Genomic DNA, 72,089 nt, shown 5'->3' with positions numbered 1-72,089 from the left:
AACTTGAATGATTAGTAAGAACCATATATTGTATAAATAGCTGTTTTTAAAATTGCCAAGAATGTATTATATATTATAGCATGCATAGCTCATAGCAACTTATGATGTTGTAGTTTATCTTAAGTCATATGCACTGAAGTTTCTTTACAGTTTTTAGGCTTTTCACATTAAGAGTTATGATTTGTTAAATAAGAATGATGTTGTACCTCAGGCCAGAACCTCAGTCCGCTCAGTTTTGTTTCTTGAAGAGCTTTACATACATGAGTGATAGGATAACTAGCACCAAGAGAATTTCTTTTTTCCAGAGGATTAATGAAGTAATTTATATCTTCTTATAGTACTTATGTGTCTCTAACCTATTTACACTGTGCAGTATGCTCTATCTATTCAGAACACTAGAGTTGAAATGTAACTCTTGGAAACTGTCCAGTTACCTCCTTTAAGATACCCAGGAGACTAGCAGTAAAAGGAAGAAAGGTTCCATGTGTCTCAAAGCATAACAAGCTCTGTGGTATTCATAAAAACTAAGTGCTTTCCAATGAACAGGTACTTTTAAGCTGTGCTTGTCTTAAGACCAAATTGACAGCTTGAAGACTAAATGGAGTTGATGTCAGAACATTTTAACCCCAGGTATATACACAGTATGATAAAATAAACGAAACTTCCCTGTTCTGCAAGGGAGACTGTGTGGTTTGGAAAGAAGGTCAAGTGGGTCAGCACAGTGGTTCCTGCTATGCTTCACAGAGACAGGGTGCTGCAGGGTTGCAGCGTTCCCTCTGTTTCTACTCTGGTAGTCAAGACCTATCTTAGGGTCTCTTCTGGGTCTCTCCCAGAGTTACTCCTGGCCACATCAGTTATAGGATTAGGTAGAAAATACTAAATTCTGACTTGTTTATTCTGTTACTCATTAAATCTGACTACACCTTTGGATTGCAGACCTGAAACCTAACTGATGGAAATGGTTCTAATGTTGATTGGTTAGGAAACACATCTGTATTTAAAAAAAACCCAACCCAACCAACAACAAATCCCCCAAACTGAGGCAGCACAAATAAATTCCTATACCTGTCTAATTTCTTGTTGATTCAGTGTCCATTTCCTTATTTCCTGAATTGTTCTACACATGGCTAAATCCAAAACATTTTAAAATGGCAAAGAATACATATTTCTGAATGAACAGTGGAGCCATTTTCAGAATGCAGTTTTCTGAAGTGCCTATCTGAGATAATACCTTTTATTTCTATCACAAATCAATATTTGTGCAGATATACAGAGGATAAAGCTCTGCCCTGTTTGAAAGTATACCTGAACAAATAATCAGAGCTGGCATAGTTCTGTTGTCGGTTCTGTCTGTTCCTCAGCAAGAGGAGTGCCCTGTTATTTCACATCACATAGTCCTTTTGTAAACTTTAAAATAGGTAAATGTATGGTTTGTTTTTTTTCTTCCTACCAGCTGTCATACGTTTCAAGACTTTGAAAAATTATTATTTGGAGTTTTTTCCTCATTTCAGCCTTAATTTACTCCCTTCTCATTTACACAATGTCATCTTGCATAGTTGCCTCTCTGCTCCACAGATTATTTTCCATGGTTTTTACACTGTCACTTCACTTCCCTAGGCCAAGTATAATCTTCAGATCATTTCTCTTCTGATTACCCTTGTTGTCCTCTGAAGCTCATCTGTCTTTTATTGGTTTTTGGAGTAGCATTCATAGTTCATGTTGCTGAAATACTTTTAAATACCCCCAAAATGATTTTTTATTTCCTTAAGGTTTATGAAGAAGTATGTTTACAGGAGGGATTTTTGCTAATTAAAAGTATAAATATACTATTATGGGTCAGAGAGAAGTTTTGAGGAAGAGTATCCTAATTCCAGTGGTCTTGATGTCTTCACTGGTGCATAAATGTATAGTTCTTAAAGTCAGAACACAAGATTAGAGTGGTCATCTTAGTCCATATATTTGAGACCTAGGATACAATTTCTTACAACATCCTCATAATTTTATTATTTTAAGATCAAAATTACTTAGAATATCTATTGCCTTAATTCTGGCAATTATGTTATCTCATGGCGTTTATTAAATATGTTGCATGTGTACAGTAGATGTAACTGCACAACAAAATAGAAAATGTCCTGTAGTTTGACAGCATGATTCACTTGAGTACACAGCTTTGCCTGCAGGTGGAAGATGTGATCTCATCTGAAGGTTCCCTACACTAATAATAAGTCATGTGCACAGAGCAGCTTAGTAGGCCTTTGATGGAATCTTCATTTTAGGCTGGCATGTAGGAGAATAAGGAGCAAGCAGCAGCATTTCTTCATGGTTGCAATAAGTATGAGTCATTGCATAGAAAATACAGAAAGGCAGGATCAATTCTACAGTAACTTAGTTGGGGAGTTCTGATCATTGCTTGGTTTGGAAGTGTGCTGCTGCAGTAGCAGTTGCAAAATAGCTATCTTACTGCATCACAGCATGTGAGAAGAAACCCGTTCCTCTAACGTTGAAAGAAATAGGGATGGTTTGATTACTTGGATACATCAAGATGTAAGGCTATAAAAATATCTGGCTGATAACAAGAAAATACAGTTTGCATATGATGTGTGTGCAGTGTGAGAATTTATCTTGCTTGTAATTGGAGTATCAGAATTTATACTGCACTAACCTGTAGTATTTAGTTATTCTCTGTCCTGTTAACGCCCCAAATCAACAGGAGGTTTTATCCAGCAAAAAACCCTACAGCATTGTTACATGCCGTAATGCTGTTTGTCAGTATGATCGGTTTAAAACTCATATGGAAACAACTTATTTTGCTTTGAGATTTCATTTCAGAAGGATACAGTCAGAAGTGCGTTTTGTACTTTTGTTGCTATCAGGTCACTTTTAAAGATGGGCTACTGCCACTGGGATTACATGCTTGCATTACGGTGCTTGGGAGAATGCTGGAGCTGTACACAACATGTCACTGGCGTGCATCGTACTGAGAAATCCTAACTCGGAATCTTGGTAGGGTGGATCGGTGTTTTTAATCAAAATTAGCTCTTGCATCTAATTCAGCTGAAGGTTCCTTTAGAGTTTTTGCCTCTGCTGAAATTAAGTCATTAATTCTGCTTTTTTTTGTGTTTTGGTTTGTGTGGTTTGGTTTTTTTTGGTTGATTTTGATATTTGTTGTTTTTCTTTGGTCTTTAAGAGGTATAAAACAATAGTAACTTTTTTCTGCTTCTTTGCTAGTTTCCCCTTAAATCTACTTATTATAATCTACCTTATAAGAAGCTCATTTACAGAGATGATGGACAAAAATCATGTGCAATGTGGATAAAACATTTAAAAGAAAAGTAAATATTTAGTTATGATTCATTAAAATTGGCATCTAACTCTGCCTAGATGTTGACTGGTTGAATTTAGATTTATATGCTGTATAAAGGAAATAAGTAATTTTCCCCTCTCCCCAGATACTTAATACTACTTACTTCATTCTCAAGCTCAACTAAGCAGTTGAGCACATTATGTGACTTAAATATTCATGGAAAGATTTTTCTTATTGGAAACTTCTTTCCAACATTTCTTAACAATAGTTCTTCCTGTTTAAGTTAGTAACATGGTTAGTGCTGTATTACTACACAAACTTCTTATTCACATTTCCTTGTACTTGAGTATTCTTTTGCCAAATACTATTTACAGAAAAATTGCAGATCCACTGTAGGGCTTTCAACTGAAAACAGTCGGCAATTAATGGCTCTAACACTTTCACACACACACCCAGTTAATTACTTTTAAGGCACTGCTAAATCCATTAGTAAATGTACTGAGTGGTGTGTGGGAGGAATGGCAGTGGTTTTTTTAAAAAAAAAAAATTGCAGTTGAAATTAAAACAATTTTTTTCTTATTTAAAAAAAAAAGGTTGAATGTGGAAAAACACAAGTGTAACTTTTCATATTTTGCCATATTTGTAAGGTGAAAAGATTAATAGAACAATTTTTCATGTCCAGGATACGTTACTGCACTGCTGTTTATGAAGCTCCAACTTTAGCTCTTTATTAATCAACATACTGAAAAAATGCAGGTGAATAACATCACTGCTATGAATTGTGAAATTTCCTACATGAAATAAGGATATAATATCAAGTATTATAAAGGCTTTTGCATTGATGATATTTCTTAAACTGGCTACATCTATGACATTTAATTATGTTTACAAACAGGAGAATTTTATGTGAAAAAAATTTAAATCTGAAAATTGTACTTTTTAAATTGGCAATTATTAACTATCCAAGTAGTAGGATTTAAATACCAGAAAGTAATTGTTGCTCATTTTAATAAACTAATAATAAATAAAAATATTCTATTAAATATTATCATTCTTATGTTTGTAGTCATACGAAATGTTGAGCTTTTGTGACTGTTCAGGCCCTGCTCAGGCCTTGGCTGACCTGGCTCATGCCAAGGCCGGTGGTGTGCTGGGTTTGGTGCCATTAGGTCAAAGGAGAGCAGCACGTAGGCAGGACGCGTGGCTGGAAAGAGCTGAAGGACCGCTGTGCAGCCATTGTCACCTGCAGATCGCTGTCTCCTGCAGCCATTACTTGTTGTCTATCAGTCTCCTCAGAATCTGCTAATTTATGGTAATGGTAAAGACAAAACTTCCAAGCTGGAAGATACAAAACATCAGTTTACCCCAAACGCTTTGAAGCTGATCCAACAGTAGCCAGACTGTTAAGGCATTCGTGCCTCCCAGTGTGATACAGGAGATGCCCACCCCAGGAGGCAGGAAGAAGGATGGGAGGAGGAAATTATGGGTTTTAAATTATGAAACATTATGGCTTGAATGGTGAATTAATGAGTTCATGGGATAGACTGGCCTGGACAAAAGGGGATTGAGCATTTGTCATGTTTGTTTGCTGTATTTCTTAATGAGCTCATGAAACAAAGTTTAAGTCACAGAGTACATTGTCCTGTAAATTTGAGAGTTCCAAACAGACTTTGACAGCTTTTCCTAAACAACAAAAACGTGTATTTTTTTGGCGTGTTGTCCTTATTGTCAAATTTATAATAAGACAGGATAATTAAACTCAGCAGGATTCATGTTCTAATTAAAATAGGGCAAGAATTTATTCTGTTATCCCATGACACTTTCATGAGAAGCCTTTTATTTTAATCTAGTTTTTAATTTTTAAAAAAAAAAGCCTAAAAAAATCCAGTGAAGGAAACTGAAAGACCCCATAGTTTGAAGAGGTTCAGATGAGATGGGGAAGACTGCAGATTGCATCCTAGCAAGTGGGTTATGGAATGAGTTGTTCTAACCCACCATGTTTTTATACCGAGTGCATGACAACTAGGAGAATTGGTAGATCAGGCAGCTTGTAATGGGTAATGAACACAGACATGAATAGCAGCATATTTTGGTACCAAACAAGTTTGGATAGACTTTTTCTGGTCTTACAGTTTGAAAACAAAACTAGTCTTAAGGAACAAATGATGTAAAAGGTAATGCAGAAAATGAATAAATAGCAGAGGTTAAATCTATGGCACATTTACTTGTTAATTGCATGCTTTGCCTGATTTTTACAGGTTTGAACTTCGTATTTATCAAACATCCCTGTATATATGTGACATGAAAGGCAGTGCAACTTGGTTTCAGTCAAGTGTGAAGGGAGTAAAAATGAGCTCTCCTTGCTATGCTAAAAATTGTCAAGGTGTTGGTTGAGGATTATAGTTGTGTGCAGTGCTGCTCATGCATCTTCTTCCTCCCCAAACTTAATATGCATGGAGTGACTCAGAAGGAATAGAGCTTAGACTTTGTGCATCTACTTTTGATAGCTGGATTAAGTAAATCAGACTGGAGTGTTCTCTGATCTGCTGTGGGGATAGAGCAGTAGGTTGTCGCTTCCTGTATGAAAGAGAAGGAAGATGAGAAAGAACCATGCAGCACAGGAGTACTGCTCTGCTCTTCTGCCGGCAAAGCTTACACAACACCCTTTCCTAAGGTTATGCTTAAAGCTAGGTGCTACTGTGAGAAAGACAGAGTTGTTTGTAGGAAATGAAAAAGAAATAGGGTGTAGAGAGCTTTTTTTTTTTTTTTTTTTTCTTTTGAGGAACACACTCATAGGTTTGGGAATCCCAGGAGAGAGGAATGAATAATATCTCAGGTTTTTGTAGGAAAACAACTGTGATATAAAGGCAGGCATCATTTGCACATGGGAGAAGATATCCATGACTGCCTGGAAGAACTGTTTAATTATTTTGGTTGAGTTTCTTTCTTAATCAGCTGAAATGGCAATAATACTTTCTTTCACCCACCTTACATACCTAAAACAATATATAGAGATTTTTGCAAGATGAGGAAAACCATGAATGTTTTCCCTAGTCCTTTTCTCTTAAGTAATTGTTGTTCACTGAGCTGTAAGATTCCACACAGCCACTGAAATGCAGTGGAGGAGGTCTAGCTCTGGTGTAAGTATAATCACAGCAAGCACAGAACTATATACTAAGCTTGTGAAGTATCTTAGTGATAGGTGTACTCTATATACCCATGTAAGTGAAGTACCTCAGGAATATAATACTGAAGATATTGACTGTTCTGTATATCAGTTCCATTGGCAGTGATACAGATGTGACTTGAATAGGATTGATGCATTTTCTAGTTTTTCTACTGAATACCTATCAGAAATAACATTTTTATTGCCTTTATTGCCTTTATTGCCTTTTGAAATGAAGGCAATAAAGTCTGCCTATATTTCAGGAACAATGTATTTTGTTTAGGACAGTGCAGCAGTGCAAGGTTAATACTTTTACTCTCCAGTGTGTCAGCATATGAAATCTGCTCGTTTGCTTACGCCCAGAGTTTCTAAAGCAGTGCTAGTGGGAGAAGATAGGGTAGTTTCGTTGGTGCATCTTGAATGTTCCCGTTACCATCTGCCATTTAACCTTTTCCATGGTATCTCTTATGTTTGCTCTTGTAGCACCACTTCCTCAAATGACATCAAGAATATGGTTACTGTTAAGACCTAAGAAATTAGAACTGTGACTTTATAAAAATGTGGGTCACTACTGCAGAAAAATTCCTCCCAAGTTGGTTTCCAAGAGCTATATTTGGAGCAACTTGTCAGTTTTGGCTCCCAAACAAGAACTGAGCTTGCCACGCACTTTGCCCAGTCTTCCCTGCCAGTTCCCAGTTCTCGGAAATGGCTGAGTTCTTTGGGAAGGTGGCAGTCAGCGTTCTACCTGTTCTGTTTCCAGTGTAGACTATTATTACTGCCTCAATTTTACTGCAACTAACTGTAGCAACAACAGCCAGCCCTTCCTCCTTACCATCTGCATCCTCCTATGCAGAAACAAGTCAAAAAGGGAAGAAAGGCAGCAGTGTGAGAGCATGTGTCAGTTGTACTTAACAAGTACTGCTTGTCAAAGCCACCAGCTGTGAGGGTATTTGTGGTCTGTAGTGTGTTTTCCACCATGTTTTATCAGCACTTTTCATAATTACAAGTTATCCCAAATGTTGTTTCAATGTGAAGTTGCTGGTTATTTAGACTGAGTATGAGCATTTGGCTTTAAAATACTAAAAATCTTTTCCGATTCATAACTTTGTGCTAGGAATTTCAGAATTATCCAGGACAGTCACAGTGAATTCTTCTTCAGTAGGTTTGCATCAACACAGCCCTCCAGAATCTCCAGAATCACTGGTTTGTCTGAAATCTTCTTTTCCATCTGTGGTGCTCAGGTTTTTAACCTAAGAAGTGAGATGTTTTATGCAGCTGTTGTTTTGTTAGTAAACCCACTGTCCTGTACCTTCAGGAGTAACATTTCCCAGCCACATAAAATCCTATGCAGCCTGATGGAAGAACACATCAAAGGTGACAGTGATGCAGCACATGTAATTCCTTATACTTTTGCCCCTGCTCAAGGAAAGTGAAAGTAGTTTTGTTGTCTATAAGGAGAACAGGAAGACAAGTGTATAGTTAATATGCTATAGTGCCATCTAGAGACCCCAGTAGATTGGAAAGTATGTTGACACCTAATTTACAGATTGCCTCTACTTCTGGAAGGTTGAAATCTATCACTTGATAATTCCCATTCTGTAGCACACTCTATTCCCTTTAAGAGAAATCACCAGTGTATGACTTCCCATAGATTAAAGAAAAAAAAAAGACAGTACAAAAATATAATTTTCCTCCTCTTTTACTAGGTGCTCTGAACTTAATTTAGTAAATCATTCTTCCTGGACGTGCAAGTCTCCCCAAACTCTCATAAGCTCTAATTATTGCCATCTATTATTCCTATATTTTCATTGAAATTTCCTTTTCTACAGTTGTTATAGTTGCACTGCACATATAGCTGCAAGATTATGGTGCTTATCTCTCTCTATGGACCATGCAATTGCTACTTACAGCATTTACTTTCAAGAAGACATATGTGAGTGATACAGACACCTATCTCCTGAGTCTGCATATTTTGTCATTAAGAGTCTCAGGGTTGATTTGCAGTGTAATAGTAGTGAAGTCACTCTGTGTACACTTCATTACTATATACATGTTTTTATCCCTACAAAATGGCTCAATGTTATTTGTTACTGTACAAATCTAAGAGTACCAGAGTGTATTAAAGTGATGGAAAGAAGATCATAATAGTAATAATGCCTTTGATTATAGTATTCTGTCAAACATTAGGAAATTTGTAGCGAAGGGACTGTCCTTTAGAAAAAATTAGTCAGGTACTTAAATTCTGCATACACAGAGACACCATGGAAGGCACAGAAACACCTTAGAAGACCCAGAAAACACTTTGACAATGCTTATGGTTTTCCTCTAGCTTATGTAAATTTTCCTCTGGTATAACACCCAGGATTTTAATCTATTTTTTTCCAATTTTATCTTCTTTGGCATATATAAATCATGGGAGTTTATAATATAGAAATGAACATACAGTATGGGAAAGTGGTGATATTCCCTTCACTGTTGTCTGATTATCTTTGCATAACTTCATAGTCTGTTACAAAACAATTTTCCTGGGAGAGCTGTTAAGAGACAAAAAATGCAACAGAAGACTAGAAGCTCAGCTCGAGGAACTTTGGCATCAACTGTAGCTGCTGAAGAGCATTTCAATTTGTACACATTGGTAACATGGCATGAAAGGTATTTTTACATTAAAATAGGATTGTAGTCTTCTGTCTCTGTGCAGTAAATGATTTAATAATACCAAGTTGTTCTTAGAACAATTCAATTTTGAAGTTCAGTGTAAATAAGTTACCAATAAAAGGAGACGTCTGTTTGTTCAGATAATTGTTGTATGTATTATAAATAACCTGACTTCTTCTGAACCAATCTATTGTAAATAAACTGGATTTATTTACTTTCCTTAGAGGAAAATGGCTGTATAAATAGCCCTTAATGCTCACTGTTTAGACTTTATCTTAGGAGTTGTGTTAAAACTTTATTTTAAATAGTGCTAATTATGTCACTTCATTTAATGCATAGAAAAACAGATTTCCTTAAATGCTTCGTGACTTCTTCATTGTTAATTGCCTCTCTGTCACTAGAGCAAAATAAAGACTGTATTGCAGCAGGTGTCACAGAAAATGTTTTAAAGCAACTAGTTCTTTAATAAGTATTATAATATTGAAATGAATTTGGACATTGAATTATCAGTAATAAATTTTAACTGAGATCCTAAAAACATAAGTTACTAATAACAACTGAGGTCAAGTTCTGTCTTGCCTTACCGGTATAACCTCATTGTATACACATTATCTCTGTTTTTCTCAATTCTATTAGTTTTATAACAGCCAATATATTATTGATAGGAATTGGCATTGATTTGTATTAAGTTAGGATAACTAGTCTTTTGTGTTCGGTAAGTTAGATACATTTTTGAGTATAGAGTTGAGGCTTGACTGTTACTAGATGCTCTAACGTATGCAATTTCTCATAGGAAGTGGTATGCTGGGTCTTGTTCTTTCTGTGGGTAACAGAGAAGCAAAGATGGCATTAAGCTACTTGTGCTGGTTTTGGCTGGGATAGAGTTAATTTTCTTCATAGTAGCCAGTATGGGACTATGTTTTGGATTTGCTCTGGAAACAGCATTGATAACACAGAGATGTTTTCCTTACTGCTGAGCAGTGCTCACGCAGAGTCAAGGCCTTCCTGCTTCTCACCCCACCCCACCAGCGAGCAGGCCGGGGGGGGCACAAGAAGTCAGGAGGGGACACAGCCAGGACAGCTGACCCCAACTGACCCCAGGGATATCCCACACCATTCGGTGTCATGCTCAGCGTATACAGCTGGGGGAAGAAGAGGGAAGGGGCGGATGTTCAGAGTGATGGCATTTGTCTTCCGAGGTCACCGCTACGCGTGATGGAGCCCAGCTTTCCTGGCGATGGCTGAGCACCTGCCTGCCGATGGGAAAGGGTGAATGAATGCCTTGTTTTGTTTTGCTTGCACACGTGGCTTTTGCTTTACCTATTAAACTGTCTTGATCTCAACCCATAAGTTTCCTCACTTTTACCCTTCTGATTCTCTCCCCCATCCCACTTGGGGGGAATGAGCGAGTGGTTTTGTGGGGCTGAGTTGCTGGCTGGGCTTAAACCATGACACTACTTCTGTGCTTTGCCTGTCCCAGGCCATTAGGTGTGCCAGCTGGGGTGTCTGGAGGCTGTTCCAGAAGGTAGGCTTGCACAATGGTACGTGAACAATGAGATTTACTGTTGAAACTGTCTGAGTGGTGTTAGTGTCTAAGCAGGAAGTGTGAGCTGTGCACTGACAATGAACATGTGCACAATAGGAGGTTCTTAAGCTCAGCATCAATCTGTACACAAAAACATCCACTGTATCTTAATAGCTTTGTGCTTGGGTCAATGTAAAGCTTCCCTAATCAAGGAGTCTTGATACTTTGAGTTTGCAATCATGAACTTTATGAAAACCTTTCTTTATCAAGAATGTGTAGGAATTTTGTTTTAAAGCAAACACAATCAAAAAACAAATTGATACCTAAGTTAAAACTCTTGGAGATGTCAATCTAGGGTAGCATGCCTGGACATTCCTAAATTAATGCTTCACTATGTTCCTGAGTCAGATCCGTAGAGTAGCAATGGATTAACTAGTCTTATTAATAGACATAGATATGCTGTTGTAGGTGATTTGGTCAGACTTGCATCTGATCCTCTGTTATTTTGTCTTGTATAATCAAGTTCACTTCTAAGTGGTACAAAAAGGTAGCAGTGTGATTTGGCAGCATTTATACTCACTGAGCTCTGATGTTAATGACTTGGAAGGCATAAGGAAACAGAAGTAGAGTTAGTGTCTCTCTTAATCTGCTGTCTACTCTTTTCTTTGTGATGCCCTTATCTTATCTCTTTTGTTCATTATGTGCGTACAAGAAAATTGCACTCCAGCATCATATGAAATGACATGGAACGTTAAAAAGTTTATAGAGAATAATTTTATGCTATTGACAGTGACAGCAAATATGACACATAGCAATAGCATATTGTAATGGATGTAAAACAAACAAATGAAACCCACCAGCATGAAAAAACCTTCTTTGCTGGTGACCTGACTACAGGATCAAATTCAAAGATTGTTAGACATGAAGAATCTTTTGCTAAAATTTGATTTTACAATAATCTACTGACAAATAGAGATGGCAGTAATGGAATACACATTTATTCAGATTTCACTGTTTACTTTTGTCAGCAAACTTTATCCTACTCAGACTCTTGGAACCAAAAACTACTAATCAACACTAGTTTCAGAAAATTTAACTAATGTTATTTTTAGTTTATGGCCAGGAATGCCTTGTTAGGAAAGTGAAATGTTGGAAGAGGTTCAATCAACTCAAATTTGACATGGCTGTTTTAAAATTACATGTGCAATTGTTTATCAAATTATGGTTTCTCAAGCAATGTATTCAAGCCTTTCTCTTAGCTTCTAATATTTTTGTCCCTGCTACGAAATATAGTTTTATAGTTATTTACATGCCATTCTCAGTGGAACACTTGAATACTTCCAGTAGATCCCTTACCAAATTTGTAGAATAAATGTCATTAAATGCACAGTTTTTTGCCTAACACATCCAAAATGTATTTTCATGGATTTATACGAACTCTTAAAATAAACCATTTTTATAAAATTAAAGTTAACTTGCAATCTTACAATTTTTTTTCTTTAAACCACAGGCAGAGTCATTTGGTATATTCTCTAAACAAATCTTCAATGGGCTAGAGAACTACCGCTCTGTTCTCTTTGTTCTACTTACGAATCTAAATGTAAAAGTAGTTCAATGCTTGACGTGCTTGAAAGCACCTGAGAATTGATTGTCATGTATGGAATATATGCATACAGAAGATGGCTGGAACAGCAACTATGTTCAGAGATAAGTATAATGCAAGCTTTAATTTGTATAAATTATTCTTAAAGGAGGAAATTTTTAAAGCTAGGAAATGTGCAGGTATGGCTTAAGCAAGTCAGAGACGTGTAGATCATGTGTCATGTAGGTATGCATATTCTAGTCATGCAACACCATTTAAGTCACACAGCAGTTTGTGCTTTTTCTTTCAGGTCAGTCTTTAACAAACAAAAACCAACATCAAAAAAATCCCAACAAACAAACAAAAGGCCAAAACATACCACTTAATTGCTCCACCAGTTTTATTATTTTGTGGCTTAAGAGACTAGTGAGAGAAAGGACAAAGATTTGGAGATCTGGCTCAGTTTATATGGTTTATTTCATGTACTTGGACTAAATTACTCAGTTTTTTCCTTTACACATAGCTCCCCTAATTTAATCTGTGCTCTCTTTGCCAGTGCCTATGCATGCTATATGTTTCAAAAGTAGCATAAAAAGTCTGTAATATGTCTGGCAAACTAGTTCCTGTATGTTGATGAACAGGAAATGTTTCCTCATTGTTTGAGTAACTGAAAATGGGAAAACATCTATATGGCTATGACAGTGGTAATTTGTTGCTAATTAAAATGATCAAGTCTCTAGTATATCTTTCTAACTTATTAATGAGGGAAACAGGAATAACTGGGAGACTTGTTACATTGCTGGTCATAGTCTCATCAAAATTGTTTTTTGATTGTTTGGGGTTTTTTTATTGTTTCTGGACAGAATTATATATTTGTCTTGAGTATTGTGCTTTTAACTTATCTTTTACAGCTACCCTTCCAGTTTACTTGCCAAATTCATTGTAGGTGATGTTCATAATATTTCACTTTAAGATATACAGGCATAAGTTAAGATATTTTCAAAAATACAGTCCCAACAGTTTAAGTGGGTGCTTCCATTCACTCATCTCAGCCTGATTTTGGTTTCAATCGTTTGACAAATTTCAGCTGTTATTTTCTACTGCAGTATACAGGTAGTGTTTCATGTTAGATATGTGCATTACATTGTTAAAATATAATTAAAAGTATGACTGACACTTGCAGTGTTTTATAGAAAATTTTCTGAACATTCCCTGCTTATTTAATCACTTAGACATCTGTAAATTGCAACACAAAAGTTTTTACAATATTTTTTCCTGAAATGATCTAATTTTCCTCCTTTTCAAGAAAGCTGGAAAGTACAAAAGCTGCACTGGTTAGCATGTCACAATATTCTCCAACAGTACAGAAACAATCTGTCATACAGACTGTCAATATTCCTGGCTCCGAAGGAACATATACATTCCCCATATTTGTGAATTTATTGATCTTTTGTCATTCCCACAGAGTGAAACTGATATTTTCTAACAAAATGTAATTTGCTGGAACAAACAAGCAGTCAAGTGCTGATGAAAAGAATTCTAGGAAATGGCCACTCTGTCTACGAATGAGTTATGTAGGCCAATTCTGCTTAGTTCATGTCTGCTTTGTATGCACTTTCTGATGCTCACAGTCCTTACTAGCACTGTGCCTTTTAATTAAAAATAACTGCATTTTCACTTATTAGCCTCAATGTTCCCAAGCTCATTAATTGGAATTTTCCAAAGTTCTGATAGGCATTAGTTATCTCACTTCCACTGAATTTTAATGATATTTTGATACATGCTCGCAGCCATAAAATACTTCCTAACAGAGTCTGTGAACCAGTGTAGCTGTTTGTATGCATGTCAAGTGTGCAAGTTCTTTGTGCTGCTCAGGGATGAACTGCATTAAGGAAACTGGATTTTTCGGAACAGGTTGTGGGCTGTTAGTCCAAAGAATTTGTAAATTACTGGTTTACAGAAAAATTGAGGTATTCTAATAACTGAGACTGCATACCTTTGATGTGTGCCTAACAGCAGTGAGAAACAAGCAAAACCCACACTGGTGGTTTTATAATAACAAGCTGGCACAGATCATACAAAATGCTTTCTTTGAATCAGTCTTTGCCGTACTAAACTGTCTTGTGCACTTTTTTGATATTAAGTTGTATGCATGCTCAAAAGAGAAGGAAGCCACATTATGTAGCATTGTGCTTTGCCCTTCTGTATGCAATTCTGAGAACAGGAGGGAGTGGCCATGCGGAGTTCTGGACAAAGCTTTTTTTTTTTTACTTTTGTTTCTGAAATAGATCTAGTACAAACTACCCTGAAAGAGCACCTGTTCTGATGGTGTTTCTTTATTACCGTGCTCTATCAGAGTCATTAACAGGAGTATTGCAGATACAGCAAAAATGTTTTGCCTGATGTGAAAAAAAGTTATATTTGTTCCTGGTAAAGTGGTTCTACTGATGAGATGTCGTGGGAATGAGAAATAAGAAAACAGTAGGGAGAGGGTTACCTGTTTCTTCTCCTAAAAAGTAAAAATGGAAGTTGGCTGGTATGTCTTAAAAGCAGTATGGCTAAGACAGTATTATAAAGCTGATAAAGAGAAGTACAAGTAATGAAAATGTTTGTTCATTTTACTGCTATAAGCTGAAGACCCGAATATTGAAGACTGCTTTAAAAAAATAGAGAAAAAGTAAAATATTTTGATGCCTATATTTGTTAAGGATTTTGAGAATTTAAGTCAAATTAAAAAACAGTCTATTTCATAGACATAATTCCGTTGGTTTCTACAAAGCATTACAGTGTGTTAACTCCTCTTAGTTTACTTATGTAAAGAATATTGTGCAAGTTTTCCATTTGTCCTGAATGCAAAACCTAAACAAATATAAGAATATTAACATAATCTTATTTTTGGTCCTTTGGGATCTTTTTATAAATTGTTTTACTGTGTTTTATTTAATCATTACTTTTATTTCAGTCCTTTTCAGGCTGCTTTAGCATTGTTTCATTTGTTGTGACTCTTGTTTTACATTGTATTTTTATCACCTTTTTGTCATTTAGCATGAAACACCTTGAATTTTTTGAAATTGCAACCAACTGATTTCTCTGCTATGCTTTTTTCTTGGTTCTCCTCCACATCTAACAATGTTCTTGTCTCTCTTAAAGATGTTAAATGTCCAACAGCAGGAATAACACCATTAAGCCTCGTCTGTTTGTAACTGCTACAAAGCCCACTGTAATTAATTATAAGGTTTGACTCATTAATCTAAGATTAAAGAAAGCCCAGTTTTGCACAGGCAAATTCAAGACTGAGTCTGCTCAATGAATGCACAAGCCCACTGCTGTTTTCATTATCACTGTTAGAAGTATCTGCAGTGTTAGAAGGAATCTTATTTTCTTTCCATAAAATTGCTGAGAATAGAGAGGATCTCAGGAGGTCATCTAGTCTCCGTATGTCACTTGTTCAAGCACAGCCTCTAGCAATCTCTTCTTTCTTGCATCCTGTAGCCATTACTCTTACCTCTGTAGGGTCTCTGTTGAAGGTATTTAAGAGTAAATCTAGGATCCGTTTATATCTGATGTATTTGACACAACTCTTTTGTAAACACACAGGATCACAGTGGCGAAGAATGCAAAACATTGAGCGGTGGCTTGCACCTTCCTAAACTGAAAATTCATGAGATGAATATTGTCCCATATAAAATAAAAAAAGTAGGAGTTTCTGTATTGTTTTCTATTCTCTTTTTCAGTTAATATTTATGAAAAATCCAGCCTTAGTACAAAGTACTATTGCACATAGAGATACAGTGTTCTCCAGGAAAAAAGGGTGTTTGGGAGGGGCAGTGGCATGAGCCTGTGTTCATTTCTTACAGCTAAGTGCACTGATTTAGAAGCAGGAGACAAAAGCTGGACTAAAAAGAACTGATTATTTTGTGGGAACAAGTGCTATGAAATACGTTCTACATCATCTTAAATGTTTAAATGCTGTCTTACTTCACTGTAAATACCAGTTACCTTTAATTTTGTACAGTTAATTTCAAACAGGTATTCCTTTAGGCTTCTCTGGGACCACAGATATTAATGGGAACATAAACAAAAATGAATAGTCACTGCTCATTTGTATTATGTCACCTATTTCCACATTTTCTTAGTTAATATTTACTTATTGTTCCAAAGCAGATTGTGAGTTTTGCTGGTATATTTCTGCAGATTTCTCTATTTGATATGTGAGTTAAGCAATATCATTTTCAATAAACAAACATGTTTATTTCAAGCAAACTGCAGCAAGAAAAGAAAAATCAGCTATGACTTGATTAGATTTTGTTTTAAGCTAAAAGCTGAAATTTGATTGAGTCACAGCAGGGCCAACTTGAAGAATCACAGCATGCAAGGAAAATGTAAGGATTTGATCAGATTTTTAAATGAGTGTTATTCATGCAAAAGTGATTTAAATAATCATCCTTTTCGGAGGTTAAAAGAGCTTTCATAATAAAAAAAACCCCCACAAACCAAAAAAACCCCACACTACCCCCCCAGTCACCCCAAAAACCCAGAAATAAGATGGGGTTATTTACTGTAAAGCCTAACATCATTCTCTGGGCCTAGTGCAGCTTGTTCAGAAATAAATATTGTCCTCAGTGAGTTGTGAATTAAATGTGTCATGGTGCCACCATGGTGTCTGTCCCTTTCTGCATTTTCAGTTGTTTTGTCTTTGCTTCTTAGTAGTGCATTTCTAGAATCTGGTCCTGTTGCAGATTGATATTACATATAGTACTGACGTATTTACTCAAACTTGAAGTTAAAAGAAAAAAATTAAACTCTAAAACCAATTTAAAGTTACTGTGGATTTTATAAATAATAATTCCAGGAAAGAGGACAACCATTTTAACCAACTCGGCAAATGAAGGCAGGAATTTGCCATAGTGATTACACTGTTAAATTAAGTAAAACCTGAAAAAATAATCATATTACCAAGTCAGGGAAATGCAGTTGAATTTCTTCAGTGTAGAGGGGGGTGAAATCAAACACAGTGCCTGCTTAATTACATCCCTGGTAGTCTTTTAAATTAGGATTATGATTCTGATTTTGAAGTAATTAAAAACTGATGAACAGATTTTAAAAAACCATAGACTTTCAGTAAAGCAAAACTTGAGGAAACTATGGCTCAAGTGAAGTTTTGTTTTGACTTCATAGAAGCCATGAGTTCATTTTTGACCTTTTTTAAGAGGGGGTCTATAAATGTTCACATGTAATCTTTCTTCTTATGTTTGTTTTTTGTCCATACCCTAAGTGTCTAGAAGTGTAGAGAAAGCAGTAAGAAGCCCATAGTCTGACCTAAGGATGTGGAGAAAGTATTTAATAGGAAGTACCTGATAGGAGATACTTGAGAATGAAGAGAGATGGAACTCTCCATCACTGCCTAGTTCAGTAAGGGACAAAACTCAGTAAAATCTGATTTTTATATTGTTGCAACTTGTCTTGACCAGAGAGATGTTGACACAAGGAAGGATTTTCTCATAGTATGGTACAAGCTCATTAAATGCTTTGCAAGGATTACACGTATCAGTATGTTAGAATTCTGCAACATTTTTTGTCATAACTACAGATCCTAGCTTATAATTTTTGTTGCTTTATACAAAATCTCTTGATTAGGTTCTTCAGCCATCTGTTGTAGGACAGCGTATGAAAATGTCAGCAAAAAGAGCAGGGTGTTAGTTTTGTCATGTTTATGAATTACAAACATGTTTGACTTCAAAGTGGTCAGAAGTCATCCTTTGCAAAGTTAATTAAAAAAAAAGCATGCTCACTAATGAATAAGACACAAACCATTAAAGCATTAAATTAAATTTGCATACTTTGTCACAGTTGGCATTCTTCATACAAGAAGGTGAAGAGGAGCGTGTAGCTGGGAATATCCTGAAAGATCTGCCAGCCTGAGAAAGAATAGTTATATGTCGCCACTTTTGCTGTTCCTGGGTGTAGCACCACTAAACATAGATGAATGAAGTAATTTGCATTCAGAGTAGTTGGAGTTCAGTCCAAGGTAGTCAGCTAAACTCTTTGTTTCTGTGGGAAGACAGAGGGTACCCTTAGAACATAATCCATACTAGAATTGTGATAGCATTGCTTAAGCATAGGGACTTACTGGAAATTTCATCAAAAGAGGCTTTTTCTCTTTTGACCCGAGAGAAGGAGTACCCTTGCCAAAAGCCTACCCAGCTAATGTGAACAGAAAGCCAAGTTTTATTCAAATGTATTAAGCAACAACGTGAAAAACAGACTTCTTTGGGAAAAAAAAAAATCTCTATGCAGTACTTTACCCCTAGCCTCCAATTAAGTTCTGATTGGTTTCATAATACAGCTTCATATGTAATAGGCCTTAATTTCAGCAAAAGTCTCAAAGTCTGTTGACCATTGACATAATCCTGGATATTACTTTTTATTGACACTCCTTTTTGCAGGTCAATATTAGATATAATATTTTTGGTAGAATACTTCTTTCAGTGGTTCTGTGCTTTCTGTATGAGAAATTATCTGTTCAGAGCTTACTCTGTTTCTCTTAGAGTGAAAAAAAACCAGACTAAAAATTCATGCTTGTCTTATCAGTACAGTTTTACAGCCACAGGAAGGACTGTCTCCTTAATAAAACTTCTGTTAGTTAATGCTTGAAATAGCAGTTGCAAAAATGCTGCAGATAATTTAATTGTATGAGAATGGCTGCTATCTGTATGAGACTACTGTGTGATACTTAAAAAAAAAAAAAAAAAAAGAAGAAAAATAAAAGGAAAAAGGAAAAGAGAAAATGAGGCAGAGTGAGTAAGCAGAAGAAATCTGTAACCAGATATGTCTTAATATGCATCAGGGTTGCCCCCTATGGAAATTTTGAAGGCAAGTGAATAGAAGAGGTTTTAAATATTGGAGACTCTAAGACAATAGATGTTTCTGTATTTTATATTAGAATAAGAAACATCAGCATTAGCATAAGGATTTCTTTAAGTGGCTGAATAGTTTTAAATCCTGAATGTAGTAGAGGCACCTAAAACTGTGTGCACTTGACATATACATATTACAGAAATTGTGTTGTTCTAAACAGTATTAGTCAGAAAAATGGGAACAATTCCTTGGTGAATCAGAGCTGCTTGTTCTCTTCGTATGCATATGCAAGATTTGTGTCCAGGCAGCTGAGCCACCAGTCTAGACATAATGCATTTATGCATTATAGTTCAGCAAAACTTTGAAATATCTGAGCAGTCCTGCTGAAGTTTTTTTTTAACCATAAAGTGATTGCTGTTTTATGTGGTGATTTGGATGTAGTTGTTTATAGTTTGTAACTTTTCAATTTGGATCACAAAGTAGCCTATACACTGGAGTTACTTGTTTGCGTAAGTTATTTGCCTACTGTTACTTACTTTTTTGCCTAAGACAGAGTTATATTTACTCTTTAAAAATGTTATGTTTTAGCTTTCTTAATACTGATTTGTAGGATATTATTTTTAACGGACCCTAGATTTCAAAGCATTTATAAGTGTATGCTTAATGGCTGATCTTTTGAAATTCTTCATAGAAGTGTGGGACATTGAATATCCTTTTCAGAATTTGCATTATAATCATGATATTAGAAATCTGAGTCTATTTTTTTTAAATTGTCAAATAAGGCATATAATTTGCATGCTCTGTGACTTAAAAAACCTCCACTCAAAGAGCTAGCATAATTTTCTTTGCACTATAGAAACAACTTCTAATCTATGATTATGCACCTTACAGTGAGAAAGATTTAATTATGAAAATCTGATGAAATGCACTTTTATACAGATTTTATAAAAGAATGACATTAAAAAATATCTTTGAATAGGAGAGATTTAGGTAAACCATTTTATTGTCTATTGTCAAACCTGTTGTTATCTGACTTGAATATATTTTCCATTCTGATTTTCTCTTTGAGCTTCATGAGCTTCATAAGCCTTACTAAATGTTGGGTCACCAGAGACAGAACCTTTACTCTATTTTCTTGTACTTTGAAATAAGAATGTGAATGCTTTTTTTGACTTGTAATATAGGTAATGATAGAGAGATGAATCCCAATGTCTGCAACCCTACTTTGGTAAATGAAGTATACATTCTTGTGCTGATATAATGCCTATAGAGGTGTGACTCTCAGCAGGATGTACTTCTATCATTTAAATAGTTCCTGAGCTGAAACTCTATCAAAATGCTGTGCTACTGTTTTCGGGATTTTTCAATCATGCTGTACCACAAGATTTATATCCACGACATTAACACAAAGAGTATCATAATGATATACAGTGTGTTTCTTTCTGGAAAAAATTGCTCTGCTGTAGCTCATCAGTATTTATGTTTTACCATCAAAATAAGAAAAAGATCCTGAGGTGTTTTTAAGAAATGCCCATTGCCTTTTGCATGACAGCTGTGTTGTGGTACTTTTCCCAAATATCATTTCATGTACATTCATACAAAGTGGGTGATTGAACTGTGGAAGTTACTGATAACATCTATAGCAGTTACATCTGACTTGCATTTTGTGTCAGTATATCAAAATATTACTGTCTGGCTTCATTTGTAACTTGAGCATGAATTGCTTTCATCCTAAAAAAAGAAAAAATATCGTGACTTTGACAACTGAAAGCGCAATTTCAGTCTTTAAAAAGGTAGCACTAGGAATTTTTCAGTAACAGTTAAAAACTATTCTTAATTCACATGTTGAAAATGCCCCAAGGCCTCTACTTTCTATGAACAGAAGTAAACAGAAAACCATAACGTAAAATTACAATTTCTTGATTAGATCCAACACTAATTATTAGAGTCCTGGTTTCATGTTTGTTTAGTATTTCATCAGTCACAGGAATAAGTTTGTTGCATGTTTCAGTGCCAGAGCCTATCTTTCAGTCAACTGGTGATACTGTCTCTTGAGGAGAGGTAAAAATCTATTGGCTGTCCTACAGTGAAATCACTTTAAAAGGATCGGAGAACATAGAAGTAATGTAAACAATGCAGCTTTCCAGCAAAATTTTAAATACATAAGTTCTTATTTGTGCCTAGTTTGTCTGACTGCATTAATATTATCTATGTGAAAAAGGGCTGTTTAAAGAATCTTAATAACTGAAGTAGTAAAACCTTATTCCATTAAAATAAAAGCATAAATTCTTTTCTGCTTTTTCTAAACTATTACCTGAGTTATACTTTTGTTATAGTTCGTTGTGATTCAGTCCTCTCAAAAAACAGTGTTAGTTTTTCCATTGATGACTTGGGTTTCAGATCAGTATTTCAATGAACATATCTATTGGGTGCAGCTGAGCATCTCACCAGCTTGATGGAAATTCACCAGAGTGAATGGAAATTTAGTTACCAAGGCCTAGAAGAATGAGTCCCCCCAGAACAACTTGGCGGAGTAAGGAAACGGGAGATCTGGGCAGGAAGTATGAATAGGGATATATTCTTCATAACAAATAATTTTTAGTAAAATTACAAATGAATAATATGCGAAGGCTTCTCTGCACAGAGCCCTTTAATTTTTTTTTAAGGAGGAAAACATACAAAACATCATTTGTCTGTATTCATACACATGGAAACTGGAAATGGAAAAATCCTCTTTTTATGACTCATAAAATACTCTTCATAATTTTACCCTTAATTTTGTAGGTGGACAATCCAGTGTATATTTGCTTATTTCTGTTAATACAGTTAAGTTGCTAATTTCTCCAATAAAGTGAAGACTAAGGAAAGACTGGAATCACTTTACATGGAGAGATGAGATTGGTGTTCAAGCTGCCAAGACGTAAAGTCATTTAAAAAGTTTTGAGCCAAAACCATCTTGTTTTGTTCTAAATATAAAAGGTGAGCTTTTTGGTTTGGCAAAATGAGCAATATGACTTAATACTCAACTCTATACCAAAGGTCAAGATACCACTTAAATGACTACAGCCCAATTTCAAGATCAGGAATGTTGAGCAGGAAATAGCAGCTTATATTATATCATTGTCCTTTCCGTCCATAGTCTTGGTTCCTGACACATCAGATGCCCTGCAGATTAGACAGTCTTTGCAATTACTCTAAGCTGTGCCTGATAGTGACAGCCCCCAACGAACAGTTGGAGATGTTCATGGAAGAGCAGCACTCTTAGTCTCTGTTAAGTCTCTGACCTGAAGTTAGGGCTGGGAGCCATATGCTGTAATGCATGCAAACTGGGCATTTCTTTGTGCTACTAATACGATAGCCAGCAGTTTGCAGTGGTTTGACAAGCAGCTTACATTGTAGGAACTGTGCAGAGAAGGCTGAATATGTCATCAGGGCTGACCTTTTACAGTGATAAAAGTTATTATGTGAACTTTAGGTGTTATGTGAGTTCTTAAGCATCTACTGTGGAGCACCCTAGATTTGAATGTCTTGAGAAGGGATTGAGTGTAACTCAACTTTCTACAGGATTGTGTGCTTGCTTTGCATTCTCTAATCCATGTGTCCATTTTTATTATCAAAGATTTTTAAATTAGAAAAAAAAAAAAAAGTGCCTCTATATAGAGGAAATCAGGAAAACACTTTTTAGACAGCTTGGTACCATGAGCTTTGTCCTTGATTGCAGCTGAAGCTTTTTGGACTGTAAAGACAAAACTACCTCTAACAGAAACTATTTTTAAACACATGTTATTCCAAGGTAGGCAGCTGCTCACTGCATGAGTCCTTCACTCACTGTGGTGCTCAGCAGTTAACTTTCACTACTTAAAGGCAATAGGGCATGGAAGATAACTTCAACACATAGTTTTTCTATTATTTTTTACTCTCTACTCAGTGTTATAAAAGTGACTGTATTTTAATAGCAAGAAAATGATGGAAATCCAACAGAATGTAGCTGAGTTGGTGAAGTTTAATTTCCAGGAAAACACTTTATTCTTAGATTAATGTTAATACAAACCATCCAGAAATAAAACTTGGAGGGTGTCATTTGGAACAAGAATGATCACCTGTCTGGGATATGTCGGAGTCACCATTAGCCGGGGTCCTTATTTCTCCATGCGGGAACAGAAACGACGCAACACCAATGTGATGATCAGGTCGTCCATCTTTTTTATTATTATCTTCTATTCCTTTTCTGGTTACATTTATACTCTACTAAGTTCCGTACACGCCCTCATCTATCTTCTAATAGGCTACAGGTCATCTACACGCGCTGTTCATGCGCCTCTACAAGCATTTACATTGGTTAATTGCAATTAGCACGTAAAGCCCAAAACTTGCCAAAACTCCCTTATCTCATACCCTGTTTTGCTCAGACTTGTGTGCTTTTGCTGACCACAGGTGTTTCTCACTTATCTGCTATCTTGTGTGTTTTTGCCAGCCTTATTTTGCTGGCCTTGTCTTCGTCCTTGCATTCTTCTGTCTGCACTAACTTTCTCCCAGCATGGCCCAGACTCCTACAGGGATATAAAACAGTTTCCTTTAACTAGAGTATTGACTTGTCTTCTTTAACATGCTCTTTCAGTTCTATGGAATGCCAGTGTATTGTAATAATAACCAGTACATATTATCTTCAGTAACATTTCTAGTTATAGAATTCTAGTCTGGCAATCTACTTGAATTTTCTTAACTAACAAAATAAGAGCAAGTTAGAATGCCATGAAAGTAGGAGTTAGTGAGGGTAATTAGGAATACTAAGACTGAAGGAACAGCTAAAAATACCTCTGGTGTAACAAAGTTAGAAAACTAAATATACTTTATAAATACCACAAGCTTATGTAAGATACTATGCACTCTTATTAAATATTGTGATACTGCAGAGGTCAGCAGTCTTTTACCATTTTCTTTCCAAAATTAGAGGATAAAAATGATTGCAAAAAAATTACCTCAAGGCAGTATTGTTTCCAGCTAATAACCTTGCAGCATATTTCTTGGTATCATTCAAAATCTGTTCTTGTATCCTCTTCAGAAACCCACTGTAGATTGCTGACTTCTGTGCTACTCAGCAAGCCTTACATTTGATCACCCAGTTATTTACCAAAAATATAATTTTTTAATATTTTGTACTACAAGTCTACTTCCTTAAGGAAATTACATAGATTTTCAATATATAAAATAATTCTGTAACAACATAGTATCCTAAAACTTTACATAAATGCTCACGTAGCATTCAAATTAAGAAGCATGAAAAATTTTCAAGTAATTCGTCAAAAAATGTTGATGTCACGAGTCAGAGCTTCAGATAAATGTTTCAATGATTTAGACAATTCAGTATAGAAATGTATCATGACTCATAAATAAGGATTTGTATCATTGTTTATTTAGAAAGTTGAATGATCTCTTCGAGAAGTTTGCATGTTTATTTTAGAGAGCAAACTCTTACTTTTTAATAAACTGTCTCTTAAAGACCGGGAATATGCTCTTCAATAAATCATTGTCTCTTAAATTTTTTATTTTACCATCAGCCCCGTTTCTGAGATCCTTTCAAACACTTATGAAGAAATACTAATTTCTCTTCTTCTCCAGTTTTAGAAGTAATTTTTTGATTGAACAGTACAGAGTGTTCATAAGTAGTGTGTGTCTACACAAGTCTCAAGGAAAAGCTAAGTTCAAGAAATAACTTAGTTACATCCCATGGCTTCTGTAGTCATTCCTAGCTCTTAGGTAACTGAGACATTGAGTTAGTTTTGTCCAGTTTTTATCTCTCTCTCCTATGAATATTCCATCAGAAATTAACAGTTGTGTAAGTCGCATGGAGAATACATTCTAGAATCTCATGCTCATACAATGAGGTAATATTTAGTCCTGCAAAACCTGCTCTAGGTGACCTTGCTTGAGCAGGAGGTTTGGACAGGATGACCTCCCAAGGTCCCTTCCAACCTCAACTCCTATCTGATTCTGTGATTCTGTTTAGAATAAGCCCCCTTGAAGTATTGAAAGTCCACTATAAGGTCTCCCTAGAGTCTTCTCTTCTCTGGACTGAACACCCCCAACTCTCTCAGCCTGTCCTTATAGGAGAGGTCTTCCATCCCTCTGATAATTTTTGTGGCCCTCCTCTGGACCTGCTCCAACAGGTCCATGTCTTTCCTGTGCTGAGGACTCCAGAGCTGGATGCAGTACTCCAGGTGGAGTCTCACCAGAGCAGAGTAGAGGGGGTAGTTAAAGAGGCTTTAGGATGATTTCTAGGGTTGTGCCTCTGTCAGACAGGAACCCACACTGGAGAAAGCAGCAGTCATGTGCTAATGATTCACCAGGGTGCTTGGTCACATAATACATTCTGTTGCAGCAAGCAGTTTCAGTTAAAGAGCTAAAATAACTAGTCCTATGCATATGTGAGCACAAAGGCTATGTCCTTTTTAGTCAGAGGACATGCAAATTTATTATAATGATAAATCTCTTTAACCTAGCTTCTCATGATATAAAATTCTCTGTCCCCACAATATATTCCTCTGCCTCATCAACTTTATCCCAATAAGACTCTGAAGCTTTGAGAGTGTGGGCCATCTGTTTCTCACTGTGAACATGTTGGTATGCCTGCAGAAGACAGTATGGATGTAGCCAGAGATAATTATTCCTCCCTAAATGATAACCAGTTCCTTCCAAGTCATTTGAGACAGATTGTTGACTTCGTCTCCTTTCCTGCATCTCCTTCTGTAAATCATAGGATAAGCTGTAAAGATTTACAGCATATACCTTCTTAGTAATGATTTACTATCTTCCTCTATAATGATGACCCTTGATGTCTAAAGAAAAAGGCAGTTAAAATACTTGTTTGCTAGTATGTGTCCTGTACTTTCTACAGCATTGTCAGCTGAATATGCTTCACTTTTCTATGGTCAATTTGTCTTCAGAAAAAAAAAGCTTAGTTGTGTCCCAGTAAAAGGATTTTTCTTTATATGCCATTTATAAAATATGACTTTCATTGATAAAGTCAGGAAGCATGTTATCAGGTATTAAAGAACAGATTTTAAATGACAAAAAAACCCCAACTGTAGATAAATGATGCTTATCTAGTGCATGAATTTCTAAGAGTCTTGTTTATCTATTGCAGTAATGGGGCTTTTCAGAACTACAATCACCATGCATGTTTTTCATAATGCTGGGGGGTAGAGAGAGGTTCCTTCACTGCTGTCAAACATGCAGTGCTATTATTAAACCTCTTTTTTGATATTTGCTTTTGTACCATGTCTTGTAACACACTGAAATTATGCAGTACAAGTTTTTGGTTTATATTTTTGTTTAGCTCTCCCTTTTCCTGAATTTACTTTGTTAAACCCTCACCTTAAAGGCTTTGTTTTCTTCTCTGACTATTCAGACTGCTCCCACCTTAACTCTCCCTTGTTTACACATTTGCAAGGAGGTTCAGTCAAATGAGCTGCTTTTCTTCCTTATAGACACTAGAATAACAAAGTCTCTCATTCATTATTAAGTATGCTCAGATCTGATTCACTTTACAGAAGTTAGACTCTTTTCCTGACTTGCTTCTACCATGAGGCAGGGAAACAGCCATTTGAATTGAAGAAGAAAACGAAATTTGAATATATTTTAAAATTTTATCTTCAACTATTCATGGATTGCAATACTTGACAACCTCCAGTTTGGAACAGTTGAAATGCATGGGCAGTTATATTTCTTTGTTGCTTTGATACTTATAAGAACGTAAGTCCAGTAGAATTTACATGTTCTTAGCTTTTTATGCCCAGAGTACAAAAGGTCAGTGGGTGTCTACAAACAGTTGAGATGGTTAAGAATGAAGTAAGGTCATGAAGTCAACACAAAGAAATGCTGAGAATCACTTTTTTTTCATTTACATCTTTGACTTCCAAGGGACTGTGAAATATTTACAGAAATAACAAAAATGTTTCAGCTTTACCGTCTCCAAAGTGGAATACCTGAGTCAGGCTGCTTGAATTTTGGAGGTGACAGACTAAATTCTCAGCTGAACAAGTGCTTTGTCCAGTGTGCAGCGCTTGCTCACTAAATAACTGTGGATTTTTATTGTTTGAAAGAATACATTTTCTATATTTCTGAGTATAAAAGATAACATTAAAAATTTACCTCACCTTAGATCCCTCATTTCCCTTGTCCCTGCTGCTAAGCACTACTTTTCTTAATGTAAACAGTGGGAAAAAAACAGATAGCTACTAAGCCAGGAAAGCTTCAAAACAGGCAACTTGTAAATGCGTTTGGGTTTTGCTAGTAGAAAAATGTCTGTTGTGGTTTTTGATAAAACGTAATTCTTTTTGTGAACAAAATACTATCTGAAGGAAATTAATTCTCAAGTGTAGTAAAGAATTCTGTAGGCTATGGAATTACTCATGAGAAGCTAAGTTTGTGGTATATCCAAAGCAAAGGAAAACACTCCATGTAAAGCCTCTGTACGCTTAGGACCTGAAGCTTTCACCCATTCACAGGCAAAAGAAGGGTGACAAATTATGAATGGCCCGATGAAGGTGCTCCTAATATGCTGCCATAGACTTTGAAAAAGGAGATACATTTCTCAAGGCAAGTTCTTTGTAAAACAACAGTAAAACAAAAACAAACAAACAAAAAAAAAAAAAAAGGTAAACAAAAGCTCTACCTTAGAGCTATGATTGTGAGGTTAATTGGGCAAGTGAGATTTTTCAGGTAGTCTAAAAATTATAGAACTCTAAGCCTCTCCCCTGTTACACTAAACAATTTTAATTGGTACCACTATGGGAGTGATCTAAGAGATACTGAGAACAACTATTTTAGCAATGCAGTAGTCTCCCATAGCCTCCCAACTTCTGAGCTTTGAAGTTGGCTTTTAAACTGCCTGCAAAGCGTGCATCATACTCCCAGCAATTCTTTTGTGTTTGCCAAACACTCTACGTATTTTGAAAGGAATTAAATAGATACTATGGCTAGATATAAGTATAGAACAATCCACTTTGAACCACCTAAACAAGATATTCCTTAAAACAGCAGTGTTTCGATTTTAGAAACCTGCAGCACTTGATATGAGTGGAAATTAACAAAGACATCTGAAATAATTAGGAAAATTAAATAGATCTTTGCTGCTTACCAAACTCTAGCAAATAATATGTTTCTAAAGGTCATTTCCATGGAAGTTGAAACTAGGGACTTTACCCTTTATGATAGTTTCATAGTGGATGAATATAGACTAAAATTTGTTTAGATTTTCAAATTCTGCACAGCTTAAAGCTGCAGGGTCTACCTATATGTTGATGTTAATGTTCATCCTATTCTGAAAAAACATGACTTAACTAGTAAAAACCATAAGAGTCAAAACACTGAGTTTTGAGCAATGGAAGTAACAATGATTTTTCCAGTTCTTGTCTGTCTTGGTAATCAGAGTCTTTACACTCTTTTTCTTTAGTCTTTAATACCAATTTAACTTGATTAGTTAATGTTTTTGGTGAAGGACACCACTGTTGAGTATTTGTTACTTACATAATTTCAATTAAAGAAACAAAAAACCCAAAATAAACAGGCACTGTTAAAACAAGTCTTTGAAGTCTAAACATTTCTGAAGTGAAAAATGAAGTGTAAACTGCCCTTCACATAATTTTCTTCCCTCCCCCAAACCAATAGATCTCAAAATTTGTACAGTGTAAAATAACTCCAGGCTTCTTTCAAACATCACAAAATAATACATTGAAAAGAGAACCTTCCTCTCACCTCCATCTATAATATAGTTTCTGGTTTTGCAATTCACCTTGAAATACAAATTTCATGCTTTTTTTTTCTTCTTTATTTTCCTTTTTTTTTTAACCTGCCACTGTCCTTTGTAGACTCATATCCATATCACATTGTATCACGGTTTAACTTATTATTTAGGGTTTTTTAGTTTCATTAGAGAGGTTAATGTTGACTTTGGGCTAGAAATCAACCACATTCTGTCTCTTAAGAATTTATTTTGGTGGCATGGCATAGCATTCTTTGTGCACTGCGTTTTTCTCAGCTATAGCCTTCTGTCCTCCATTTTTCAAGAACATCAGCTTTAAAGAATTAACTCTTTTAGTAAAACTTGTATCAAATGTTATTGAATGACTAGAGAAGAAATTCGTGTTTATCAGTTCATTTTGTTCTACTGTTAATAATTTCATTAATTTTCAGACACCTATATACATTGACATATCTAGATGTTTTGTACACAATAACAAATCATGAATTTGTTGTTATCCAGATCTCCATCAATGAATTTAATTAATGGTTGATTCTAATCTGTTTCCAGTCTGTGATTCTACTTAAGTAAATTTCTTTGGTAGATTTTTTTTTTCCCACTTTCCAAACAAATAGTAATTAAGAATAACAAATAAGAGGAAACAAAATTTTTTGGTAGGCCCATTTTTTGCTTTTTTTGCTTTTTTTTTTTTTTTTTAAGTATTCCAGCTCACTCAGTTGCAACACTCTTCCTAATGCAACACAGGTGGCTGTTGCCTTTTCTGTCAGGGCACATTGCTGGCTGATTGTCCACCAGGACCCCCAGTTTTTTTTCTGCCAAGCTGCTTTCCAACTGGTTATTCCCCATCGTGGACTGGTGCATAGGGTTATTCCTCACTAAGTGCTAGACATTTCTCTTTGTTGACCTTTATGAATTCCTGTTTGCCCCTTTCTCCAAATTGTTGAGGTCCCTCTGCATGGCACCACTACCATCTGGTGTATCAACCACTTCTCCCAGTTTTGTATCATCTACAGGCTTGCCGAGGGTGCGCTCTGTCCCACTGTGCAGGCCATTAATGAAGATATGAAACACTATTGGACCCAGTATCAACCTCTGGCATACACCACCTGTGACTGGCCTACTGCTGGACTTCATGTCACTGATCACAACTGTTTGAGCCCAGCAGTTCAGCCATTTTTCAGTCTACCTTACTCATATTTGAACCACAAATACCAGTGTTTGTGAAGCTGTGATAATGCATTCTATATGGTTCCAAATCCGAAATGTATTTCCACATCACAAGGAGCTCAATCGTGGCTCTACAGGAGTGTGTCCTGCAGCTGATAGAGCTGTGCACTCCAGGGTGTTACAGACACTGCATGTACTGTAATTCCCTTCCTTCAACTGCACCAAGTATTTGAATACTGCAGTGCAGTTCTTCCAGCGTGAGTCACACCCAGGTTGCAACTAAAAGGTATGTTCCACTGTTTTTTACATGCTTTGTAGAGAATGCTGTATAGTCACTTTTGTAACTGCTTAGATGTGCATCTTCTTTACATGGGGAGGGTGCCTGAAAGAGAAGGCAAATTCAACATATTTCCTTCACACAGCTGAGTTTGTAGTTGTTTGGATATGAATCAGAGCATGTAAAAGTTGCTGGGATTTCAGTTTTTTCTAGCTCTGCTCATGATTTTAATTAATTACTTCTCCTTAGTAATTAATTCTTTCTTTTATGACCCATGAGTCTCATCCTCTATTTTTAGTTTCCTGTAATATATATAGTTTTATCATTTTCAGTGTGCATATGCATTTTGCAATTTTGGTACTGGTCCAAAACCTCAATTAGTTAAACCATATGTTCAGTAAAGTAGCTTCAGAGTACAACAGACCAAGAAATCAAAATACTGAACTAGCATTCAGCTTACACAGTGGTTGTTGGCTATCCTTCACTTACTTGGATATGTTGAGGTCCAGGGCACCTGTCAGTACCTGATATACTGTTGTTCACAGTCCCAAAACTTCTTTAGCTGATAAAACTGGCTACTAATCCAATAAACATTTATTTATTATTTATCATTTTATTTATAATTTGAAGATTGTTATGTGTATGTAACCAGCTACAGTTATGCATGTCTTGAAGACTATGCGTTGTAATCATTTCCTAAAATAGAAGGGGTTCTGGACCATTAAAAGTATTTTTCACATTCCTCTAGATTCTTCAGTATTGAGAAAAAAATGAAATGAACAAATATTTGTTTCCATATCTAACTAAGAATAGTAATGAGCCAGAGGCCTGTATACTTGAAATGCATTTAAAATTTATTGATTATGTAAGATGTTAAACTTCTGAGCAGGTTTCTGGTAATTTGATATTTGTATTGCAGCAGCTGTAGGAACTCAAACTCCAGCCAAGATCTAGTCCCTGTCTCTCAAGTTCCACAAAAACTGAGAGTCAGGATAATACACCCTGTTTTGATTGGCTAAAAATTAAAACATAAGTAATGAGAAATAGATGGTGGAAGGGAAAAATAAATTCAGAAAGGAAGTAGCTGTAACAGCAGCTGGGATCAGTTGGAATCCAAGTCTGTGAGTCCTGATCAGACCCTGTTTGTTAGCATGTGCTTTCTTCCTCATGAAATTGCTTAGGTTTTTCTGTCATTGCAGTTCTAACGTGAACACAGTGATGCTGAAGTATGTCCTGCTTACCTGTCTCTTATGAGTAGTCTCATTGCTCCACGTTGAGCACTGTGGTTCCTCCATTTTGAAACACCCCATTCTGAGTACCATCATGTTTCTGATTTTCATGGGACATGATCTTAAGTGGTTCAAACTTGTCAGCCAGTAACCTATAGCTTGTATCAATTAGGCGGAAAGGGTTTGACTGCTGCTTTTATGTAACTGTTGACTGTATTTTAAGGCAGAAATATTTCTGGGGTATAATGACTTAACATGGCAATTTGGAAAACTTTCATAATTATATAAACTGCAGACTGACGACTTCTCTTTATGGCTATATCAAAACTCCCTGGTAGACAGGAATAAGTTCTTCTGTAGGGTTCTTCTGCTTTAGATATTTCAAGGGTAAATCCAGTGGTGTGGATTACTCTATACTTTTCCAAGAAGAAGGTTAAAGTTAAATTTAGTTTTAAACTGCTGTTCAATATATGACCATAGATGCTGTCAGCATTCACTGGAAAACAGTTATTTTATCATTGCATGCCTAATCTTAATTAGTAGTCTGTCTTGGGTACAGGCTCTTTAGGAATCACAGAATCACAGAATCATCTAGGTTGGAAAAGACCTTGAAGATCACCTAGTCCAACCATTAACCTAGCACTCACTGTTCTCAACTCCACCATATCCCTCAGCGCTATGTCGACCCTACTCTTAAACACCTCCAGGGATGGGGACTCCACCACCTCCCTGGGCAGCCCATTCCAACGCCCAACAACCCGTTCTGTAAAGAAATGCTTCCTAATATCCAGTCTAAACCTTCCCTGGCACAACTTGAGGCCATTCCCTCTTGTCCTATTGCTTATTACTTGATTAAAGAGACTCATCCCCAGCTCTCTGCAACCTCCTTTCAGGTAGTTGTAGAGGGCGATGAGGTCTCCCCTCAGCCTCCTCTTCTCCAGACTAAACACCCCCAGTTCCCTCAGCCGCTCCTCGTATGACATGTGCTCCAGACCCTTCACCAGCTTCGTTGGCCTTCTTTGGACACGCTCGAGTAATTCAATGTCCTTTTTGTAGTGAGGGGCCCAAAACTGAACACAGTAATTGAGGTGTGGCCTCACCAGTGCCAAGTACAGGGGTAGGATCACTTCCCTGTCCCTGCTAGCCACGCTATTTCTGATACAAGCCAGGATACCATTGGCCTTCTTGGCCACCTGGGCACACTGCTGGCTCATGTTCAGCCGGCTGTCAATCAACACCCCCAGGTCCCTCTCTGACTGGCAGCTCTCCAGCCACTGCCCCCCAAGCCTGTAGCACTGCTGGGGGTTGTTGTGGCCCAAGTGCAGCACCCGGCATTTGGCCTTATTGAACCTCATCCAGTTGGCCTTAGCCCATTGCTCCAGCCTGTCCAGGTCTCTCTGCAGAGCCTCCCTACCCCCGAGCCGATCAGCACTCCCACCCAAGACAAGAAGCTTAATAATTTCTTAGCATGTGTTACATAAATCACCGTTTTTTTATTGCATAATTTTCTGTTGTTCTTCTCAAACTTGCTCTGAGAAACTTTTACCAGAGGTAAGTATTTCTTAGATAGAAAAAGCAGAGAAACTCTTGTGGTGTGCTGAGCACTTTCGACTTCCTGGGACATCAGTAGCCTGGGTTAAATGTTTTATTGTCTATCTAGATGTGGAATAATACCTCTCTTTTAAAAATAAAATTATTTTACCTAGAACATGAGTGCCCTGTAAAACTGTGCTCACCCTTTGATCTCCCACACTAACATAGTGCATGGTAAGTATACTTTGTCTCTCCTTGCTGCCAGAGACAGCAGGTGTATTGCAGAGCTCAGTATACGGAGTGAAACTGGGATATAGCTTACCAGTGCTGACTCCATCCTTTGCAGTTCTCAGACCATGGAACTGAATGATGGAAGTGACACCTTTATTAGACACTCTGGTGGGTGACTGTCCAACAGCACAAGGAAGAGTTGAGAAAGCTTACCTATCATCTGGTCTTATGTTGTTTCCTTGGGGAATTTCAATTAATAAAAATAACGTACAACCAAAACCAAATGGATATCGCTAACCTCTCTTCCAATCCCAGAGCAGCAGTGATTTCAGTAATTTTGCAGGAGCCAAACGGAGTTTCTATAGCATAAACTTAATTGTCCTGTAAATTAAATGAAAAAGGCCTACATCTTCAGATTTCACAGCCATTACATGTGCTCAAAATGCACAAGCCAGTAGTACTATCCTTATTTTATTGCATATATACATTCATTTTACAGTGAAGTTATTGACTAAAATAAAGCAAGGTGAGGAGAAGAATTTTTTAAGACATCATTTCATGAAGTAGGGAGCAGTTTGATTTTCCTAGCCAAGACAGACAGCTATGACCTTTTTCTAGATTCTGTACATTTTTAACATGTTAGCATAGAATCATAGGGTGGTTTGGGTTGGAAGGGACCTTAAAGCTCATCTAGTCCCACCCCCCCTGCCATAGGCAGGGACACCTTGCACTAGACCAGGTTGCTCAAAGTCGCGTCCAACCTGGCCTTGAACACTGCCAGGGAGGGGGCAGCCACAGCTTCTCTGGGCAACCTGTGCCAGTGTCTCACCACCCTCACAGGAAAGAATTTCTTCCTTGTATCTAATCTAAATCTACCCTCTTTCAGTTTAAAACTATTACCCCTCATCCTACCACTACAGTCCCTGATATAGAATTTTGTTTTGTAATCAAGAACTCCAACCATTGTTTACATTTTAAATTTGTGCAAGATTAAGATGCTTGCACATGGTTTGCCACAGTTATGCATCTACTTCTCTAGAAAACACCACTGAAGTAACTGGTGTTAAAGAAGACTTACTGGGCAGTCTGAAGCCCATGGCAATCTTGGAAATCTTATGTACAGAAAAGGGGGCATGGAGGATAGTGCTGATCTGCAAAGATCACTTTGGAAGTAGTGGCATGAAATGCCTGGACATAGAAGTCTCCCTGCTTTTATTTAGATTGATTTTAGATTGGATATTAGGAAAAATGTCTTCATCAAAAGGGTTATCAAGCATTGGAACAGGCTGCCCAGGGAAGTGATTGAGTCACTGGAGGTATTTTAAAGATGTGTAGATGTGGTGCTTACGGACATGGTTTAGTGGTGGAGGTAGGGTTCAGTTTATGACTGGACTCAAGGATCTTTTCCAAGCTAATTGATTCTATGCTTCTATGTGATTCTGTTATGCAGGGCCAGAGTCATTGAGTCAGCACAGGATTTGTATTACTTGCTGCAAAGACAACAGCATTTGTCTTCCAGAGAATACCCTGCACTTAGTTTGTGTTCTGTACACAATTGTCGATTCTAGAAATACCCAGTTGTACTGGATCAAGAACTTCTGTCATGAGTTTTATTTTTCTGGGAAGAAAAAAAGAGACAAATAAGAAGAAAATTCCATAGAGTTGCTCTCATGTCAGTAAGCTAGAAAGGCAAAAGGTTGACTTCTTTATCATGCAGAATATTTTACATTAACAATATTCTTTAAGTGCTCTAAAATTATGAGCTTTAAGTGATCTATCAAATAATTTATTTTCAGAAACAGTATTTTATGTCTGTTTGGTAAAATTTGTACCTCTTTTAACCTCATTAAAATCCAAGGAGATTTTTTTTTATGGCCAAGGGAATAGTTAGTGAAGGACAAAGTAGTGCCTGTCATTCCAATAAAGGAAAGTAAAAGAATCCTGCAAGTCGTTTCTGCTGAGAGATCTAATTGGTATATGGTAGGTCTTACAAGTTACCATTGTTATGAGGATTAAAGGACATTTAATCGGCTAATTAGGTTTTATGCAAAAGTCTTTCTTTCAGAATAACCCCCCAAAATTAATTGGAAAAATATCTATTTGATAATGTTCTGCTAGCATATTCACAGGACTTCTGCTTACTTCCCTCACTTAATTTTTTTCACTTTTTTTTTCTTCCTCCACAAAATGGTCTTCAGTCGCTGTTTTTTCATGCAGTTTCTAAAAGGTGCTGATGATATGTTACTGGAGGCATGTGTGGTGTATTTGGGATGGGCATACTTTACTGTTAAATTTAACAAATGTTAACTTCTTTTATTTTAAAATTATATCCATGATTAGAGGTGGATTGTCATTACAGTACTTAAAATTCCTTTGTATAAATGTTTTTGTGGATTAAAAATAAAAAATATGCAAAGGTACTGTGCATTATTTGGTTTCATTTTTTGTATCTGATTACATCATTGAAATTAAACTTTTAAAGTACTTCTGCAGAATTCAAACTTTTCATATCTCTTCTATTTCCTTTAAAAGGAACCTAGTACTGATAAAAATAAAAAAAGACAGTCAAAGTTGCTAAGTGAGAACAGTATACTTATCTGTCACATAAGCATAAACACTTAAAAGCAAGAAAACAAAGTTAAGGACAAATCCTACTCTGCCACATGGTAATAAGACATTTTTCTTATCAAGTATCTGAATAGTTTTTCAAAGCACAGTAATCTTAAATTCAGCTTGCGTTTTGCAGTTATTTATACAATTTTAATACAAATATATAGTATTTGATTTTTTAATAAGCATACTAGATAGGATGAGCCAAAAAAATCAATTAATGTGGGTTTTCTTGGGAAAACAAAAAATATAGCTTTTTTTCAAGAAATATTATATATGCAGTAATCCAATAAGTGTGCATAGTTTTATTAAGTTGGGGAAAAAATAATGTATTTAAAATTCCATTTGATGCTTAGCACTATGTCGCTAATGTGTACTTACATAATTTTTTGCATCACTTTTTCAGATGGCTTTTGTGTTGTCAGTATAGCCTGTTATGACTAGTAGAAGAGCAGCACTTTATTGTATGGCTGCATCCTATTGGTATTGTAATAAATATGCACTGAAATGTTTGATCGGAGTATTGGGTTTGTGTTTCTCATGTGGACAGTGAAGGATTTAAGATGTCAGTAACTTCTCATCTTCTTGCTTTTAAGCACACATGTTTTGTAAATGATGTATTACCTAAAACTATTGTCACTTAGCAACCTTAACTGAATTTTAAAGAAGGGTTTTTTCATTTAGATTTTCTTTTTGTCAAAATTCCATTATTTTGTATTGGATTTTACTGTTTGGGGTTTAGGTTTGGGGTGTTTTGAGGTGGTTTTTTTTGTTTATCTTTGGATTGGTAAAAGAAATGTGTTTTGAAATGTACAAAATGTGTGGTAGAGGAGATAGAAACATCTGCTACTAATTAGATTTGTAATGACTGATCAGAAAAAGAATATCTAAATCATCTAAATTGGTGCAGAAGAGAAAGAACAAAAAAGGATTTTCTTTATCCATCTATAAGAAATACACAGCCACCTTTTTTTGGTCATAAAGATCATTGCTGCTGACTTTGATTTAGAAAAGGAAACTATAAATCTGATTCGTCATTGTGACAAATGCTTGCCATGTTATCTTAAAACCATCTAAAGACAAAGCTGGTGCAGAACTTAATGGCTTTCTGGTCACTAGATAAGATTAGGGTTTTCAAAAGACCTTAGCAAATAGGGAGCATAGCTCATACTTTTCTAAGGTTCCCTTGAAAACTGCGTGCTGAGTATAATAGTAGTAACTTGGGGTTTTTTAAAGCCCTTGATATTGGTCTGACTTTCTCCAATGGTATTTCCCTGTCCCCAGTCTCTTCTTTTCATTGTTCTGTTGTTGTCCACATAGGTATCAAGCTGTCAGTAGTGTGTACTCTAACCTTGAAGAAATCTGTGAGCAGGTTAACCTCAGGTATTTTATTGCTTTTGGATAAGGCAAATAGTGCAGGATTGGTGATGGCAGCAGTTGTTGACACTGAGATGGGAATTCTTGAAATAAATGAGAGAAGCTAATGGGAGAAGTAAAATGTGAATGGGTACAGTATGGCCCGCACTTTTGCAGCTGGCATCACTACCTTCCCTAAATCAGCTTTAGCTTATTAACTTGTATGATCTGTTACAGTTGACATTATTTGTTTTTATTTGAATTACAGGGATTTTTATGCTGTGCTATTTAAAAGACTATGACTGATTGGCCAACAGGGTGGGGACTGCCTCTGCTTTGTTCTTGGTGCCTTCCTGGGAAAACCTGGACCCTCGTAGTCTGCGAAGCTGCTGGCATGCACAGTGTGGCTGTGTGAGCGAGCTGAAAAGGCAGAGGGAGGAGGGACCTCATAGTTCTGTCAAGAACAGAGATACTCTGGCAGTCTCACCTCAGATGCAGCAGAAACAAGGACTTCCCTAGGTTCTTGGGTAGACTGCACTGTTCTGCAATTTAGTGTTAAATGAGGAAATCTGAAATGAAAGACCCATTCCATGGTTGCAGCACCTTGAAGATAAGTCTCCCCCTCCCCCCTTCTTTTGTTTCATTCCAAGTTTTTTTTTCTGTAATTCAAGAAGTTCAGGCCTCTAGTCTGTCATCGTGAAACTAAGCTTTAGATTTTCAACTTTGGCAGATGTGATGTCTTCAAGGAAAAAAGTGAAGGCACATATATATCAAAGCTAGGGATTACTTAAGATAACTTAAAAATTCCATTAGTTTTATTCAGTAATTAAATTTTAGTCCTTTTGGAATATTTGGTTAGTATCAAGCCCAGATTCTAATACTTTACGGAGTTCTGACTGGAGATAAAAGTCTTAAATCCTGAGCAGAAACTGAACTGCAGTCATATTTTGTCCATATGAAAGCCAGAAAGAAAATTGCTTGTGCCATTCGTTTTGTCATAGGCAGCAAAATTAACTTTGTCCGTCTGTGAGAAGGACAATGGGTCTACAGCTATTTTTAAAAGAAGTGCTAAGTTAAATTGACTAAATTAAACTCTAAACATTTACAAACAGATTATAATGTACCTTTTCTATCAAACATTCTAGTGATAACAGAAAAGGAAATAAATGTCAGTACGACAGTGGTTCAGCCATTTGCAAGAAAGTAAAGAGACAAGAATTGCTTTTAAAAAGCAAGTTTCTCAGCTTCCTACTATATTATTTTCTAGTTAGTGCCAAAAAGGCAAAGTTAATAAATGTTGCCACAGAAACTGTATTTTCTCTTATCAAACTATTAGATCATCTTGTAAAACCAACTATTATCAGTTTAGTCTATCTACTCCAAAATGAATCATCTTTGAGGTATTTTAAGTGTTGTCAACAACTTTTTTTCTGTCACCAGGCAGTTTTTGTGTTACAATGTGCTAATACAGTCTGTGGAGAAAGCTTGTGGTTAGAATTAAGGACTTTTTTTCCTCTCCTTTTCAACTCCCGTAATTTCGTTGAAAAATCTCCAGGTCTTCCAGAGTGACATTTTCATAATGTCAGAGAAGCTGGAGACACTCACTCTTCAGTTGTAACTGGAAGCAAGGGACATATATAAATCACCATTTTACCCCCAGTTCTACCAAGAAATTTAACTGTTTTCCTGGAATACTCATGAGATGTTGTAGTAGGGTGATTTCCAGCATAGAGGAGGAACCCACGTTCTTTATTATACAATGAGTTTCAGTTGTCTTTAGGGCATATAAAGAGTCTTTTATCAGCTACTGTAATATATAAATTATCTTACTGTTGATGGGAGTCCCAATAGCCTTTATTATATTTTATATATTGTCTGTATTATATAGACTCCAGAATAGCCATTGTAGCTTGTCAGTTGCTCTACCAATATGTTTAAAACAATACTTTCAGCCAATGTGTTTGATGCATCATCTTAGTTAACCATGTTCTTGCTGATAAATTTAATTATTTTTATAAATGGGTTGTTATTTTTCAAAGTTACCTGTAATTGTTGTTTTTTTTATAAAGGTCAAGAGGCTCAGCTTACAGCAGCTGTCTTCCCTTGAAGAAAGGTTTTATTTAGTACTGTTTTCTACATGTATATTTACAGAATCAATCTTAGGGATTTAAACTGTGACCTCAGTCCAAAAGTAGAATTAGGCATTTGCTTAATTTTAACTGTGTAAGTACTTTTTTTAAACTTCAGTGGCAATATATAGCTGTTTAAAGCATGCAATGAAGAACAGTTGATATAGTGTTGTATAGTGATTAAGTCTGAGTCAGAAGCCTATAAATCTTATGAGTCTTCAATAAACAAAAGTTAATTTAACAACAAAAAAAATCCTAGTAGGGAGATTGATTTCTAAGTGTGCTTTGTCAATACGTTAAAGCTGATATTAGGGAATCTAACAAATTAAAAGGCTGGTACAGTCCAAAAACATTGTGTGAATTAGTTTGATAACACATGGGGGAAAGAAAAGGAGAAAGAAAAAAAAAAAAAAAAAACAAACCAAAAAGACACCCCTCCCAGCTCTGGGCCAGTGGACTTAGTTTGGATCAGGTACTGAATTTTTTTATTCCAAAATCTGACCTGCTGCCCACAGCTTTCTCATGGATTTCTTTAGTCCAACCCACAACCTGTGCTGTGGGATTAGTATCTCTTTTAAGTGAAGGCTCACAGTCCCGTCTCTGTGCTTTCTCTTTGGACGTTCTCTGCAACTGGATCTTTCTTTCTAAGCCATTGACTTTGTATCCCATTGTGCATTTAGTCCTTTGTACCCAGAGCTTTGCTCTGGACTTCTTTTCTTAAGATTGGTCTCTCCCACTTTGCACAAAGCTTGTGTCTTAGACCTTTGCCAGGTCTTGCTATGGCCATACCATCCAACTCCTGATGTGACAGTGTGGCCCTGTCACCAAGCCTGAAACAGGCCTTGAGTCAAGTTGCAAGTCTGTCATTCTCCCAACACTCAGTTCCAATGAACAGTGATGACGCTTACCCCAAATTATTAGGATGTTTATCCTAACATTCAGTTCATTTCTATTATTTTAAAAAATTAAAAACATTTGAAGGCATTTCCTGAAGTCTAGCGTTCCTGCCCTCCCTTTGGGAAGTAATTATTTTCTAAAAATTATCCATGCATTTGATTTTGCACAAGACAAAGGAGTCAATTATCTTGTTTAGTGGTCGAGGAAAACAAAGCATGACAGCCTCACAGACCTCAGAAAAGCCCTGTGTCAGAGAAGCGTATTATTTTTCAGTTGTTGAGTAGTGGGCATAAAACTTTTTTTTTTCTGTTTTTGACATTACCATATATTTGGACACTGCTGAAGCAGCTGTTTGGCATGTTCTGAAATGCACAGTGGTTTATGCAAGGCATTATATTGCAATGGATTATTTTGCAAATCTTAATTTCTGCCATCTCATAAAGGGAATCCTGTATGTTATATTTGTAGTGCATGCAGGCTATTTTCATTTACAGAATGCTCTAAGAAATTCAAATATTTGCTCACTTGGCAGTGCACTGATCTGTAACTTGGTGTCAGCTCAGGGAGCCATTTTGTGAACTTGAGACAATTTTATCTGCAGCTTCAGTTGACAAGAAGTCTTGCTGGGCCACATTATGATTCCCTTGTGTGTCACCTTGTCATCTTAGAGTATCACATAATAATGCAGCTCTCCATGTTCCTTTCCCATGACAGCCAGCTGAAAACTCCTTTCATCTGAAACATGACTTCTGCAGTACAAATGGTCAGCCTAGTAAGCAAAACATTTTGCATTTCCTTTGACAACTATTTTGTTTTCTATTCATTTAAAAATTGTTTTGTGATTTGACTAGGAAAATATCCTGAGAGGTAACACTCACTGGTGAAACGTTTAAACTGTTTGAACTATGGAACCATATTTTAAGTAAACTCACTACTTTACATTTGACTGTATTAAAACAATCTTCTTCAGTGATACAAGCTGGTACACACTGCTTACAAAAAAAAAAATAAAAATGCAGGTTTCTCTAAACTTTCTGAAGATCTGAAGATCTCCAGATGTCTACGTACTTGTGTATCTCTGTACAGGCTATGGACTATGCTTCTAGACTCCTCATATGCAAAAGGGAAGGGAAAAAGTGACTGATCTACACTCGCATCAAGACTGAAGTTGTGCATAAAGCCTGCATATCCCCCGTCTGCTGGGGTCTGGCTTTTGAGGCAGTTTAGATGATATGCTGAAGGGCCTGAGAGAGCATTAATACAGCTCCAGTAACTGTCCTACAAGCGCCACAGTGTTATGTGCTTCTCAGACAGATTGGGTTTCCATATGACATAGGACTGAGAGAAGCATTGATGATTGTGTTGGTCATGCAGGAGCGGTACAGTTGCTATTGCTGTACTTGCTCCTGTGTATAGAAGGTACCAATTATTCCAAATTACCTAGAGGTACAGAGGAGGCAGTGTTGTTATCTTAGTGTAGAACGGTAAAAAGCAGAAAAGATTGCCACGTGTTCAGGAGGCTCTGCAACTCTATGGAGTAATCTGAGCTACTGTCTGCCTGCCTGGGAGCCCTATGGAAGGATGCTGATACGGTACAAGTCAGCATGAAGTATAGTGTGGCCTAATGTGAAATCAGGGGCTTGAAATAGTATTTCTGTATTCATGTGCATAATATCTATTCTCATGAGCAAGGATTTGTTGGATCAGAATTAAAAAATGCAGGTGTATCTTTGTAGCTGGGGAAGACTAATCTGTGTTATTCCCAATCCTAAATACGTTAATAATGGGGGGGGGGGGGGGTGTGTGCATCAACTTATAATGATGCTGGTGCATAATTTGCAAGTAATGCATAACAGATGGTCTTGATCTTTTAAATTGCTTGAGGCTGGAACATCATTGTATTTTTATGTAAGGGATTGGTAGCTAGGGAGAAAGGAGGCCTTCTTTTCTTCCCCTCCTAATTCCTCTATTCTCTATAACAATGTCTTCTGAGTCCTTTCTTGTACTCCACAGCACTCTTGTAGTACTTGAGCTCCCTTTTGATTTTATATTTTTGTGCTCTTCAGAGTACTCTTATGTAAGTAGAGATTATATATAACAGTAAATATAATAAATAGTATATATCTACTTTAGTATAAATTTAAGTATAGAGAAGTCTAAAAAGGTACTTGAGTGTCAAAGTACGTAAGTCTAAGATGCATAGTCTAAATAAATATTCCATGTAAGTGTAAACAGAGATCATATGTAAGTCTAAACAGATATTATACATATAAATATGTAGATATTATGTAACTGGAAATAAGTAGTATATAAAACATATATATTCCCTAAATATATATGCTTAAATAGATACATAAGTGTAAATGTCTATGCTATAAGGTTTTTAAATGCAAAACTCCCCTATTTATAGAAGGGATGTTAAAATTTAATCCCCACTCTGTCTCTCTACTGAAGTTATAAAAGCACTTTCAGAAGCTGTCCCTTCCCCTTCCTCTTCCCCCACCTCCCCCCCGCCCCCACTTTTCCCATCCCAGTTTGGGACCGATTTCTCCCCAGACAGGGAATTTCTCCTGCAGGGCTGTGTTCACAGAACAGCAGCCATTGCCACAGCACAAAAATACCACAGACCTCCTCATTCTGGGTCTGCAAGGGTGAAGACACCCTCCATTTCAGGGAGAATACTCCCCTTTGGGACTCCCAGGAAAGTCAAATCCGCCTGGATTTGTGCACCTGAAAAGCAAAACAAACATTTTCATGCACAAAAGCAAAAATGACAAACACTTTTGTCACCCGTCTCCCCCCCTGCACTGTGAGTTTTTACTCCACACAAGTTGTTTTCCTTCCCTCATGCAAGTTTTTTCTTTCAGGTGTTATTCCTGTTATCAGCAGATAATAATAGATAGTCCCGTTTTCTTTTAAATTTTCAAGACAGAGTCATGAGGGAGATGGGACTTGCAAAGAAGGATGCCTTGCTAATAATAGGAAGCAAATGCTTGCGTGAAGCTGGGAATGGAAGAGAGGTTTCCAGTAGGCTTCATCTAAAAGAAAGGGAATTTTTTAGAGCTGAATTTTGAATAAATCTTTATATATTTGGGGTTGAAGTCAGTGGTATAAAAACAAACATCTGAGCAGGAAACAATGACAAAATGTCTTGGATATCCATCACAGTGCAGGATTCTTTTTCATTCTGATGCCTTCATCATCATTCAATTTACTGCTATTTTATTTACAAAAAATAATACTGTTTTATGATGACTCTTAAGATTTTGCTGGCTGCAGTATCTGTGTGTCAGCATAATCACATAGAAGAGTTATAGAATGTGCCCAACAGATGGAACATTAAAATAAGTATGAGGTTTAGTTGTACATTATGCTAGAAAAGATGACTAAAATGAGCATAAAACCAGACATGGCTGTTGGGTGTTCTACACGGAACTGAACTTCTTTCTTGTGCTGTTATCTCTGAAAACCTTTAGAGGATTTTGAGTGAGATTTGTATCCAGCAGTTTAACAGCTTAAAAACAGGTTCTTTCTTTTTCTCAATAGACTGATTTTGACAAAGGTGAATCATTCTCCATTTTCTAGTAACAGCTTTCTGCTACAATCCAGGACTGAACACTTACCTTCTGTAAATTCTCTCAAAATACATTCTATTTAAAAACATTAAAATTTTATAGATTTGGCTAAATTCTTTACACTAGTATTGGTATAAGCTCTATGCAGCCTGTTTGGCTGGTCACAGGTGTTTCGTTTAGGTTCACCTGTATTGTAGTATCTGTGGCTGTCATGCAGCTGTGTGCTGAAAAGCATTTACATTTTGAAAAGCGATATAGTGAAATTCAGCAGCTTTTCTTGTTGTTCTTACAAATTGCCACTGGCATACCAGCTGTGTAAATAGATCATCATTTCTACAAGTAGGACAACCTGAAAACAAATACTGAAGTCTGAGTTTGAAGAAACAGAGGTTCACTAGAAAAAAAAAGAAACATATTCAAAAGAATACATCTCTGTCCACTTTTTGTGGTTAATATTAGGATCATCTGGAAAAGAAACTCCTGTTAAATATGCAGATTGTCAAGAATTTTATTATTTTAGTGCTTAATTTATGACTCAAAACTAAGCAACAGTAAGTGCACCATCTGGATAGTTAATGATTATAATCTTTTCTGAGTTCTGTTACCATGCTTCCCAGAGTATATTTTTCTCATTTATGTCCCTTTGTCAGTCAGTGTTAAAGTTGACCAGTCATGTGGATATTTAGGACCTAATTTTGGTGAGGAAAACTATAGATAATGTTGCTTGCTTGCAGAAAATTTTTAAGGCCATGTCTTTTCTGTGGATTGTTAACATTTCTGTATGTGCCACAAGTTTTTTCAAGATCTTCCGAAAAGTATTGAAAACTTGAGAAAAGAACTGGGCTATGTATGAATCTCTTGTTGAAAACTCTGGAAATGAGCTGTGATGACTCCAGTCCTGGTTTATGACCCGTTGTGTTATGTTCGCTTAGTTCAATTGCAGTGACCTCTCTAATTTTCCAGGAGGAAAAGACAGCTTGTAAATATCACTGAGCGCATGCCATGTAGTGCATGATGAGTTTTGATATATTTTCCTTGGCCATAGTCAGGTTAAAATTGTTCTTTAATAGCAATGGGAAACAGTTTAAGCAGGGTGACTGCCACACCAAACAAATAGGAAATACGTAAAACGCAGATGTATAAACAAAAAGTCGCACTTTACCAGTGGCCATGTCTTTTCACGCTTTATATATAACATAAAATAGATCTGAAAGAGGAGGTCCATGACTTCTGGATGCTACATCCAGAGTTCTGTGATTCACATTTAAAACTTCCCTAGAAACTCAACCAAACTGTGCAGAGACATTGGATTGGTTGGAATAGTGGCGTGAAGAATTAGATGCAAGGTTTGTCCTAGAGTCAATTCACATTTAAAAACTTTCTAAAAATGAATTTCTGAAAGCATGCCTTTTACTTCATTTTGCCTGGAGAATGATATTCTGAGTTGACCTGTGTAAGCCACTAGGCCTGACAGAATTCTTTTGCATCTATGTCATTTAACTTGCCCTGGTCTGTCTTTATGGACTATTTGTGATCCATTTGTGGTGCATTTTGGCTGCTCTGCTGTTACTGTTACTTATACACAGATTATGTATTGTACATTACCTGCACATTTGGGATTCTGTTCATCTCTGCTGGTTACTTGTGTGTTGCAAATGAAAATTCCCTTCATTCTCTACATACAGTTGTCAATACTTTTTACTAGTGTAGTGTATCAGCCTAATAATTCAGGGAGTTATGTGCCTGAGGATTAAAGAGAAATGAACAGAGAGAAAGGTCTGACAGTTTGTGTAATTTTAGTTGTTGTGAAGGGAGCTTGCTCTGTCATTTCAGACCCATTAACTACTTCGGGTGCTAGCTCCTAGGCACTTAGATTGTTGTTTAGCTCTGAAAGATTATGAGAATAGAAAAATAAAGGACCCTTTCTGCCTACCAACTGTAATTTTCTTAGTTTCAACTAAGCAAACTTTGTGAAATGTTTGAACTAACTTTTTATTGTGCAGAAAGGTCACATGTGACTAATGATGGAATGACACGACTGATTATATGGCAGTTTAAAAATGTAATTAAAATGGGGAATTTTTCAAGCCCACTGGCGCTTTACTGCTAGCTACAGAAGCAGAAAAAGTATATTTGCCACTAATATAATTTTAGTATAATTTTTACATGAGAGATTAAACCTGTATGCCCATGGCCTGTGTCTGATTTTGCTAATATATTTTCAAGCTGAAAGAGGAAAATTTGATAACTATATCTCTTTTTTAAGATACATTTTTTCCAAAGCCTATGCCCCCAGTGTTGGAAGCTTTCTTTTTTTTTCTTTTTGTTTTCCTTTTTTCTTTTTTTAAGGGTATTGAGTATTTCCTGCAGTAGTAAATATGCAATCCCTTAGCCACCAATCCTCTTAATAAGTGAATATCCTGAATTTGAAACATCAGAGTGTAGCTAATACTTTCAGCTACAATTATGATCTGCAAGACAGTGGTTTTCAAGATGCATCTTTCATTTTCAGCAGTAACTGAATCTGGTAAACATTTATTTCCTCTCCTGCATCTAGGAGCTTCAATAAAAAAGTATGTGAAAACATAAAGTGTTGTGTGTTGTTGCATGAGGTCCTCTTATTATGTAGTAGACTGTATATATGTGTACGCATATTCTGAAGTATGTCACACCACAGTGATAATTCAAAATTAATTTATGAAAGACTGAAATACCATAGCATTTTTGAGGTAGAAGTAGAATTAAATATCGTTAGATGTGATCCCCTCAGTTTTGATTGAAAAAATTAAGATGGTTGGCTAACTGGACAAAATAGATTTTGATTGAGAGTGTCAGCCTTGTGTGAGACTTCAACTATTTAGTCACTTTTATAGCTTGTATACTTGGCTTTGCAGGACTCCGATTAGCTAAATCAAAGCCAAACTGAATGGAGTCTCTGGAAGTACTCTTGTATTGTTACCATCCCAGACTTGTATAACAGATAGTTTTACAAACAAGCTTTTTTTTTTTTTTTTTTCCCCTTGAGAAGCATTGTTCAAACCTGTGTGGGGAATCTAGCTTTCACAATTAAAACTGTGTTTACTCGAAACCATGACACCTACTCTGAGAGTGCTACTACTTTGAATGGTTTTACCAGTTCCAGAGATAACCCCTTTGCCTTGAACATGAAAAGACCTGTCAAAGTCTTTCAAAATAGTAGAGGCATTTAGAATCACTGATATAGATTTCCTTCCACCAAATGACAGGCACTATACAGGCTTAAGTGAGGAAACCACAAGTTGCCATGTATTAATGAAAACAAGAATCTGAAGCAGGGAGGAAGGCTATCAGCAGGAGTGCTAATAGTTTGCTAGTGTGGCAGACAGCTGGGGATATGCTTTGCTATATATATATGAATGACTACAGGATCCCCATTTTTTGTTTACATGCTCTCATGTTCCCTCTTTCCCTCTTAGGAACATGTATTGCTGGACAGGTGGCCTTACATACATTCAGGATTCACAACTATCCCAGCCAATTCCTCCTGGGCAGCTACAGGACAGCCAAGGGGAAGGGTGCAGCAGTTTATGCTTGGGGAGAATGACAAAGGTTGCTGACTCACAGGCAGGTGAGCGGAAAGGAAACCTTCCATCGCGTATATTTCTCAGCTATACTTAGTCGATAACAACCCAGGGACAGCTCTACCCACCTAATCACCTTTCTAATTTGTGCCCGTTGCTTTAGTTACATATATATTTCTTTTGCCAAATGTATACTTAACTATTAATGTGTCAAATTCTTGAGTCTAGTTTGATTAACAAATCAAATTTGTCAGTGATGTTATGATTGTCATTATCTCTACTTAACCTTGCACTTAACTACTAGTTAAGACTGTTATTAGTTGTTAAATATTTTAAATTAATGGACATGTTGTCTTTGATTTTGTTTTCTTTTTTTCTCACCAACATTTGTATATAGCTTTCCTGTAAAGTAGAGCATTCTTACCTCTTACAACACCTACAATTCCTTTATTCATATTATGCAAAATTTGCAGGCTTAAATTTTGTGTGTTCATGTCTCTGCAGAAACAGAAATCGAAACAGAGGCAAAAGAAAGCAAGCAACTTGACAAGTGCAGATACACTAGATTTGGAAAGTTTTTCTAGCCAGCGTACAACTGCTGTAGTTAAAACTGTCCTTCCACTAATAAGCATATTCTGAATCCCTCATGGATATATTTTGTGTCAGCAATATGAGTTTCATTGAAAGAACTGTAGCAACTTAACTGTTCTTACACCCCTATTAGAGACACTCAATTCCTCATGTCACTCTTCATCTCTGTATGTAAACAAAACCATGTAATGTAAACATGGCTTGAGGCCAAGAATATAAGCAAGGTAGACTGCAGAAACATCAGGATTGTGTTTATGGAATTAATATGTTATCCTAAAATTGGTGCTGGCTCTTTGTTGGACAGCTCCAACACCAGCTGAGTTTGGGGCAACAGAAGCTTTCGACTAATTGAAGCAATGTGCCATACTGAAAATTTAAGATAATCCCGTGATGTCAAAATACGTAGATCAGGGTTCCTCAAATGGTGGTATTCTCTTTGTGTGCAGACTGCCAGTACATTTTACCAATGATTTCTGTCGTATTGATGAGCAGCTTTCTCATTTTTGGTGTTCTGATGCCTGAGAAAACTGCTGCAGTACTGAGAAGAGGCCACGCAGAATGCAAAGGTGTGTTGATACAGGGTGACATGAGACAGGGCTTCACTTCTGAATAAATCTTGGTAAAATTACTCCAAGGAACCTTTGTAAAAGTGATCTCAGTAACCTGGTTTAAATGAAATGCCAGACATTTGAAATGTCTCCGTGAAGTAACTAATGGATTCAGTTGGTTGTTACAGACTAAGGTAGAATAGTGGAGTAAGTTTGATTTGCTGTTCCCTACTAGATGTCTTGGAATGATCTGTGGGGGAAAGACAAACTGTAACACTAAGACATAGTCTAGAGCATGTACTAGATTAATGAAATAAGTATAAATTAATGAATGGAAAAGTTGTTCTGCTATTAGATAGAACTGACAGTTATTGGAATCATATAGTAAAGCTATTCAGTTGGAAGAAAATCATAAGTAGCTTACTGTTGCCTCCAGCATTTGTTGCATTGGATTCCAAAAATTATAAAATATATTAACGCATAGAAATGACCACACACAGAAACTAATTTTCTTGGCATGCTGTTTCTAGCCTGGGAAAAAAAGAAAATAATGAGTTTGAGCTAAGTGACATCTATATTTTAAATACTGTTGTTCCTGTATTTTTTTTTTTTCTATTTGCCATGTTCCTTTGTTACTTAGGAGAAACTAGAAATGAATACTAATTAGGGGCACAATGAATATTTGATGTATACTATTTTCCTTTTAAGCCAGCTTTATGTTTTTTCTTCCAGATCTGATACTCTCTCACAATGGCTTATATTCTTCATTATGACTAAATGAATAAGTATTTTTTGACAGCACCTGCCCTAGAACAAGGCTAACATACTGTCGTAATGAGCGTCATAAGCCTTTTATTATAAGATATTTTGTACCCTGAAGGATACTTGAATGATCTAAAAAAAAAAAAATTCTGGAAAATCTATAAGTAGTTCAGTAGTGACAAATGAAAGGCAGCTTGGATAGGAGTAATCAGCTTCACAGATACAGGATGGGGAAGAAAAGCCTAGGTAGCTTTTCAGCCTTGTGTTTAGCTCTGTGGGGTTTTTTTCCCTTTGTTGAGTAAGAATAGCCTAAAACACTGTAGCATCTATCACAGGTTTTTATTGCCATACTTTATTTTAGCAAGTGGAAAATTCAGAATTCATAGATTCTAATTAAAATTTTTGGATGCAATGAAAAGGAGGATAACAATTTCCACTAATATTGTGATAGCTAAATTTTGGGCTAATGTTTCCATTAGAAAACCTTTTTTAGAGTTTTATTGAGCCATGAAAATGTTATAAGATGAAACTCTGTCTGTGTGCTCCCAGCCTAGGAGGTTTTCTTTAAAAAATCTGTTTAGCAGCATTGCATTTTCTTTTTTTCAATAAAGCAACAGCAATAATCAGAAGCTTTAGTGTAGTTATGCACTCAGTGATCTCACAGCATCACTGTTTTAAAAGAGGTTTAATATTCTGTGAAATAATATTCTGCTTGGAAAAATGGAATTTATACAATTATCCAGTTTTACATATTCCCATAGACAATTGGATTTTTTTGTACACACTCACTGCTCTGTGAAACATGTAGGCTGGCAGAGTCAGAAGGAAGCTGCTGTGCCTGTCTGCTAGATATACTGAAATGCAGAAATGGACTGCTGGTGGTCTTGATCTCTTTAACCTGAACATGTTTAGGAAAATGAAAAAATATTGGCACAAGTTGAGAATGGCCTAAACGTGGTTTGAGCATTTGGGCCTTCCAATTTCAGTAGTTACAAATAAGTTTATTACGCTGCTTTTCATGCTCTTACTTGTGATATATACTTAACACAAGATCCATAGCTCATTTTTCTGGTGACTTCAGTCTGTGTCTTCTTTGGGAACATAAAGGACAAAATGTAATGAATGAGGACAGCCTCACTTCAGATGAAGGATGATCAATGCCTCTCTGCATCCCAGTGTATGAAACTGTGAAAGACAGGAGAGGAGAAGGTATTTTTTGGACTATGCTGTGTCCAAGAATCACTTTCTTCACACTTACTATAGCATACTTGCTTATTTCTTTATAGTTTAGGATTGAATTCATGATGTCTTGACATCTGAGTATCTCTAAATCAGGGGTTCTCAACCTTTCCTTCACCATGGACCCCCTTTAAATACCTTTTGTGGCCATGGACCACCAAGACTTAATTCAAGATTTAAAGCACTAGACTGCATCAAATATGTATTTCAGTTTTCTCATGAAGGGTCTTCAGATTTGGAGAGAAGGAGAAATAAGTTAATCTGTTAATGCACACACTCCTGTTACAATATCTTTATTGCAATGATTCCGTGTGAATTTAAAATAATAGCATCAACACTCTTCTTGTTCAAAGGGCCCATTTTATGGTATATTAATGTGCTAATTCTGAATTTGATTCCAATTTTTACATTAAAATTTGATGAAAAGTTTTTACAGTTCTTCTCACCTCCCCCCTTGTTTGTCTGTGTGCAGTCACCATATATTTTTGTCTACGGGTCCAGGGCCACCACTTGAAGCAACAAACTTCAGCCCCGTTGTGGCCCTAAAGAGGGCCGTTGGGTTAAGAAAATGTCTTTAAGATGAAAGTTGCCTAGTTAAAGTGGGTCCCACCAACCATACTAGCATCGAATATACTAACGTGTCAGGGCTTGGGTATGAGAGGAGCATTGAGGGGAGGATGCTGTGGGAAAAGGAGGTGCAGTGCTTGCCACGGGCCAGACCAAATGTTTCCAGGCTGGACGTTCCCCACCCCTTCTTTAAGCCTTTGTGGACCCCTGTGACAATATCGTGCCCCCCAGGGGTCCACAGACCACAGGTTGATCCCTGCTAACCTATAAAACAAGTTTTGTCCTTATGGATTAACAGGTGGGGAGGTTTGGTTATAAGTTTTAATTTTATTTACTAGTAAGTGTTTGCTCTAAAGTTGGTAAAAATACATCTTATGTGACCTTAAATTATGTGCAAGTGCTCAGTGTGAATGAGTGGTTTTTTGCAGTAAAACATTAATAGTGGAAATTTCCAAGTGAGATAGTTCTATGAGGTCAATAAATTCTTGACTCTGTCAGACTTTTCTTGGTAAAGCTATTGTTCAACTAAAATAGCTTTTCAAATAAACAGGAGTTGTCATAGTTTTCTTTCATTTTTCAATTTTTAATATGAAGTAATATGCATTGACCAATATTTTGATCAGTGATAAAAAATGCAATTTGAAGTAGCAGTCTGCTATTACCTGAAGCAGAGGTTATTGCTTGCTTTTAAACTGTGAGGCTGGAAAGTTTGAAGTTTTTCTCTAAAAAATAGAAAAAAAGGATTCTTGATTTAGAAAAAATATTTTTTAATTGCCACTTGAAATTTCTCAATCATACAAATAATGTTGGAAATCTTTAGTGTTAGCTCAGCTTTTTCAACTAATTTCGTAAGATACATTTCTATAAAGTATTGAGAGCACAGTTTTATTACTGAAATTCCATGATACCTTTATATATTTTTATGTCTCATAGTAGACAGTGTAATAATAAAAGAGAAAATTAATATGAATTTTAATATTAATTTTAAATCTGTTGCATTAAAATCTGAAGGTACCTCTTTTGTTTGTGTAGTGGTTCTGTATAGAAGGGAGATTTTGTTAAAGCACAATAAGACTACCTGCCTACGTTTGATTACCTTTTTTAACCTGAAAATGTAACTTTAGGATGAGCCTAAGGTACTTGTTAGAAGAAGGAAATGGTCTGAGGTGGTAGATGCAGTTGCATCTTGTACAGTGGAGTTTCACAGTACCTGTACATGATCTTTACAACACAGGAAAATTCAAATGATTGGTAGAGTTTGGAAGACGAATTCTTAGAATTTTCATTAACTTGCAAAACCAATTACATTTACTGCATCTATCGTAAAAGCCCATTTTGAATAGTCCACAGAAATATTAATTCATACATTTAAATTTAGTCCTGTAGATTTTTTTTACATCGAAGACCATACCTAGTACTTTCTATCACAGCAGACCATACTGGGCAACTAGAGAACATTTTAAGCTGTTACATGCAGCGTATATTCTATTATTGTGACCAAAAAAATGAAATTCTACTGTTAAAAGAGTACAGGAAAGGCAAATAAATGGTCCTACTGATAAGATAAACTGACAAATAAAGTAAGGAATGTTATAATGAAAGTAGATGGTTTAGGGATTATTCGGAAGCTCATAATATAGTCTTATCCTATAATGTGCACTATGCATGCTACAAAAACCTAACAGTACTCCCAGGAAGAAAGAAATAATCTTGACTGACAGTCCAGGAAAGCTTTTAAAATCTGGGATGCTTTGGACTGGGGCTTTAAAATTTTCCAGTTACAGGTGGTTTATATTGCAATTTTAATGTATTTCCTTTGCTTAGACAGAAAGATAGGTTTGAATAAGACTGTTGGACTAAATTTTTAAGTTGTTAAGTGGCGTTTAATGTCAACATGAATACCTAAATAAACATAGCCTAATTTTCTGTTGCTTATATGAATAGAAGTTTTGATTCTCATCATATCTGAAACCAAGTACCTTCACTTAAGTGTCTATAGATATATGTAGCTTCCAATGTATAAATCCTCAAGAACTTTAGTAGAGACAAGTGGTCCTGTGGGGAAATCTGAGCACAGAGCAACCTTGCTTTTTCTGTTGTGGATCACTGTTCTATTACACCACCTAATGTTGAAGCCAGACTGTTTGGTAGGATCTGATGGTCTTTTTTTCTTTGTTATTACACACTGGATTATTGTCACACTCCTCAGTGAGACTGAGAGCTTGTGTTAGACTGCTGCATTTTGAAAGGTCTAATCCATGAATTGTCCACCCTTGCAGGACAACAACACTGAGCAAAAGCAAAATGTTCTAAAACTGACTTCTAAAACAAACAGGAGCAGCTTTCTGTCGAACTGTTGTTCAAGTGCTAAACCAGCCCTAGTGACGGTAAAGAATGCAGGCTGTAATCAACTCTTCTTCGGGACAAAATTGCAACCTTTTTCTTTCATTGAGCAGGTTTTTTGCGGTAGCTATTGCTAATGCTGTGTTGCAGTGCTGTAATGTACACACTCTCCTCGGTCATTTGTCAACTGTGCCACTACTAATTCTGCCACAGTGCTGTGATTTGTTGGCATGTACAGCTTTGATGGAGCTGTCATTACTCTGGGTGCAATTGCTTATCCCATGTATCTTTAGATCACTGTCTTGTAATTTTAAATGTAACCTTGTCCTTGTGGAAGGAAGATACTGTTTTTCTAAGTTACTGGTAAACTTCCCATGCCCTACTCCTTTTCTGGATCTGTCAGTCGTATACTTCATAGTATTCCTGAAACCTTACCAGAAGACAGAAATTCTTCTTCATATTCCTCTGCTTCTTTGGATATACTCTTAGATAAATAAAACTGTAGATAAGGATGAATTGCTGAAGTGATTTGGGCCACTGATTTTATGTAACTGTGGGGGTTACTTCATAGTCCAATAGGAACATTATTTCTCCCAGTTACATATAAATAATTAATCAAATAATATCTGCTTTAGATAAGTCAAATAGTAGCTGAGTGCTTGGGATCGGAACACTTCTACCAGTCTGTTCAACTTTGCTGCTTGTACCACAAAATCTCACTTCTCTAGGAACTGCCAGGAGTAAAATTTTTACAAAGCTAGTTCACTCAGGACCCTACTTTTAAAGGGCATATGGAGGTCCAAGAAGACCTTCAAAATATAAAATACCTAAAACATAAGGGACAGAAAGTTCCCATCATGCAAACATTTATGTACAGTGTTCCTAGGTAAAAAGGAGCCTTTACAAGCAAAAATGGATGTAGGTGTTCCAAGTGGCACAGGAATTTGTTTATTCTAAATTGTCTTCTGTATAATGGCATTTTCCAGTCAACAGTCAAACTCTTATTTTTATGAATTCGTGCATAAATCACATTATTGATTAGAAAACCATTGTCTCGTATCTCATACTATATCCAGTTTTAAAATCTAAGTACAGAATAAAGAGGAGACAAATTAAAGTGTGCTTCTGCTCTGAAACCAATGGAATGAAAGAAAAACTGCTGTTTCTCAGTTAACAAATATGAAATTTCATGAAAGTACATAACAATCTTACTGATTTGAGGGAGTATGGGACATTTGAATCAGCCTTTATTCAGCCTAAAATTATGACTGCATTACCAGTATTTTATGGAAAGTGAACTTTGGTCACTTCTATATTTAACTCTACCAGTGGAGAATAAGTCTTCAAGAATCTGTGAGAACTTATAGAAAAATATTATAGAACATGCTTCTTCAGTAATCATAAGTCCTTCCCTGTTTGTCTCTCCTGTCTCTGAGCACTGAAAGCTGGCTCACTCCTGTGAAATTATATCTTTCACTAACTGTCATTGCTACAACTATTCATTTAAAAATTGATAAATACTATATATATTTACCAATATAGTGCATCCATATAGATATATATCCATATCCATATATCTGTATGTACTGTGTTGGTATATCTTTTCACTTTAGGCCAAGGAGCATACAAATCATTAGGTGACTATTAGAAAACCATTAGTTTGAATTTGTATGTCATGTTATCACCCAAATGTCCTAATTAAAATATATTTAAGGAAAATAAATTCAACTGAACACATAAAACCTGATGTCTGTTTCAGCCTCAAGGCATTATCTCAGTGCTTGCCTTCCTGCTAACTCAGATTTGATGTAAGCCCGAGACAACCACTACATAGGTGTTAATCTAATTACATCACAAATAGCCAATTAAAATGTAATGAAACACAGCTTAGCCCTGTGTTCACAATTCAAGATTCACAGTCCTAAAATCAGCCCTCACAGCCAGAATGAAAGTGTCTCAGTCTATTCTCTCCACTTATTCTCTTTTTTGCTTTGTGTCTTCAGTTCTTACTGCTCTGTTCACAGCAACACTGTTTAATTTGTAGCAGTGTCCTGAAAACATGTCTCTTGTTAGGGCTTCTTGGGTAGTTCATGGTAAGTATGTATAAGGGAAGTTCATTGCACTAAACACCTTATAATCTAGGTAATGATAACCTTTAAAATAATTAGGAGTTAAACCTGGAGTCCACAGATCAGCTCTTTCTCTTCATTCAGATCCTTATATTTTCAAGGAGGGTTGACAACAGTGGTGGCTACCTTGTATAATTAATAGGAAGTATGTTCTTAAGTATTTTGTTTACTTGTTACCAAAGTCTTAGAGATAGGAAGAAAAGGTTGTTTATAAGAAACTTTATCATTTGATAATTTATGAAGTATTCCCTTTTGAGTCTTAATAGTGGTCTCTTAAAGTAGGGATTTGAACATACAACATATATCGGTGTAATTTTAATTTCTGTTTGAAATGGACATGAAACAAATATGTAATCTCATTATAAGTGAAATGGAAAATTAAATTTTACCTGGAGTGGAAAATAGCCTTGGAAGAAATTAGTATATCTTGATTTGTAATTTCCTTTCTTCATTTTTTTATTTTAGATTTATCTGTTATTTCCTCTGTATTATTATGTTTATTGAATGCTTTATAATTTTGTTTTTCACTTAGCTGACAAAGATGTTACACCTCATCCTCTTTTAGTGAGTGTCTTGTTTTCTCTTGGACATTTCTTTCTAGTTTTTTTCTTAAATACCTTCCCTTCTTTCATTTGTCATCTCTCTTTCTAACTTCAACATTACCCATCTGTTTTCTTTGATAATGTTCATCTACTATTTCTCTGTTTCCTCCCCTTTTTGGTTTCCTGGTGGCTTTGGTTCTTGTTATCTACTCAACTGCTTTTGATTGCTTTCTTTTTATTATTCCACATCCTTCTGCATCAACAGTGTCTCTCTCCTTGTTCTGAACTCCATGGCTGTTCACAATATTGAACCTGTTGCAGTTGTAGGCTCCATTGAGATGCTAGTTTCTCTTCGGACCCTGTTATTTTCCCAGAATTTATTTTCTGTATTTATTACAGACAGTGGTTTGGTATCCATGAAGGCCAGATAATTTTTCTTTGCCCTGGTATTGAGGATTCAGTGAAAAAATTCCCTTTTGTAATGATCTTACTGTAGTCAATACTGTACTTTGCTCTTAGATTTTTCTGTAGTCCAAATCTTCAAGGTGATGAAAATTAGTACAACAGAGGTTATCCATTGTGTCTTGTAGGAACGGAAACACTGCAGTTGTTTAGGTAAAGGTTTGGTTGCTTGTTCATACTCAATTACAGAATGATGTAAACTCAAACTGTCCCTTTGTCATCATACATGTGTTAATGTTATGCCTGTGCCGTCTTTGTTAGAAAAATGAGCATATTTCCAACTGAAAGTAATTTGAGGTAATTGCTAATTGCCGATTATTATAGAGTCATATTATTGTCTTTCCTACCCTAGGGCTGATTTTAAAATCCTGATTTTTATATGCAGTGTATGTTTCTACGAGCATAGAAATCTGTCTTGGTAGTTTAGTCTTCATCTTTTTTAACGCACTGTGTGTAATATACTCATTGAGATGCAGTCCTCCCTAGTGAATTCTTGTAAACTCCTACCTTCACAAATAACAATATTATTTGTCTATTTGCTTATGCTAATGAACCTTACTATATTTTTTCATAAAGGGGGAGAATCAGTATCAGTTTTCCATATCTTTTCCCTCAGAAACTGTCTTCATGCTGATTAAGTCCTTGATATTTTAAAATGTGATGTATTTATTTGTAATAAACAGGTGTGTATTCTATGCTGATCAGCTTCTTTTTTGCTAGTTCTTATCAGTATCTGTGGGTTGTTCCCATGAGACAGGAAAGATTTAGCTTGATTAAAAGACCTGATACTGTAATACTTGCTTAGCACTTAAAAATAAAGAAAAACTATCAATCACTTCTGTGTTTAATAGATTCTGTATAATTTAATATAATTGAAATAGAAAAAGGTAAAGCTATAGGAATTTATTTTTAGGAGAGAAAAAAGAAACTGCTTAAAACTGTATTAGCAGCTATGCAAATCTGAAAGTTTCTTCAGACTTGTGAGGTAATGTTTGTTTCCAGAATCACAACGTATGTGATGGAGATAAGTAATACATAGATTTTCCTGACTGACAAGTCTGTCTGTTGGTCATCAATCTTCAAAGGAACAGTTGCAAGGTTATCAATTCCTTATCCTTGGCACTATTTTTTCTCACTGTGGGGAGTGTCATTATGTCTCCCTCCCATCCCTCCACTCTACAGTGACCCCATGATGATGATGTTCCAAATTGAGGATGATACTGTGAGGAATTATCAGCCAGGATTCATTCATGTAGCCCTTTGAACATATGGAGCTTTATTTGTGTGAGGATAACTCTTCCAGCTGGTCTCAGTCCAGTTCTCAGTGGACAGGTGTCTGCAGTCTGTAAATAGCAATGACAGTGCTTAATAAGCCATAACAATAGTCTCAGCAAGACCTTATTTAATAGAGACAGTAGATCTGTTGATCAGTTCATAGAGGCTCAGATGCATATGATTGTGCTTGGCTTATGATTTAATTTTTTTTTCTGTTTTTTGTAATAATTTGGATTTTTCCCATGCCAGTGCTATAATTTTCAGTTTTAATCTTTTAAATGGCAACTGCTTTGCATTTTCAGAATTTAAGAATGACAAATTGCATAGTGTATGACACTTCAGAATTCTTGTTTTCGCAGCATGTGTGGAAGATATCTTTTAAGAGTATGTCTTTTTTTGAAGTAAAATTGATTATAGATATATTCCTCCCCCCACATACACCAGTATTAAAATCCACCATAAACTATTTATATGATCACTTGTTTACTGCCTTTAACATATTGATGGAGGAAAAAGGCACAGGCGCAATAATGTAAAAGGTTTTGTGCACATACTTCTTTCCACTTAAATACACCTGCATGTAAATTAGCAGTATATGCTTGAAATTTTTTAGCATGATGGTCTTTTCTGCCCCTAGAAAATGAAATACCAACCTCTGCCATCACAGGCAGCAGATATCTAGTTCACTCAGCTCCAGAGAACAGCAGTACATGGAGCAGCTATAGTAAGAGACCAAAAGGGGAGATAGAGGGAAGATGAAGAATACTTCCCTAGGGATGAAGCTAGGCAGAATAAGGAAGGTCTGGGACATTTTCAGTGCTTGGGCACCATTTAATATGTGTTTGGCTTGAAATACATCAGTTTCATCTGAAAATGTGGCTGTAGGTTTGTATGTTTTGATGTTTATTTTGGCCTAAAATTATGTGAGTCGGTATAGTGTTCACAAATAGCTGCTGGATGTGTGCACTGCTTTGTGCATCTGTTTATTTTGCATCCATGTGTGTGTTCAGAAGTGCATCTCACGATTAGTTTGTGACAGATGTCCTTTATAAGCAAAACCAGTTTTCTGTTTTTAAAGACCATCTCAAATTTACCTGTGAAATCTTTTTGATTATTACTATTATTGTCTAGCAATCTGGATTTAATTGATCTTTGGTTTTCCTACTTCAGAGACTGAAATGATGCATACCTGTACTTAAATGGTTTTTATTAAAATCAGTGAGGCTTTTAACATGAGTAGAACATGGGTGTATGAATATATGTTTAGAAAGTAGGTGAAATATTTTAATGAAAAAAATACCTTTCATCTTATCTTGGAAGGCCTGAAATTATGAGTTTTCCAAATAGGAGGCCTAATTCTAAAATCCTTTATTTCTTCCATAAAAGTGGAATTCTTCCCTAAAAGCACTGGCTAGAGTCCTGTAGAATCTTTAGTTTTGGTATTTAGGTATTTGCTCTTTAAGCAGTGCTTTGAAATTTTGACCACTTAGAATGAAATTTGAAAAAAACCAGACCTTGTACTGATCAGAAAATCACTGAGAGAATGAAAATACAAAATTGTGAAGTCTGAAATGTACTCTGAATCATGCCCCAGTAGGATGGCATCTGTTTCCAGCCAAATTTTCAGTCTTGAACTGTCTCCTAAAGTAGACACCTAAAAGCAAGTTTGTTCTTTGAAGGGACTGTAGAAAAGTTACTCTTCTAAGCAATGTGCTAGTAAGTTCTCTATGAAGTATGAAAGATCAGTTGAACTGCAGTTCTCTCTTATAGATGTACACCTTTGAAGAGGAAAAAGAAAAAAAAAAATTCCTCAAGATCGAGAGAAAGGAAATCTGCAATCACATGTTTAAAATGAGAGCCTAATGTTTAAAACCATCCCGAGAGGGAAGTTGCAGGACTCCCATCCCTACCCCACCTTATTGTGTGTTTTATTTAGTGATTGTTTAATATAAAATACATTTTAAAAGTTACTGGCAGAGGAACCAAAACACAGTGTCTTCATTCACAGAGAAGTGCTCAACCTACTAATGCAAAAAAATCAAATGTTCTTACTTGCCTACTGTCACTCCTACTACTGAATCTCTCAAGAAAGATGGAGACTGTAACTTTTGCAGAATAGCCTAAAGAGTTTGTGATACTCTCTAGTAACCTCCTTGGAGATCTGTGATTTTCCATTCTTGAGCATATGCAGGAATTAAACTAAGGTACTCTGAGTATTACTTATTTTCTAGAACAAATGTGTGGAACGGCTTTTACCTTTTCTTCTTACCTTTCCTTCCCATCCCCACACCATGTATTTCTGAGAAAGATTTCAGCAATTTAAGCAATTTTTTGAGCAATTAAAGAATTCTAGAGCAATTCAGTGTGACAGGTTGATAGAACTTGACTGATCTTAAGCACTGAGTTATTTGGTCATGTCAAGATTTAAAGGTTGCCAAGAATACCTGGAAGTATAATTTTAGGTGCTGCAAGATATTTAAGGGAACATATCTGAAATAAGTAATTTAGGTACTTCTAAGGCTTAAGTGGCAGCTGAACGTGGGCTTGCAATTTTGGATTTAAGAGTTTAAATTCTTTTTTTAATCCCTTTTAAGTGCTGAAATCCTGTTTTTGCATTTAGCAGGGTATCAAGATAAGGGCTTCTATAATGCTGAGTTCTTACATTTATCCATTAACTGTAAAAGCAATAAAGCAATAATGACTGCATCCCATTCTACTGTTTGGATGATTTGTCCTTGAGCTAGAAACATTTGGTTTCTTGCTCCAGTAGGAAAAATTACTTGCTTCATTTTTATGGCCCCTTTTTTTTCACCACATTGTATTCAATTTGTGGAAGCAGAATTCTTGATAATATAGAAATTTATATTCAGAATGTATGCATGACTTGAAATCCACAGAAAGGTCTTTTTATTTTGACTTCTGCTGATTACTTTTGATCTGGTGCAACTCTTAGAAAACACTAAAATTAATCAGGATTACATATTGGCAGCATTGAGTTTGATAGGACTTACACTGGTAATCCTAAAACATAAACAGCCTATTAAGGGATACAGAATAATGTACAAATTCTTAGCTGAGGTGACTATATCAGTCTAGCCACAGCAGCACAGAGTGTAGCAATATAAATTAGCTCATAATGAGTTTCATGTTGCCCTGACCAGTTTATTGTCAGTGCCTGAAGTAAATAATTGAAAATGTGCTTTCAATTAAAGCTTCTCTGCAGTGTGCTTCAGTCGCATTGATAGTATCTAGCATAGACTAACTTGAATTTCTTTAAAAATGCATTTAAAAATATTTCTTTTTTGTGTGAGGGGGGTGTTCAATACTGTGCTGCCTCTGTGAAATTCTCACACCTCTGTGAGTCTTGTGGCTCAACAGTGGCATTTTCCCTAGTTACCACATAAATGGCTATGGCAATTAGTTGCAGTTAAAATACCCTTTCTTCCTCTTCTGCTTTCCCCACTCTCAAAATGAACTCTTTAAAGTACTGTGATTATGAAACATTTAATTTTATTCTTCCTTTTAGTGTTTGTTGTTTCACTTGATATGTGATATTCTTACTCCTATTATGCTATTTGGGGGGGACAAAAATATTACAAAAACTTCAGTTCTTGAACTGAATTTTTTTACACCATTTTTTCTGTTTCTTTCCCTCGTTTCTTTTCTTTGGTCCCAATGGTTGTTCACGGTCTCAGTGACACATGCAATTACTGTAACTGACAAAACAAATGCTGCCTTGATAGCAAGGAGAAGGCATGTTTGCTGTTGCCACCACTGAAAAGTAATTACATAGCTAAATTGCCAGAAATTAAAACTACAATGCAAAGAATTCTGAAAAATAAGTAGGACATTAACTGCAGTTCTATTTGGAACAGTAATTATGTGGAAATGCCAGCTTTTGACTCAAAAAGGTACTCCCAGACTGTGATTGCAGTTTGATTTATAGCAGTGTAAATCAGGAGTAACTGTGATGTTGGAATCAGTGGCATTACAGAAGCATAAAATGAATGTAACTTGTGTATATGCTTTGGATTATTCCCAGTTTTACCATTAGCCAACGAGAGTGTGAGTCACACCAATAAAAACAGGATTCTTCTCTGCAGCTGGGTCTTACAGCATTGTAATCAGCAGCACTGACTGCTACAGCTGCAGTCTCTACAAACGCATCACAATGCTGTGGTGAGAATTAAAGTACTTCCAAATTTTAGCTATTAACAAGGTATGACCAGAAGAATAAAGACGTAAAATTGAAGATACCAGAACAGTATAATTTTGCAAGAAAGCTACATTAGATGCAAAGGAATAAATACTAAGGTGTTAAAGTATCTGTTTGAAATGGCAGCTATTTGGAGCTTACGGGCTTTTAAGCTTTAAGGGCTTACAATGAGGGTCAAGCACAGGAAATTGTAAGGGGACAATGATTTAAATATTATCCACATCAGTGCTTACACCAGGCTTAGTAACATCCCCTACACGGGAAGAATAAAGGATAAAAGTAACAAATGCACACACATAGCAGTTACATGGGAAATATAATTATCCAAAACTTGGGAGAATTTTCCTTTTTTTTTTATATATATATATATAATGACTGGTTTTTAGTCTGTAGCTTCTGCAGTTAAAACCATTTGAAACAGTGTTTTTTGTCACCCTGGTCATTGTCAGTGCTTCTCATCTTGACAGACATTTCTGACTTACGCCGGTTATTGTGTATACCATGACTGTGGTAATATACAAGAAATTCCAACGTGAATTATGCTGAGTGATTTTGGGCTCTCTACACCCATCTACACTCATCTACACCCCGTTTCAAGTCTTGGAACTAAAAATATTTTATTTATGGCAGTGATGGGCATTTGAGGTTTCTGCTTGGTTAATTATTTTTTCAGCCAGAGAAGCTTCTGTTGGTTCATCTTTGTGGATTGACGGAGTACATGAAGTTGTACATTTTAGAAAGTGCCACCACCCCCACCAAAATAAAAAAAAATATGTGGGGAATAAAACACTAAGAAACTGTGATAGTTTCTTTGAAAGATAGTTTCCTTTAAAAGTACATGCAACTGGATTTTTGTGTTTAAGTGCAACTTTGTTCTCATTGAAATCAGTAGCAATATTGAACTAATAATTAGATTTTCATGCATGTTGTATGTGCTATTGAATGCTCTGTGATAAAGGTTGTAGGCCTCACTTGTTGTTTTTACCATAACTTATGACCTGAGGCATTTATATCAATTGACTGTTGAGGGCTCTGTTGGATAACATTCATTGTCCCATCCTTGTTGAATGAAGTATAATGTTTACTGAAACAAATACAACAGGAGTAGTTTCATCATCTGTGTAGAAGTAGTTGATTAATTTTTGTTCTAAGTATTGCCAGACCTGTATTTTTTAATGTTTATATTTTAAGTGTCATTTCATATAAACAATTTATGGTCTTGACCTTTCATACTTTCTGTATTTGTTGATGAGATGGAAATGGTAGTGCAAACTTCCAGATTAGACTTCACTTTTAGAAATTGCTCAAACAAATTACACTACAACCACAATTAAATTTATAACCTGGGGTTCCATAAATGCAGCAAAAGCCATTCCTTTAACTTCAGCCTATCAGTAAAATTTCTCTTTAGGCTTGTTGCATTTAACGTAATGAATGTTTATGGTAAGAGATGAATCCCCTTGCGTTCTAGCTGGTCCTCAGAGCTCAGAGGGGCTAGGGGCAGCTGGACTTATCTCTTAATAGCTATGCCAGTTGTGGCCGTAACTATAGGCCTGACACCAGAAGCACGAACAGCCCATGTGCTGTAGGTCCGGTTGCACTCAAGAGAAGCCGTCAGGTTCACGAATAGTACGGTTTATTCTTATGCAACATTTACAGATTTCTTCAGATTGCCTATGATAAATGCACAAACTGCAGGTTGGCTATATAGCACTACACACAAAAAATGATTGCGATCACACAAACTTAATTCCTGGGTAATCACTTGGCGTAGCCGAGGGCCCAAATCTTACCAGAAGGTGTCCCTTCTGGGGGGGGCGGGGGGAGAAGCACAAACCCATCGATCTGTCCCTCTGATTTGCTATCGGATTATTGCCCTTCTGAGTTAGATAAAAACTCAGGGTAGTATTTATCTATGTACTTATGTGTGAGTGGATGAGATTGTGGTCAAGCCATTGTTTCTTGAGTAATGACACAGCACATTCCTTGGTGCAAGGTGTGTGCTGTTTTTGTGGGAAAAGAGGAAGAATGAGAGTTGTGCAAAACAGTCCTTGAGAGAAGAGGTAGAGCAGGAGATAAATCTGCGTAGTTGCGTCAAACATTCCTTGAGAAGAGTGGAAGAACAGGACTGCACAGCCTCTACCTCGCTTTGCATTCCTCCTTGGTGCTATGGCAACACAAATCACTGGATCTCCATCCTGTCCTGTGTTTGTTCTGGGCAACATGTGTTAAGGAAATGTGTGTTTTGCAGATTTTTCAATGTTTTGCTTTTCCCACACTTTCAGCAAGGCTGAACTAGTTCCCAGAAGGGCTTATTCTGCCAGGAGTAAAACTTTCATGCTCATTCAGTCACATCCAGTACTGCCAGCTAGTGGTGACTCCAAAAGCTTAACCTGATGGCATTTATATTAACAGTTTAAAAACAGAAAAATAGAATAAAAATTGGAAAATGCAGTAATCTGCAGGGATAGCTGGCTCTCCTACTATTTGTCTTGAGCGATACAAACAGGGAAAAAGAACCTACCTGTATTAAGATTGCCTTCAAATCATCATTTATCTATCGGACTCATTTCAGGGAGGTAAGTTAACTGATTCATGTCACAAATTGCCATAAAGACATGAATAGTCACAGGACTTGTCCACAGAATTCACAGAGTATTTTCCAATTCATTATTTCTATAAACAATATTGTATGAAATATGCAATATTCAGGGTACAGTGAAAGTATATCTAATATGTCTGTTCAATGCAGGAAAGCTTTACCTAGAATTTTTCTCTTTAAATAAGCTCAATTTATCACAGGTTTCAAAAAGTTGGAGCAATATGAGTTTCATCTAAAGCTAGTATTATCATCTAAAAGCTAGTATTAAATTCTTACTAATCTACCAGAGAGATTAGGGATGCAGAAAAAAAGTTCTGCAGAAGTACTGAATTTCTGAAGTTGCTTGGGCTTCTAAGGTCACTTTTATAAGATGTAATCATTCCCTTATACATCCCCTGTTTCACACATGCAAAATAATTGTAAGGTAATTTTTCCTTCTCCTTTTCATGTAACTTTGATCTCTCTGAATGTTTTGTACACCTGAATAGTCAGAATTGCCAATAATTTTAGATACTACCATTTATTTCAAAATATTATCACACTCAATTTCATTTTGCGTTGGGCTTTTACAATATTTTTGTACTTTAAATAACAGCCTAAAATATTTGATTTTTAAATTATATGTTACCTTTGGAAGTTTAGAGTATTTTATGGCTGTTTTAGTGGAAGCTTTGAAAGTCTTTAACATGGTTGCGAATTTATCCAGTAAGTGACTTGGAAAGAGTCGTGATTTTCTTTTGGTATTTCTAATGGTTCCAAAACAAATTGACACAATTTATGAGTTAGAAATTTGTTTGAACTTCAGATCCTATAAACTCTTCTTGTATATGAAAATTAAGCCCAATTCTCCACTTGCTATAGCTTTATCAAGGATTTAGAAAATCCTACATTTCTAGTTTAAAATCCTTGCTACCTAAAATCACTGAGGATTTGTCCTAAAGCGCAGGGGCAGCTCATCTGTCTGGTACAAACTAACCATTTTTGCACAATCTGCAATGCACATTCAGTATCTCCCTTGACATGTCTCACTGTGAATGCAATAAAGAAGCAACGATAAAAAGTAAATTCTGTTTAAAGTGCTGTTTAAGGTGGAAATTGTAACTGCAAATCTTCATTGTGTGCTAGCATGGTTCTGATTTGCTAAACCTATAAATTCTTAAACTGTAACAATATCAGGCTGCCAAACTTTCTTCTTGCCTTTCCTTCTTTTGGTATCTCTGAGAATGTGAAGATTGTGAAATTTCAGGGAAATTCACCCAGTTTAAAAACTTGCTTATTTTGAGAACACTTTTGCAAATTCTTTCTTCTTGTCGTTTAATTTTGTAGAATGGAATCTGTGTTTTTCTAATGTTCTGTAAGTCTTCTTACTGTTCCAAATGATACATTAAGATTTTTTTTTTTTTGGTTTATATTTTAATCTTTGCCAAAGAACTAAGTCTATAGTCTCTGTAAGAAGTAAGCGGGATTTTGGCCTATTTACAAGAATGTAATAAAGAAGGTCTTTGACAAGATGCATTTTCTGCTCTTCCATCTTCTTTGCAAGTGGATTGAGAGAAATTCATAGTGCAATGAGAAGAAATGCCTGGAGGTTTCCGTATCACCTGCACAAGAGTCAAACCAATTTCTGGTTAAAAAGGAGAAAGGACAGGAAGTCAGAAACTGAACTGTAAACATGGAACATCATTAGCAACTACCATCTTCATATGTAAACACATAACTAAATTCTTATACAGCAACAGGTTTTCTTCACCTGACATTTTGATTAGTGGTTAATGCAAGCTGGTATGTGAAAGGTAGAAATACTGTAATAAACCATTTATCTAGGCATACAGCTCACAGACCTGTCATTTTTTGAGCAAGTCCAATAGAAGACAACTTGAAGCAGTTTTTCACAGTGCTTAGGTTTCTGGTCTGTACCAGCTCTCTTGTTTAGTAGACAGGTGGTTAGTTAACCAGATTCTGATATGTCTGGCTAGGAAACTTGCATGCATATCAGTGGATTCACCTGCACCATCCATCAGTGCATCCATCTGCATCACTGGAGGAAGTGGGACCCTAGTCAGTGATTCAGTCTCTCAGTACTTTACACAAAGAGATTTTGTTGGAGAGTCTCCCTGCTCTGCTGTTTTACTGTGGGTGGTGGTGATTTATTTTTCATACAGTAGCATAGACTTTTTTGGAGCGTGTGTTGACTGGCTAGAGGATTTCTATTAGATGCAGATGCTTGTAATTTAATAGAAAAAATATAATTATGTTAGTTGCAATTGGGAAAATGTTGGGAAGATAATTTTGGAATAAGAACGTGATTTTGATGCGAGTTCTACGTCTGCAGGGTATTCAGCAGAAAATCAAATAACATCATACATTATTTTTAATTAATAGTTTTGGCAAAGTTGACAAGAGGAGGTAGGAGTGAGCAATGCTCCCCTTGTGTACAAATGTTGAGTCTTTGATGAGGTACAGTATTATAGAAAACAACACTGTATTTTAACATGGATTAACCTGTTCTGTTTTGTTGTGAAATAGATCTGTGTACCTACCTAACTTTTTAAGCATATTTTAAATGTGAGTTACTTTTTAATTCTTGATGTTTTTTGCTTTTTCACTTTCTCCTTCTGAATTTCCCCTCACATTGTGTTTACATGAGAGCGCATTTTCAAGCAGCCATTTTCTACTGTGTGGGATGCTGTTGCCTATACCGTTCAGGTACTTTCAAGATTACAGAAACAAAGACCAAAATCCTCCATGCTTTCATCCTTGTTTCCCTGCAGGAACAGCTGAAATGTCTGTGAAGCTCTTTATGAAGCTGCTGACAAGGAAAGAAAGCACTGGGCTCTGCAGACTCTTCACACAGGTTTTTTGTTTGGTTTTTAAAATTTATTAAATGTTTAATTTCATTTCAAAAATTGTTTGAAGAGGGTGACATGATAAACATTCATCATAGTAACAAGTGCCTTTTGGATGGAAGGCAGCTAAGATTTCACGTTTTGCTTCTTTTAAAATAACAGCTGGCTGAGTTTCTAGGAAAATGAGATCGGATCTCAGAGCAGCCAGTTTTATCACTGTTAGAATGACAGATATGCCAGAGAATATAGTCTATTAGATTTGAGATTTTGAAGCTAAAAGTAATTTTTTTTCTTTGATATATTTAAAGCTAGACGTAGCATGTGCAATTCTTAGAGCCTAAGGAAGGTAGATGTCCAGATCACAGAATCATCTAGGTTGGAAAAGACCTTGAAGATCATCTAGTCCAACCATTAACCTAACAGTCACTGTTCTCAACTCCACCATATCCCTCAGCGCTATGTCGACCCTACTCTTAAACACCTCCAGGGATGGGGACTCCACCACCTCCCTGGGCAGCCCATTTCAACGCCCAACAACCCGTTCTGTAAAGAAATACTTCTTAATATCCAGTCTAAACCTTCCCTGGCACAACTTGAGGCCATTCCCTCTTGTCCTATCGCTTGTTACTTTGTCAAAGAGGCTCATCCCCAGCTCTCTGCAACCACCTTTCAGGTAGCTGTAGAGGGCGATGAGGTCTCCCCTCAGACTCCTCTTCTCCAGACTAAACACCCCCAGTTCCCTCAGCCGCTCCTCGTACGACACGTGCTCCAGACCCTTCACCAGCTTCGTTGCCCTTCTCTGGACACACTTGAGTAATTCATTGTCCTTTTTGTAGTGAGGGGCCCAAAACTGAACACAGTAATCGAGGTGTGGCCTCACCAGTGCCAAGTACAGGGGCAAGATCACTTCCCTGTCCCTGCTGGCCACGCTATTTCTGATACAGGCCAGGATGCCATTGGCCTTCTTGGCTACCTGGGCACGCTGCTGGCTCATGTTCAGCCGGCTGTCAGTCAACACCCCCAGGTCCCTCTCTGACTGGCAGCTCTCCAGCCACTGCTCCCCAAGCCTGTAGCGCTGCTGGGGGTTGTTGTGGCCCAAGTGCAGCACCCGGCATTTGGCCTTATTGAAACTCACAGAGTTGGCCTCAGCCCATCGCTCCAGCCTGTCCAGGTCTCTCTGCAGAGCCTCCCTACCCTCGAGCTGATCAACACTCCCACCCAACTTGGTGTCGTCTGCAAACTCGATCCCCTCATCTAGATCATCAATAAAGATGTTAAACAGGAGTGGCCCCAAAACTGAGCCCTGGGGGACACCACTTGTGACCGGCCTCCAACTGGATTTAACTCCATTCACCACAACTCTGGGCCCGGCCATCCAGCCAGTTTTTTACCCAGCAAAGCATGTGCCCATCCAAGCTGCGAGCAGCGTTTGGCCAGGAGAATGCTGTGGGAAACGGTGTCAAAGATCTTACTGAAGTCAAGGTAAACAACATCCACAGCCTTTCCCTCATCCAATAAGCAGGTTGCTCTGTCGTAGAAGAAGATCAGGTTTGTCAAGCAGGACCTGCCTTTCATAAACCCATGCTGACTGGGCCTGATCATCTGGTTGTCCCTCATGTATGATGGTACTCAGGATGAGCTTCTCCATCAGCTTCCTGGGCACCGAAGTCAGGCTGACAGGCCTGTGATTTCTGGGATCATCCTTCCGATCCTTCTTATATATGGGCGTCACATTGACCAATTTCCAATCTGTCGGGACCTTCCTGATCACCAGATGGTGTGATCACCAGTTCACACCAGAGCCCAAACGTTACCATCTTTAGAATTCACAAAAACCTGAAGCGCAACCTAAATTTATTTTTAGCTGAGTGACTACTGCTTCCACATTGCTCATCTCCTAGAATCTCAGTATTGTTTTTGTCAATGATGGTGAGATATTAATAATGATGGTGAGATACTGATTTTTTCTATTAGTCAGCCAGCTCTAACCATCCTTTCTGAATGCACATGCTAGGAAAAAAAAAATAAAAATGTTACTCAGTGTTTTAATGCCTTTGGAAAATGATGTTGTACTCCCATCTTGGTGTCTGATGTCAGGAAACTTGAAAATAATTTGAAGTATTGAAATTTATGAAAAATACATACATTCAAACTAATGAACTAGAAAAATCTGCCATTTAATCAAGCAACAATATTTGTACATTGATTTTTAGGACTTGTACCATAATCCATTAAAATCATCATCATAAAGTAATGAAAATAATTTTGCTGATGTTTTATAATACTGAAATAATATTTGTCGTTAGTTCATTATTTCACTTCTCTGGTATCACAATGTGTTTGATTATATACCTTCAGAAGAAACCTGCAGAGGACAAAATTACTGAAAAAGCTGAATAAACACTGATTATGCTGCCTAGTTTTAATTGCTTTCAACAATTGTACATTTTGTGATGCAATAATATTCTATTTTATTGGAAAGTTGCATTTTAGAAGCAATTCCAGACTGTTCCAGTCTCATAATTCCCTGATAAGTGCATTGCTCTCCAGTACTGTAATGTATAGATTTTTTCTTCTAGAAATTACTTTTTAGTTTAGAACATGGATATTGGACAGTCTTGTGTAGAAAATACTGATAGGTATGAAAAGCATTCTCTATATCAATACTGGAGAGACAAACTTTGGTTCTTTTCGCTATTTTTTTTTTAGAAGTACCTTGAAGGAAGATGTGCTCTGCTAGAGGCAGTCACGTGATTAGGCTAATATGATGGCAAATAATTTTTTTGCTAGTTAGTGTTGTGTTGTGATCTCTGAAAGCAGTATGGGCCTAGTGAAACAGTGGGAAATTTGTCTGTGAATAGACTGATGCTAAACTTGTCTTGATCTGAAGGTCTGTTTTTTTATGCACCTTCAACTTGTTCCTCTTGCCTGCTGCTAATTTGCATGCTTTATCCAAGGTTTGCTTTGTTCCAAGTTAGTGCCTCAGGTAACTCCCTGGAGTAGGGTATTTTTACTTGGGAGTTCTAGAGGCAGAATCATATCCTGGTTTTTATCTGTCCTTTCAGATATGTCCTCTTTTACTTTGTCTGTCAAATATTTCAAAATACATGTGCTACTAGAACTATTTTTCCATGCTGTCCTCTTTTGCTGAGTGAAATTGTTGGTATTAAAAAAGTGGATGAAGGAGACTGAGTGAAAAGCGTACATTGAAATCTCACACTTATAAAACTGAAAATATTGTAACAGAACACCACTTCTCTGGAAAACTTAACATCTGTCTATTTCATATGTATAATATCCATAATTGTTGTCAGTCTTCTCTGCAAGTGTACAATCAAACTATGTGACCATATAATGGATAATCTATTAATAATCTGTTTGATTTGTTGTCAAATTATTTCTGTTACACCTCTACAACTCAGTCACTATCTTACATGCGTTAAATATATCATAGTTAATAATATAATTGTTGCTCCTGTCACTTTGGAGTGGATCTGCATTGGCAGTAAGACTGAAAACTCCTTTAAAACTGATGTTATGCCTGGAAAATCTTTTATACTTCTCTGGGTGTAGTGCAGTTGCCTGAACAGAAGCATCTAGTACCATTGTAGAATTACTAGGCTGTATTACCTGTCTTGCAGCTACTACTGGAAGAGAGCATGGTCTTCTACAGGTCATGTCATGTCCATCGGCTGTGTGCAGACATCTTTGTTACCCTAAGGCAACACTCAGTGCTTATGTTGGGGCAGCTGAATTGACTCCTTCAGTATCAGATTTTGTTTGACCAAAACAGTTTGCCTGCTTAAAATATCTTTTGACTCATACCTAAGTGACTGAAAACATCTCTGTGTTGCCCAGTTGAGTATCTGAGTAGCCTGGAAACTTCATAACAGAGCAGAATGCATTGGGAGGACACTAGCTCGGGCATGAAATTGCACTATATGCATATTGTATCTCAGCCAATAACCAATAACCCTCACTCATGCAATATGATTTTAATTTATTTGGGTAGCTTTTTTACTATATAGTATAGAAACCTACTTTCAGAATTCATGCATGAATTAACAGAATTGACTTTGTGCTGTTTAAGTAAGAGGGACTTGGGCCCTACACCCCTGCTGACATTTCAGATTTTCATCCCTTGAACTAAGTTTATATTAGGGAGTCTTAAAATCCCTACATGTCATCTTCAGAGTTGTTTTCTAGGATTCATTAATGCTTTCTTTTCTACAAGGTAAGAGCGAATCTGTTGATGGTTTTCCATTACTTTTTTTTCAAGGGGGGAGCTTCTTTTTGAGATTATATTAATTTCTCATTTGAATCAGTTGCTTTTTTTCTTTTTTAAATTAGTGTGATGGCATTATTTTTGAAGTATTTTAAGAACGTTATATCAAGTTTGTATTTAATAACTTCAGTGTTTAAGAGATTTTTTTTTTTTGGTAGTGCAAAGTCATATTTTACTGTCTCTTTTGTGATAGGTTTGTGTTCATTTAGCTTAAAAACATTTTCTTTAAACAAAACCAATCAATTTTGTATACTACATCTAATGC

Source organism: Strix uralensis, chromosome 8 (assembly GCF_047716275.1).
Source record: "Strix uralensis isolate ZFMK-TIS-50842 chromosome 8, bStrUra1, whole genome shotgun sequence".
NCBI classification, from domain to species: Eukaryota; Metazoa; Chordata; class Aves; order Strigiformes; family Strigidae; genus Strix; species Strix uralensis.
This window is presented reverse-complemented; position numbering follows the sequence as displayed.